We start from the raw sequence: 72,089 nt of genomic DNA on the forward strand, positions 1-72,089 counted from the left end.
ATTTACCCCCCCCCCCGACATGCTGCATATTAAAAAGATCATATTCATCATATTTACATTTAATAATTTTCAAATTGCATCATTGATGCAATTTGAAAATTATTAAATGTAAATATGATGAATATGATATTTTTAATATGCAGCATGTGGGGGGGGGGGTAAATGTCCTGCACTGGTCATGGTAACTTATGTATTAATGTCCTGTGCACTGTGCAGGACATTTACCCCCCCTCCCCCCGCCGCTATGCTGCATATTAAAAAAATACGCTGTATGTCATGATGCTGTCAGCATAATATTTATGGCTGCCTTACTTGCTGCTGGAAATGGTTCCTCGTCGGTGGCGCTGGCTTGTCCTCTCTATGCAACTCCCATCAGTGCCATCCCAGCCAGCCATGAATGGTAATCCCCGCCCGCCGCCAGGCGGGGCTGTAAACCAAGGGGAGCAGCTAATCAGCTGCAGTGCAATGGCTGGAGGCTGGCGCCGCCTAACAGGGGCGGGCCGCAGGAGCGGAGTAAATGCTATTGACTTGAGGCTGGCGCCGGCTAACAGAGGCGGGCCGCAGGAGCGGAGTTAATGTATTGCTAAACACACGGACAATGAATGAATGATCGCCATGATCATTCATTCATTGTCAGTGTGTTTAGCAATACATTTACTCCGCTCCATAGTGACAATCGGCAGCACTGTTTTACGATCCCATGGGGGGCCGGATGGAATTATTTCGCGGGCCGCAATCGGCCCGCGGGCCGCAGGTTCCCCACTCCTGGGCTAGGCCACTCCATGACCTTAATGTGCATCTTATTGAGCTACTCCTTTGTTGCATTGGTGGTATGTTTTGGGTCATTGTCATGCTGGAAGACCCCTCCATGACCCATCTTTTTTATTCTGGCTGAGAGAGGAAGATTCTCATCCAAGATTTTACAATACATGGCCCCGTCTATTGGCCCCTCAATGTGGCAATGTCAGTCATACCTTTAGCAGAGAAACAGCCCCACAGCATAATGTTTCCACCTCTGTGCTTAACTGTAGTGATGGTGTTCTTAGGGTCATAGTCAGCATTTTTCTTCCTCCAAACACAGTAGGTCACGTTAATGCCAAAGAGCTCAATTTTGGTCTCATCTAAACACACCCCTTTTTCCCCAATCATACAGATGAGGTGGCCGGTGTGTGGATTCGGTAGAATGGCCCGTGAGCAAGCCCTGGAGAATGTTGGTGTTCAGGCTCAGGGTCCAAAAAGCTGTGTAAGGGGACCAAAAATTTCTGATGGCTGCCCTGGCCATGTGTTAGCCGCAGCTGGAGCCTCGGTAAACCTCATGGAGACGTTGGCTGCGCGTCTCTGGGTGGGAGTGGTCCAGGGCTGTCAAACTGGGGAGCTGCCCACGCACTGTCTGGCCAATCGGAACACGTTTGAAAGGCACGGCCTCGCCTTCTTTATCAGCTGATCCCTCAATAGAGACTTCCCAGAGGTCCTTCTGTGCTCCTGTGACACTGCACGTGGAAGCTCCCGCCCATTCTAGCACTCTGCAAGTGCTCCAACATTTTTCACGCAAGATTTTAGTGTTGTTTTATACTTATATACTGAAGAAATTTCTAAGCTGTATAAAGGACTAGCTTGGAACTTCTCTCTTCTACTTTTGTTTTCTTTATTTAGGCCTTTTTTCTTTATTTTCATTTGGCGACCCTGCCAGTAACACACATACTGTCCTAGGGTGACAGCACTCACTGTATTTGTGAAGAAGCAACATTGCCATCTCAAGCTGTTCCACTGATTTGGAGTACAAACAGTTCCCCCTTTCCTCATCTACATAACATAGTAGGTTGGTGTTCTGTCGTTCAAGAAGATTATTATTAGAAGATAATTGTAAAGGTTAAACAATGTTTAGGGTTTTCTGTGCATAGAAAGTTACACTGGGTTTCTGTCAGGATCAATAGTTTTTGCACTTGCAAAAAATATTCTTAGCCTAAAAAACAAAAACAAAACAAAAAAAAACAAAGGCAGCTGTCATATATATGGACTGGTAGACTGCAATATATTACATTTTTGTTCTTGGGATTAAAACACTAACTTTGTGCAATCAGTTTATCGTCTATTTAAACAAAGGTGATTTTCTGTGCAATTTAGTGTGCTCTCTTTTTCATGTTATTGTAGTTTAATACTGAATGTGGATATGTTGTGAGATAGCATGAATTGGGGGACTGCTGAATACCACCGAGCTGTAATTAACTAAAGTCTAAGAAAAAGATAAAAAGCTGTTTACCTGAGCCTGTTTTTTCTTGTTTTTGGATATGTATGGAAGCAAAGGTTATGCACTACCACGTTTTAGATCTGTAGCAGAAAAAGAACCCCATATCTCACTATGTGTGTGCATGCAAAGTTAATATTGACTAATGCTGGAACATGAATGCATTCCAGCTGCTGAATTTCTTTTAACATTTTCCAGGTTAAATTGACACATTTTCTTGATTGCCCCCGACTGACACTTATCTTTCCTGCTCTCCTCCGTTACCCTTATCACCTATGAGAGTGCCGAGTTAGACCAGTGTAAAGCCAGCCATCGATGGGTTGAAATTTGTCCGGTTCAGGAGAATTGATTTCTCTGTACAATCAGCATGTCGTTTGTTTTTTACTCAATCAGTACTGCCGGCCAAAGCCAACAGCACCGATGAGTGTATTCTAACGGTGGGGAACTCTCCCAAATGTCAAAATAAAATTGCTTTGTGGGAGGGATTCCCCTCATCAAAACCAAGTGTGTTAATGGGGGAAACAATTTTTTTTTCCATTGAACCCACTGGTTGAATGAAGAAAAAATGTATCATATATTGCCTGCCTTAAAGTGATTGTAATGTTTTTTTTTTTTTTTTTAAATAACAAACATGTCTTACCTGCTCTGTGCAAGGGTTTTGCACAGAGCGGCCCCCGATCCTCCTTTTCTAGGGTATCCCGGCAGCGCTTCTGGCTATACCTCTTCGGCGAGTTTCCCCACGGAGAGCGCATTTCCATGGGGGCACCCGTGCAGGCACACTCCCCAGTCCTGCTGCTGCGTCCATTGACACAGACAGCAGGACTCGGCCCTGCCCCCAGCTCCCTTCTCACTGGATTTGATTGACAGCAGCTAGAGCCAATGGCTCCTGCTACTATCAATCTATCCAATGAGGACCTGAGACAGCAGCTGGAGCTGCTGGGCTCGTGCTCATTGCTGGAAGAATCAGGTTCAGGTAAGAGGGGGGTACTGGGGGGCAGCTGCAGCATTATGGCAAAAAACCCTGAGACTTTACAACTCCTTTAAACTCTGTTTTGGTCAGCGTTTAAACTTTTACCTGCATATTGACATTCTTTCCTCTCCATATGACATTTACACAGGGTCAGTGACATCTTCTCCTCCATGATATATCACTGTTCAGGCCTGGCAACTGGTCCCTCATCCCTAAGCACTGCATCCTGGAAGGAAGGGAGGAGGGTCAGATGTTACCCCATACCCAGAAGTGCCACAGCCAAGGTATCAGTGGGTTAGAGGTGGCTTATCAAGAGAACTTGTCAGTTTGCCCTGAACAAGCAAAGTGGCGAACACACTTTAAGGTAACCATAGTTTGAAGAGAAAGACTGGCCTTAAATAAGGCACTCACACCAGATCTGCACAGGGGAGAAGGCCATTGGCACTCTCAAAGTTTGGGTTCTTCCAAGCAGAGGCTATAACCAGCTGAGGTAAAGAGAATGATAGGACAAGGGGGAAGGCAGCCTTTGCCCCCCTTTTCCTCATGGGAAAGCGATGGATCCTTATGGGTCCAATTTCCCTGAGGGAGCAGTTTTCCCTCAGGAGAATTGGCGGGCTCTTTTTGCCCTGCAGTTGACCTCTTACTGCAGGGGAATTTTGGCAGGCTCATTGCCCGACAGATGGCCTCTGTAGCCTGGGGTAGAAAGCCCGGGAAAATCCGGTTTGAACTGGCCAGAACCATCCTGGTTCTGGGCTATTTAAACGGGGTTCCGATCAGCTCAGGCTCATTCGCCTCAGAAGACTTAGGAGCTGTGGTGTTCTTTCCCCCCCCCCCCCCCCCCTTTTTTTTCCTCATATAACTTTGTCGCAGTGTTTGTTATGTGGTAGGGTCACCTTTGTTTATCAAAGGGGGGACTAGCTTTTATTTATGTTACATGAGTATGTGTTATAATAATAAATATGTTTATCAGCTGGTGCTATAGTCTTTGCGTAAGCTGGGTAATTTTTATTGCCAGCCTTGGCCGTAGATATTTAAATTATTTATTTATTTAACTATTTACCTTTGAAACCAATAATAAACACTCGCGGCCTTTATCATCCAACAAGTTGTCTGTTGTTTCTTAATTATTTCAAGTATTAAGGGTATGTTCCATCTGCTTTCCCAAGAGATAGCAGTCTGCTGAGGGTGAGAAAAAAAGTCGAGAAGGAAAAGCAAAAAGAGAAAACAGAGAGAAACCGGACCATGTATTTATTGTACTGTATGTATTGTCATTCTCCAGGAATGAGAATCCATACACTTTCCCTCAGTTGGTTATGAAGCAAAGCATTTATTTGCATCAGCCATGACAGACTTTTTGTTCAGAAATTCCACTGATTCCAAAAAGTATGATTCGTCAGGTCTCTAAAGGCATTATTGAATGTACTGACTTGATTTTTGATACAAATGTTTGTTGTACCAGTGTGTGGCCGGCTAAAGAAAGGTTTTGACTTATATATAAGGTGTGACAGATGTACAGTCTGTCATTGTGTAAAGTTGTAGATAATGCATTTTTTATCAGGGAAGGATCTCTAAAGGGGTGTTAAATTGGGTGGAATCAGCTGGATGTTGCCAACAAAAGAGAGTTTGTCTCTAGTCAATCTTTGCTCCTGTGTGCTACAAGAGGAAGCTGAACCCTGACATGTAGTCCACGTCCAAATACACCAGTGTGTCTTAAAGCAGACAGCAGGTGAGCAGACCAGAAGTTCAGTATAGTGACTGGCATAACCAGTTAAGCGGAAAGGTTCATCGTAAAGAGGAAAAAACAGAGCTGTCTAATAAAATAGCCCCTGTGTAGGCAGAGCACTATGGTAGAGATTTACTAAAACTGGAAGGCCTCGTACACACGACCGAGTTTCTCGGATTTTTTTTTTGCAGAGGAAACCGGTCGTGTGTACATTTTTCGACGAGGAAACTGTCGAGGATACCGTCGAGCCAAAAAGAGAACATGTCTTCTTTTTCCTCAACGGGAATGGAGAAACTTGCCTTGTCGAGTTCCTCGACAGCCTAACAAGGAACTCGACGAGGAAAACTATGTGTTTCGCCCGTCGAGTTCCTCAGTCGTGTGTACGAGGCTTAACACTCAGAATCTGGTGCAGCTGTGCAATCATCTTCTTACTTCAGCTTGCTCAATTAAAGGGGTTGTAAAGATAATTTTTTTCCCCCTAAATAGCTCCCTTTACCGTAGTGCAGTCCTCCTTCACTTACCTCATCCTTTGATTTTGCTTTTAAATGTCCTTATTTCTTCTGAGAAATGCTCACTTCCTGTTCTTCTGTCTGTAACTCACCACCGTAATGGGAGGCTTTCTCCCTGGTGTGGAGAAAGCCTCTTGATAGGGGGAGGGGGCGAGCAGGAGTGTCAGGATGCTCTCTACTTTGCAGATAGAGAAAGGAGCTGTGTGTTAGTGGGCGTCCTGACTATCCTGCTCGCCCCCTCCCCCCTCAAGAGGCTTTCTCCACACCAGGGAGAAAGCCTTGCATTACTGTGTGTAGTTACAGACAGAAGAACAGGAAGTGAGGATTTCTCATAAGAAAAAAGGACATTTAAAAGCAAAATGGAAGGATGAGGTAAGTGAAGGAGGACTGCACTAAGGGAAAGGTTTTACCTTTACAACCCCTTTAAGCTTTGACAATAAAACCTGGAAGCTGATTGGTTTCTTTGCAGAGCTGCACTAGATTTTGCACTGTCCCGTTTTAGTAAATACCCCCCAGTGTTATTTGGAAATGTGGAAAATAAAAAGTGGGACTTCGCTGAGTGGACTCTAATTAAAGCTTAAGATATTACAGTAGATATATCCAGCTCTAGGTCCATTACACATTTGTTTAATAAAGATTAAAGCCTTTTAATATTGCTGCAATTGATAACATGATTAAACACAGATTCTCCTACACCTTTATAAATCTTTTAGGTAATCCTTGAAAACAAATGTATTCAAGGAAGTCTACCCCACCTTTACCTAAAAACTATACAGTACTTAAGTCAAATCCATAAGATCATCCTCCCCTGCAGCTATTACCTTTTGCAATACCTCTCCCTCCCTTTAGATTGTAATCTCCATGAGCAGGGCCCTCCTATTCCTTCTGTCTTGAATTGTGTTGTAATTGTACTGTCCCCCTTAATATTGTAGTGCTGCGCAAACTGTTAGCGATATCCTGTATAATAATATCGTAGAAATCCCTTTTTTAAAAGTACTATTTTTAATAAATTCCATTACTTGTATCAAATTGTATTGTAAGCAAACATCTACAAAAAAAAGAGCTGTTTAGTATTTCCAGGGCTTTTTTTCACAGAGAATAGGTGTAGGAACTCCTCCCCCCTTCTCCCTTCTTGAATTCACCCCCTACCCACCTCCGAGCACTGTTCTTTGGTTCCACCCCTTACCCACCTCCCGGTACCACCCTCTTTAGAGAAAGTATCATTTTATGGTGCCAAGTATTATGTATGGATTTCGTTAATGATAACAAGAAAGGCAGTAAAATAGATCTAGCAATGATGGACACCCCAGCGACAATAGATCCACCCCCAGCAACAATGGACTACCAACAGTCAGCATCAATAGACCCTTCAGCAGCCAGCAACATTAGACCCCTCTCTCAACAATAGATCCCTCTCAGCAACGATTGACCCCCTGCAGCAAAAGACCCCCCCCAGAACAATAGACCTCCCACCCGCAACAATAGATCCTCCCCAGCAACAATAGATTCCCCAGTAGCGAGAATCAATAGACCCCTCCCTCAACAGTACAAAACTAACAGCAACGACCGACCTCCCAGCAACATAAGACCTGCCCCAGCAACAATAGACCCCTCAGGAACAAAAGAAAGAACTCCCTAGCAACAATAGACTCCCTTCCTTCACAAAAATAGATCCCCTCCAGCAACAATAGATTTCACAGAAGCCAGCATCAATAGACCCTTTACTGCCCAGCAATAAAGACCCCTCCCTCAACAGTAGATCCCTCCCAGCAATGATTTACCACCTGCAACAAAAGATCCACCCCCCAGAACAACAGATTCCCCCACCCTTAACAATAGATCCTCCCCAGCAACAATAGATTTCCCAGTAGCCAGCATCAATAGACCCCTCCCTCAACAGTACAACCCTCCCGGCAACAACCGACCTCCCAGTAACATAAGACCCGCCCCAGCAACAATAGACCCCTCACAAGCAAAAGAAAGAACTCCCTAGCAACAATAGACTCCCTTACTTCACAAAAATAGATTCCCTCCAGCAACAATAGATTTCTAAGCAGACAACATCAATAGACCCTCCAACACACCACAGCACCCCTTCGCCATTACATACATTCTGTTCTGGAGGTGCCGGAACTGCGTTCCCCCGCATTCCCGCTGAAAAAAGGCCCTGAGTATTTCTACCATCTTATGTTGAAAGAATAAGTACAGATTTATTAATCTTTGACCCAATGTAATATCTGATGTTATATCCTAGTAGTCAGCACAGAAATATTATTTTTGATCATGATAATGTTTCTTAAGTCCATATTAACCAGTTAAGACCCGGACCAATATGTAGGTTAAGGACCTTGCCCCTTTTTGCGATTCGGCACTGCGTCATTTACCTGACAATTGCGCGGTCGTGCGACGTGGCTCCCAAACAAAATTTGCGCCCTTTTTTACCCACAAATAGAGCTTTCTTTTGGTGGTATTTTATCACCTCTGCAGTTTTTATTTTTTGCGCTATAAACAAAAATAGAGCGTCAATTTTGAAAATAATGCAATATTTTTAACCTTTTGCTATAATAAATATTCCCAAAAAAGATATAAAAAACATTTTTTTTTCCCAAAAAGGGGATAGTTTTATGTCATTTTTATTAATATTTTTTTTACTACTAATGGCGGTGATAAGCAATTTTTTTTTTGACTGCGACATTATGGCGGACACATCGTACACTTTTGACACATTTGTGGGACCATTTTCATTTTCACAGCGAAAAGTGCTATAAAAATGCACTGATTACTGTGAAAATGACAATGGTAGTGAAGGGGTTAACCACTAGGGGGCGCTGTAGGGGTTAAGAGTGACCTCATGTGTGTTTCTAACTGTAGGGGGGCGGGGCTGGACGTGTGATATTAGTGATCGTCGTTCCCTATATCAGGGAACAGGGAAAAAGAGCTGGGCTCTTAAAGGGGACGTATATATACGTCCATGTGCCCAGCCGTGCCATCCTGCCAACGTATATCATCGTGCGACGGTCCTTAAGTGGTTAAAGGTGTTGTAAAGGTTAGTTTTTTATTTTCTAAATAGGTTCCTTTAAGCTAGTGCATTGTTGGTTCACTTACCCTTTCCCTTCGATTTCCCTTCTAAATGTTTTTTTGCTTTGTCTGAATTTCTCACTTCCTGTTCCCCTTCAGTAAGCTTTCCACCATCATCCGAGTGGTGGTTAGTTAGCCAGAACAGCTTACTGAACAGCTTACTGAGGAGAAACAGGAAGTGAGAAATTCCGACAAAGAAAACAAAGAAGAAAAAAAACATTTAGAAGGGAAATCGAAGGAAAAGGTAAGTGAACCAACAATGCACTAGCTTAAAGGATCCTATTTAGAAAATAAAAAACAAACCTTTACAACCCCTTTAACCACTTAAGGACCGCCTCCTGCACATTTACGTTGGCAGAATGGCATGGCTGGGCACATACAGGTACGTCCTGTGCTAGTACCCAGCCGTGGGTCGTGGGCGTGCCCGTGACCCGGTCCGAAGCTCCGGGACCACGGGACCCACGGACACGATCGCCGCTGGAGTCCCGCGATCGGTCCCCGGAGCTGAAGAACGGGGAGAGCTGTGTGTAAACACAGCTTCCCCGTTCTTCACTGTGGCGGCGGCATCGATTGTGTGATCCCTTTTATAGGGATACACAATCGATAACGTCACACCTACAGCAACACCCCCCCTACAGTTGTAAACACACATGAGGTCACACATAACCCCATCATTGCCTCATTGTGGTTAACTCCCAAACTGCAATTGTCATTTTCACAGTAAACAATGCATTTTAAATGCATTTTTTGCTGTGATAATTAGGGTTGTTCTGATACCGATACCAGTACTCCCGCAAATGCCCCCGATGCCTGAATAGAATACCTGTCCCCCGCCGCATACCGCAAAGCCGCCGCTGCCGCGTTAATTAGCGTGCGGGGAACATTACAGGCAGCTTTCGTTTGAATAGCTGTATTCCCCGCCGCGCCATGTATAGACACTCCCCATTGCTCGGGATTGGACAGACCTGTCCAATCCCGAGCAAGGGGGAGTGTCTATACACGGCGCGGCAAGGAATGGACAGCTATTCAAACGAAAGTTGCCTGTAATGTTCCCCGCACGCTGATTAATGCGGCGGCGGCGGCGGCATCATCATCTACTAGGTATGGGGGACATGGCTGCAATATATGGGGGGACATGGCTGATATATGTGGGGGGACATGGCTGGATATATGTGGGGGACATGGCTGGATATATGTGGGGGGACATGGCTGCAATATGTGGGGGGACATGGCTGCAATATATGGGGGGACATGGCTGCAATATATAAGGGGACATGGCTGGATATATGTGGGGGGACACGGCTGGATATATGTGGGGGGACACGGCTGGATATATGTGGGGGGACATGGCTGCAATATGTGCAAAAATGTTTTTTTATATATTTTTGGGGGATATTTATTATAGCAAAAAGGAAAAAATATTGATTTTTTTTCAAAATTGTCGCTCTATTTTTGTTTATAGCGCAAAAAAATAAAAACCGCAGAGGTGATCAAATACCACCAAAAGAAAGCTCTATTTGTGGGAAAAAAAGGACGCCAATTTTGTTTAGGAGCCACGTCGCACGACCGCGCAATTGTCTGTTAAAGCGACGCAGTGCCGAATCGCAAAACCTGGCCGGGTCCTTTAGCTGCATTTTGGTCCGGGTCTTACGTGGTTAAGTAAGCTGATCCATATTCTCACATGTTTGACCAGTTTATACTGGCAACTATATTTTTGTTTTCTTGGACCCTACAGCTAAGCTTTGTATTGGCGCTTACAACTATATTCTTTGTGTTTGTACTCCTCCACTGCTTACACATTTTCACAATATATACAGTATTTCTACTAGAAGAATGTAGCAAGTTGCAAACTTGAAAAATCAAAGCAGCTTTCAGTATGAAAATAAACTGACAGCAACAAATACTAATAATTATAGCTCATCACGAGTTACGTGTAAAGTTCCCTTTTTACCAACTGAAGTTTTCTCTGGACTTTTGTCACTGGCTTTATTACTTCCTGTAATGCAGATGTACTATAGTTAAGCACAGCTTTCAACTGTTTAAGAAAATATATTCTAGATTACCGAGGAACCTTTTTTCTTTCCTAGTTCGTCACATGAAGTTTTCTGCCACAATTTGGGAATTTGAAACACTGGGCTCGTTTTAGTCTAGGATTGGGCATCACCATCTGGTAAGTTTATTCATTTCATTGTAGTTACTTAATATATAAAAACCGATGTATTTTTGGAACTGTGTATAAATACACTCTGGAGTGTTCTTTATTGCTGAGAGATGCGTGTATTGTTTTATAAAATGAACATACTTTAATTTTTTTTTTTGTACAAAATAATCAGTCAAAAATGTTATAATGTTAAATGTAAAACTTTGAGCCCAATAGAAGAAAAGCTTATATTTGGATATTTTTTAATCACTAATATAAAATATTTCTGCTTTTAAACTGCTGTATACTACCCTTTTTGTGTGGCCCAATTTCAAAATTGGTAACTTTTTCTCAAGTGTTTATTTCCCTGAATTATTGACATTGGATTGAGGTTTTTCCCTATGCTCAGGAGCTAATGGCTTGTTTAATGACTAGTCAAAGAGCACTGATATGGATTAGCCCTTAGCTACCAATCAAATTTTTGAATTTATGAATTTCCTGTTCTTATACAGTTTACAGCACACTTAACTTTGCCATTAATAAATCAGTGAGAGGTTCTCAGAATCTGCTGTTCCTTCCAGATTTTTTTTTTTTTATTATTAAAACAGTAGGAGTGCTAGCAAACACTAATGCCGTGTACACACAATCGGAATTTCCGACAAGAAAAGTTTGATGTGAGCTTTTGGTCAGAAATTCTGACAGCGTGTAGGCCCTATCGGACTTTTTCTGTCAGCAAAAATTGGAGAGCTGGTTCTCAAATTTTCAGACGGGAAAAGTTCTTGTCGGAAATTCCGATTGTCTGTATGCAATTGCGATGCGCAAAAAAAAATGCATGTTCGGAATCATTTCGACGCATGCTTGGAATCATTGAACTTCATTTTTCTCGGGCTCGTTGTAGTGTTGTACGTCACCGCGTTCTTGACGGTGGGAATTTTGTGTGACCGTGTGTATGCAACACAAGTTTGAGCCAAAATTCAGTCGGAAAAAAATCCACGGGTTTCTTGTCGGAATTCCGATCGTGTTTACGCGGCATAAGACCCGGAATCTACTTTACTTTAATAGGGTTTTATTTTACTTGAGTGTAACATATGTATTATTGTTAATATTTCAGTGTGTACTGTATTCATTTGTTATTCTATTACTAAGATTCCTAGATTTTCCTTCTCACAAGATCATTTTGGTGGTTTCTTTGAATTGCTGCTACAGCTTTCACAATTTTTTTTTTCTAGTTTTCTAGTTGTTTTTTTTACACATGTGAAAAATAAGAGAAATATATACATAAAATGTGGTCCATGGTGATGTAGATATTCCGAATGTAAAAAATAAATCAGTGCAGCCAAGGAATGCAAGCTTTTGTCATGTGCTTCTGAAAGGGACTGCAGCTTCCAATAATATGATTTTCTGCTGGGAATCTTCCCTTTCAAGCAACAGAGTGGGTAAGGGTGACAAGGTTTAGCTGCACAAAATGAATCTCAGGATTAAAATTGCACCCATTTAGTAGGCAAGATACTGTATGTTGGTCCGATGTGTCCGCCATAATGTCACAGTCCTGATAAAAACACAGATCGCCGTCATTACTAGTAAGAAAAATTATAATAATAAAAATGCCATAAAACTACCCACTATTTAAGGCGCTATAACTTTTGCACAAACCAATCAATATATGCTTATTGCGATTTTTTTACCAAAAATATAAGAAGACAAAAAGCAGCGCCCTCTAAGCGTAGTATTCACGTTTTTAATGTTAAAAACAGGTATTCATATCAAGGTGTCACTCACTCCCCGTGACCAAACACCCGGAAGTGACGTCATACCGCTGCGCTCCATCGAGCGCCTGTCCCCCTTCCTCCTCAGCATCGGTTCACCATCCCGCTATAGCAGTGGATGGTGGTGTTAAACACCTAGACGCCCTTCTCCTTTGCCAGCATTAGACCCTCACTGTCCCGCTCCTGCTGGCAACAGTAGTGCTGTACTGATCAGGGCGTCCATCCCACCATTCCAGGACCAGCGGAGCAGCTTCACCCTGAATGTCCTAAACGGAAGATTACTACTACAGATAAGCTTTTTGTTATTTAATACCTTGTGAGTGACACCTTGATATGAATACCTGTTTTTAACATTAAAGATTGGTGTCTTTTTCAGTCTTTTTTCATTCCTTTTTTAGTTTTCTCTCCCTCCACATCTATTCATCTCCTCAATTAGTTTTATACTTCACTTTTTCTGGAGAGCGCTTGATTTATCCTTGTGTTTGTTTATATGTTTTACCAAAAATATGTAGAATACATATCGATCTAAGGCTTCTATCACACTATGGATTGTATGTCCGTTTTATAATATCCGTTACTACTGTTATTACACCTATTAACGGACGTTTATTAACGGATTTAATAACGGATACATTCGGATAAATATTTTACTATTCTTCCTTTATTGAAAACGGATAATGTTTATCCGTATATATCCGTATACATCCGTTATATCATTCCTTTCTAACGTCCGTTAATAAAAACCATTTCACCCTTTCTTGAAGTCCAGCTCCAGAAGTCTTTACTGAGCATGCTCAGTAAAATTAACGTCCGTTAACATAACGGACATTTACGGAGACATTTACTAACGTCCGTGCGCCATAGACTTCAATGTTAAAATATAACGGACGTTAATATATCCGTTACTTGCAACGGAAAAAAAATTAGTGCAAGACCCGTCACATATTCCGTAATAACTAACGTCCGTACGTACGTTATAACGGACTATTACGGATCTTTACGGAACATAAAAAAATCCCATAGACTTTAATGATATGTTATAAAGGACGTATAATCTGACGGATTTTAATACGGATTATTAAAACGGATTTATTTTGTAGTGTGAAAAGGGCCTAAACTGAGGAAATGTTTTTTTTTTTTTTTTTTTTTAATGGGGTATTTAATATAGCAAAAAGTAAAAGATATTGGGGGTTATTTTTCTAAAGGCAAATCCACTATGCCTGAAAGTGCACTGAACGTGCACTTGGAAGTGCAGTTGCTGTAGGTACAAGGGGGACATGCAAGGAAAATAAAAAACAGCATTTTAGCTTGCACATGATTAGATAATAAAATCAGCAGAGCTTCCCTTCATTTCATATCTACCCCTCAGATTTACAGCAACTGCACTTTCAAGTGCACTTGCAGTGCAAAGTGGATTTGCCTTTTGTAAATAACCCCCATTGTTTTGTTTTTGTTTTTCAAAATTGTTGCACTTCTTTTGTTTATAGCGGAAAAAATAAAAACCGTAGAGATGATAAAGTACCACCAAAAGAAAGCTCTATTTGTGGGGGAAAAAATGACGTAAATTTTGTTTGGGTACAGCGTTGCACGACCGCGCAATTGTCAGTTAAAACAACGCAGTGCCGTATCGCAAAAAATGGCCCGGACATTGGGCAGCCAAATCTTCCGGGGCTGAAGTGTTTAAGAGTGCCAATAAACTCTTAAATGCATCCAGGGTTTCTCAGATGATTTTTTTTTTAAAAAGGGGAAGGATTTGGTTGTGTTATGGTATGTATGTAGTGCTTTTTGTATAATTTTGAGGTTTGTTAACTGATTCCTGCAATAACACCCTACAGTTATTATTTTTTTTTAAACTCTCACACAAATTAAGGAAGTCTTTCCAATTTCCCATGTATTTAGTTCAAGTTGGTTTATGTAGTTATAGTTATGTCATATTAGCCAGTCAAACATAGTAACTAAGGGCCTGATCCACAAAAGGGATACACCGGCGTATCTACTGATACGCCGCCGTATCCCTGTTTCTATCTATGGAACTGATCCACAGAATCAGTTTCCAATAGATAGGCAGAAGATCCGACATGTGTAAGGGACTTACACTGTCGGATCTTAGGATGCAGTACCGCAGCCGCCGCTGGGGGCATTTCTCGTCGAAATCCAGCGTCGGGTATGCAAATTAGCACTTACGGAGATCCACAAAGCTTTTACGCTTCGTTTTTTCTCCGTAAGTATTAGTTTGCCGTCGCAAAATTAGGGCTGCTTTTACAAGGTGTAAACTGTTTTTTTTTTACGCCCGTCGCGATTCTCAAAACCCGGCGCAACGTAAAACCGCGCAAAGCACGTCGGGAAAATAACGTCGGGAGCATGCGCAGTACGTCCGGCGCGGGAGCGCGCCTAATTTAAATGGGACTCGCCCCATTAGATTAGGAACGCCTTGCGCCGGACGGATTTAAGTTACACCGCTCAAAATTTCTAGGTAAGTGCTTTGTGGATCGGGCACTTAGGTAGAGATTTTGCGGCGGTGTAACTTAAACGGGAAAAAATAAGTTACGCTGGGTTTTTGTGGATCAGGCCCTAAAAGTATTTAACCACTTCAGCCCCGGAAGGTTTTACCCCCTTAATGACCAGAGCATTTTTTTCGATACAGCACAGCATCACTTTAACTGGCAAGTGCGCGGTCGTGCGACGCTGTACCCAAACAAAATAGACTTCCTTTTTTTTCTTACAAATAGAGCTTTTTGGTGATATTTGATCACCTTTTTGCGCTATAAACAAAAAAAGAGCGAACATTTTTAACAAAAAATCATATTTTTTTACTCTTTGCTATTAAAATATATCCAAAAATGTTTTTAAAAAACAAATTTCTTCATCAGTTGAGGCCAATATGTATTCTTCTTATATTATAAGCATATATTGATTGGTTTGCGCAAAAGTTCTAGGGAATAGATTTATTTTTATAATTTTTTTTTTTTACTAGTAATGGCGGCGATCTGCGATTTTTGGCGAGACTGCGACATTGTGGCGGACAGATCGGGGACTTTTGACACATTTCCCCGTTCTGGCTCTCGTCCCTGCGACCGCGGGTGGTCAGCGGCAATCGTGCCCGCCGGCCACACGCATCGGGTCCCCTGCCTGCTATGGCTCTAAAAGGAGCTGCCGTACATATACAACGATTAACGCAGGAGAGCCATCCTGGAAGTGGTTAAACAAAGATATCTGTAAATACCCAGGCCACAAAAACCTTACATACCTGAAATCTAATGAAAAGCCCACAATGCAAATATGCCTGGAGAAGGATATACAGTACAGTACATAAAGATACTGTACAAGAGACCTATGATTTATCCAATGGTGACCAGTTTATAAGGGATCCTCCTCTCTGTTTAGGTCACTGAAAAGAAATGTTGAATGCAGGTTTGACATGTACATTATGAAGTCCTGTTGGTGTACATTTGTACTCAATCTTCCTCACATAGTTACTGGATATTCACACTGTATACACTGGTATACAGCTATTTGTTGTACTAGTCTTGTACTATTGTCTGCTTGACTTGAACATGCCTTCTCCGATGAAAATAAAAGAAAAAAAGAAAATACATGACAAGGACAGTGGACTTCCAGGAAGAGTTCAAATCCCACCAAGCATATTGTTTGCATGGTGTTTATATATTAGTTAAGTTTTTGTTTATTTCAGCTATAAAAAAAATAATATTTTGAGCCACTCTTGTCTCTTTTTTCAAGCTGATGCATTGCTACTATGACTTGGTGGAGTTTTCTGTTCACACTGCTAAACTTTTAAATAACTTCAATAAAAGATTTTATATTTTGTACTGTATAAGAAGTCCTAAGTAAAGATGACAGTTTTTTCATGGATCAAATGAGATCCTTATTAGGGTTAGGCCTCATACACACGACCAAGTTTCTCGGCAAAAACCAGCAAGAAACTTGCTGGGAGATATTTTTTTGCAGAGGAAACCGGTCGTGTGTACATTTTCGTTGAGGAAACTATCGAGAAACTCAACGAACCAAAAAGAGAGCATGTTCTCTATTTCCTTGACGGGAATGGAGAAAATTGGCTTGTCGAGTTCCTCGACAGCCTAACAAGGAACTCGACGAGGAAAACGATGTGTTTCGCCCGTCTAGTTCCTCGGTCGTGTGTACGAGGCTTTAGGTGTACCTGCCTGTGTTCTATGCACCAAGGGTCCAAAGAAAATTGTGTGAATCAAACCCATAGACTGAATTAAAGCGGTGGTTCACCCATAAAAACGACTTTCCCCTATTACACTGCCCCCCCCGCATTACAATACGATTATGCCTTTAATTTTTTTTTGCTGCTGTACATACCTGGGTACAGCTATTCACCCGTGTCCTCCGGGTTGCGAGTCCCGCGGGAGTGGGCGTTCCTAACATGGCGGTGATTGACGTTTTGACTAAAAAACGAGCTCCCCCCGTCGCGTAAGCAGCGTCAGGATTGGCGGAAGGAGCCGAACGGCGAGTCGGCGCTATACTGCGCCTGCGCATCGCCGTTCGGCTCCTTTCGCCAGTCGTGACGCGGCTTACGCGACGGGGGGGAGCTCATTTTTTAGTCAAAACGTCAATCACCGCCATGTTAGGAATGCCCACTCCCGCGGGACTCGCAACCCGGAGGACACGGGTGAATAGCTGTACCCAGGTATGTACAGCAGCAAAAAAAAAATTAAAGGCATAATCGTATTGTAATGCGGGGAGGCAGTGTAATAGGGGAAAGTCGTTTTTATGGGTGAAGCACCGCTTTAAGTTTTTGGTGATCGAACCTTCTGATTAAATGATGGTCTTTTATAGGGCTAGTAAGCTAACTACTGTCCAACAAAGACATGGGAAGCGGGGCACTGTCATTAGGCACATGTACCAATGCAAAAAAAGTTTTATATATATATATATATATATATATATATATATATATATATATATATATATATATATATATATATATATATATATATATATATATCATACAATGGAGAGAATGTATTTTATTGCAGTTTAGAGGACAACATTGAAATTACACTAATTTCATCCTTGGCAGATGCCTAAAGCGCACAGTATGATTTTTACAGACAGTCTCAACAACAGCATGGAACACATATTTGGCTGTGGATTTTTTTTTTTTTTTTATTTACAATCAGGTTGGTTTACATACAACAGTAGCACCCATCTAAATCATTTATAAATTGGCTAGTAGTTCTCTGAGGCTGTCCCTGCTCCATACTGTCTTGAAACTAGCCAATTTCTGTCAAACTAATTGCAAAGTCGATTTTTTTTCATAACAAACATGTTATACTTATCTGCTCTGTTTAATACAACTGCACAGAGCATCCCCAATCCTCCTCTTCTGGAGTCCCTGCCAGCCCTCCTGGCTCCTCCTCTTCTTGGTGTGCTACCACAGGAAGCCTCTTCCTATTGTGACACACCAGCCGGCTTGATCCCAAGCCATGCTGCTTGTTTCCATAGATACAGACAGAGTTCAGCCCTACCCCCACACCGTCATCACAAAATTTGACTGACAGCAGCGAGAGACTTGCTCCTACTGCCACAGCAAAGCCTGTGAAAGTGGAAAGAGAGGACAGAGTTGTTACAGATGGGCACAGCACTGGATTGAGTGAGAAGTCAGGTATGTATAATGGGTGGGGGAGAGATACAGGTATTGGAACTTTAAGGGTACTGGAATGCATTAAGGTAAAAAAAATGTAGGCTTTAGAACGACTTTGAAAATTAAGAGACCACAGTTGATACATCGGTGTAAAAATTGTCTAGCAGCAGGACAGTTTTAAATAGAAAGGCTAGGCCCAAATTTACTAGGGACAAAAACAACAAGCTATGGCTTTACTAAAAAAAAAAATAGATACTGCAGAGGATACAGTACTGTAAAATTGGACAGCAGCAGGATTATTTCAATAAGGACTAATTGGCTTAATGAGTATGTTACCCCAACATTTAATATTTCTGATATGTGTCTGTTGTACCATGTACTTTTTGTTAAAAAGTACAGTATCCTGTTCTCTTTGTAATGATTATTTTGTGTGAAATACCTGGTTATCCTGCTAGGCCCTCTGCTTTTCTATTTCAAACTGACAACGCTAGGCATGACAGCACATCTATTTCAGTGTGATCAGTTTTCTGGCTATGCTAGGAGAACATCCTGCCTGTTCTCCAATGATCAGACTTTTCAGCTAATCAATGGGAAGGTCAGTGTAATACTGTTTCTCCACCCCCACCTCTTCCAGCCCCTTATGTAGCTGAGAGCAGAGATTATGTGATCACTTATTTAACCACTTGCCTACTGTGCACATACACCCCCTTCCTGCCCAAACGAGATTTTAGCTTCCGGCACTGCATCGATTTAACTGACAATTGCGCGGTCATGCGACGTGGCTCCCAAACAAAATTGACGTCCTTTTTTCCCCACAAATAGAGCTTTCTTTTGGTGGTATTTGATCGCCTGTGCGGTTTTTATTTTTTGGGCTATAAACAAAAAAAGAGCGTCAATTTTGAAAAAAAACACAATATTTTTTACTTTTTTCTATAATAAATATCCAATTTTTTTAAAAAATATATATTTTTTTTCTCAGTTTAGGCCGATACGTATTCTTCTACAAATTTTTGGTAAAAAAAAAAATCGCAATAACCTGGTTTGCGCAAAAGTTATATTGCCTACAAAATAGGGGACATAATGATTTTTTATTTTTTACTAGTAATGGCGGGGATCTGCGTTTTTTTTTTTCGGGACTACGACATTATAGCGGACACATCGGACACTTTTGACACGTTTTTGGGACCATTCACATTTATACAGTGAACATTGATTACTGTATAAATGTGAGTGGCAGGGAAGGGGTTAACCACTAGAGGGCGGGGAAGGGGTTAAATGTGTATCATGGGTGTGTTCTAACTGTGGGGGGTGACTGGGGGAGGTGACCAATCTGTGTCCCTATGTACGAGAGACACAGATCGGTCTCCTCTCTCCCTGACAGGACGTGGAGCTCTGTGTTTACACACGGAGCTCCACGTCCCTGCACAGTTACTGGGCAATCGTGGGTGCCCGGCGGCCATCGCAGCCGCCAGGCACGCGCACAGTGTTCCCAGCGACGTGACGGGTGCATGCGCCCGCACGCCCTAGAGGCTTTAAAAGACAGGACGTCGTATGACGTCCTGTCGGAACAATAGAGCATTCCGCCCCCACCGTCATTTGACGGCGGGCGGATGTTAAGTGGTTAAAAAAAAAGTATTTATAATTTGTTATATACTGTGTATATACACAAATGTTTTGCCCTTCATTTCTATTTTAAACTGAATGGGTTGTTTTACAAGGTAAGAGTTCACATATACTTTCACTGATGTATGGCTATCTTTCTTTTATCTAAAGGAATAGTGGGATGGAGTGAACATGAGTGATAAAATCTGAGGTGGTCTAGGTACTCTTGCCCTTTTTTTTCTAAATAAAAGGCAGCTCCAAAAACAAATGATCAGTAACTAATGAAAGCTGCTGCATGAGATCCCCAAACCTGAAACCCTATCAACATATGATTTTTTTTTAAATAAAATAAAGATCCAAAATACCACCCCCTAAATCAGCCAATTTTAATAAAGACTTGCAGCCTCAAGAAAGAAAAAGTTTGCCATGGACAAGACTGCAGCTAAAAGTACCCTCTAACCTCAAATCAGCCATAAAATACAATTAAAGACAAAAAATTCCCCAATAATGGAAGCAAAAATGTATCAATGAGGTTAATTGGCCAAAGAGCTAGCAATCAGAATTAGTTCTCCCTTACTTGAACGATTATGTGCATATGGCAGATTCCAGAAACATATGTCTGCATCCAGGATCTCTCATCTGTCCCTAGCTTTATATCTACAGCACCTCTTAATACACTAACACTTTGGGTTCTCTGCCCCCCCTTTTTATAGTGAGGGCACAGGCTTATCAAAAAGTCTCCTTATTTAGCCCTTTTTAGTCTGCTGGCCACATTTCAAAGACCATACAATGAATTATGGTTAAATAAAATTCTTCTTGCCAAATCTGTACAAAAATTCACCAGTACCCTGAACACAAACCTACAGGAATCACCTTAATCTCATGGTAATAGAAAACCAGAGCCTTCTATCTAATGCCTATCTGCCAAAATGAGATTGAGACGTGGTTCCTGCACATGGCAAAATTTAAGAAGGGTTGCCAAGTGTTAAAATTTTCATGGACAGTTTGTATTAAGGAATTTTTGGGGGTTAAGGAGCGTGAAGGTCCTCTTTGAGGCCGCGTACACACGATCGGTCAAAACCGATGAAAACGGACTGAAGGACCATTTCATCGGTCCAAACCGATCGTGTGTGGGCCCCATCGGTCAGTTATCCTTCGGTCAAAAAAAAGAGAACTTGCTTTAAAATTGAACCGATGGACCCCTAACCGATAGGTCCAAACCGATCTTTAGAATGCAAAAGCATTGGTTAAAAACCAGCGCATGCTCAGAATCAAGTCGACGCATGCTTGGAAGCATTGAACTTCTTTTTTTCAGCACGTTGTTGTGTTTTACGTCACTGCGTTTTGACACGATCGGTTCATTAACCGATGGTGTGTAGGCACATCAGACCATCAGTCAGCTTCATCGGTTAACCGATGACAACGGTCCTTCGGACCGTTGTCATCGGATGGACTGATCGTGTGAACGCGACCTAAGATTACTTGTTTCTTCTCTTCACTTCCTCAAATATAATATTTAAATGAGAATAGACTAACAGGCTAATGACTATTCTTTGTTCCCTAATGTTTATTAAACTGATTGAAAAAGCAAATGTTAAATGTGATAACTGCAAAACCTCTATCTAATATTTTTACTTTTTTCAGGACAAAATGTTAAGCCTGTTGAAGAATCTTTTGTGTGTGTTACTAATAAACTACGACTTTGGATTTTCCAGAACAATTTCGACCAACAGAACTATTCCATGTGCGATTATTGAAAATACCAAATCTGTTATTTTTGACTGCAGTGCTCGAAGTCTGAAAACCGTACCTTCTCCCACCAACTACACATCAAATGCTGTGGAACTTCTGTTAAGTCAAAACCTTATTGATACTATTTATAATCCCTCTTTTCAGCACTGGCATAATCTTACAAAAATAGACCTTAACTGGAACCACTATTCAAAGGTGCGACTTAATAATCCCAATATATGCAAAAGAGGTCTGGAGATCAATAATGAAACCTTTACCAAATTAACCAAGCTAGAACATCTTCTCATTGATCACAACTATCTCTGTGAAATTCCCATGGGACTACCTGAAAATATTAAAACACTAAGTTTCCAGTATAACAACATTTTTGTGATTAACAAAACAAGTCTCTCAAAATTCCGATATTTGGAGGAACTTTACCTAGGCCATAACTGTTACTATGGCAATGCATGCCCAGGTGTTCTTGATATTGAAAATGGAACATTTTCTGATCTCAAGGAATTAACAGTACTTAACCTCTCATTTAACAATTTAACCAGTGTGCCTCTGCATCTGCCATCATCATTGAAACAACTTTACTTAAGCAATAACAGAATACAAGTTATTCACAGAGATGATTTCAAAAACTTACTCAATTTAGAAGTTCTTCTTCTAAGTGGAAATTGTCCAAGATGTTATAATGCTGCATATCCATGTGAACCCTGCTCTGGAAAAGGCTTTCTTGAAATAAATGACTTTGCTTTCCAATATTTAAAAAACTTGACCGCGCTCCATCTTGGAAGTACTTCACTTACTACTGTATCAAAAACATGGTTTCAAAACATGACTAAGTTGAAAGAACTAAATCTTAGATTAAATTACTTAATGACTGAAATGGCAATAGGAGACTTTTTTTCTTACTTGCCAACCTTAGAAAAACTTGACTTGTCATATAACTACAATCTGCAGGCATATCCAAATAATATTAATATTTCTGACAATTTTTCAAAATTAATTTCCCTCAGAGAGTTGCATATACAAGGATATGTTTTCAAAGACATCACATCCAAAAACTTAGCTCCTCTTACAAAGCTAAACAAATTAAACATTATAAACCTATCTGTTAATTTTGTTTGTCAGGTTGATTTTAAAGTGTTTAAAACATTTCCAAGCCTAGCAATAATTTACTTGTCTGAAAATAGAATAACACCTTTTTCAGAGAGCACCTTAAAAAGCCAAGGCCTACAAGCATTTTACAACAATCAGCCAACTGACATAAAATACAATGGTGTAGAGCATTTTAGTAGAGTATCCCCAGAAATAATTACTCCAATTAACTCTCTGGTAAAACCTCAATGTACTGCATATGGCAAAACATTGGATCTAAGTCTGAACAGTATCTTTGTTATTGACCCCGAAGCATTCAATCCATTTTCTGATGTAGCATGTCTAAATTTGTCTTCGAATGGCATGGGTCAAAATTTAAACGGGACAGAATTTAGATACTTGCAAAACCTAGCATACTTGGATTTATCGTTCAATAAACTGGATTTTGCTTCCATCAATGCTTTTCAGGAATTGAAAAAATTGGAGGTATTAGATGTGAGTTATAACAAGCACTATTTCATTGTACAAGGTGTAACTCATCACCTTAAATTCATTGAAAATCTGGCAAAACTTGCAGTTCTTAACTTAAGCTGGAATGAAATCTCAACTCTAACCGAGTCCCCGGTTTATAGCTCCTCCCTGAAAGAATTACGGTTTGCTGGAAACCGTCTGGATGTATTATGGAAAAAAGGTGACAAACGCTACTACAGTCTTTTCCATAATTTTACAAATCTGTCAGTTCTCGATATCTCCTACAACAGACTTTACTCCATTCCCGAGGAAGCAGTGTGCCAACTGCCTGCAAGTCTTACTGAGCTCTACTTACATCATAATGAATTAGTTTTTTTCGGTTGGAAAAACCTGACATGCTTTGAAAACCTCAAGGTTCTTGACCTAAGTCACAATAAGATTACAATGATAATGGCACACTTGTACAATTATACAAATTCACTGGAGACTCTAATCATAAATCATAATTACATTCAAACTTTGACAGATGCGTTTCTTATTAAGCTCCGTAGCCTCACTACCCTTGATTTAAGTTACAATCACATTCAACATATAAATAGATCAATTTTTTTGTCTGGTAATGATAACTATTTAAAAGTTTTAAGACTGAAAGGAAATCCATTTGAGTGTACCTGTGAAATTATTGACTTCATAAACTGGATTAATAGCAACAATGTTAATATTCCACGGCTGGCCACCGATGTCACCTGTGCCACTCCAGATAATTGGAAGAAGCAAGGAATTATCTTATTTGATATACATGCCTGTAATATGGATCTCACAGAATTGCTACTGTTTCTTGTGTCATTTGTTTTAATTGTGCCATTGACTGCATTGCCTATTATGAGTAATTTGTTTTACTGGGATATATGGTATATATATCATTGGTGTATGGCAAGATTAAAGTATAACAAAGTCTCTAGCGCAGACACTATATATGATGCATTCATCACGTATGATGAGAAGGACCCAGCTGTCAATGACTGGGTCTTTAATGAACTATGTGACCAGCTGGAGAGCAGAGGAGCCAAACACATACTTCTCTGCTTAGAGGAAAGAGATTGGGAGCCAGGAAAAGCTATTATTGATAACATTGCAGAGAGCATAAATTTAAGCAAAAAAACACTGTTTGTTCTCACAAAAAACTATGTGAAAAGTGGAAAATTCAGAACAGCATTTTATTTGGCTATGCAAAAACTACTGGATGAAAATCAGGATGTTATAGTCATAGTTTTGCTACAGCCTGTTCTACAGCATTCCCAGTATCTCAGGCTGAGGAAAAAAATTTGCAAAAGTTCTATTCTGGAATGGCCCAAAAATCCACATGCAAAAAGCTTATTCTGGCAAAAAGTAAAAAATGTGCTACTGACAGAAAACATCAGTCGATACAATAATCTCTACACTGATTCCATAGGTGTTGTTCGCTGATTGGCTGTTTATTAATGGTAAAAACAAAGAGGTCTATTTATAAAAAAAATACAGCATTCCCACAGCTGCAGTGAATAGCCCAAAACATACGGATCAGCGCTGCCAACTATAGCCAGCAGTGCCGATCATGTGCAAATTTTCAAACAGGGTGGTTAAGAAAAAGTTGATCAGTAGACTTTTCTTCAACCACAGAGGCCATACACGGATCAAAATTTGGCTGGTCCCTGCTGAAGCAGCTAAATTTCAACCAATGTATGGCCAGCTTAAAAGAGGAGCTGCCATGTAACTTTATCTGATGCTGTAGGTTTAGAGAAAGTATGTTTACTTAGATAGATGGATAAATGTATGTACTGATTTGTATTGCTTTTTGTTTTGTTTTAGTTTAAAGAAAATGTTTAGACCTCTTGCTGTATTTCATAAGAAAAAGCATGGCTATGGTATTGTGCATTACTTCTTTTTGGTGTAGTTGTTACATTATCAATTAAAGCCCTGTATTTATGGTACCTACCCTTTTCTCTAAAGAATTTTAGTAGCCCACAAAAGAAAATAATACTATCCTGCTACTAATGGGGAAGGAATAACAACTATATCCTTTGAATGTGCATATAAAAGGCTTTAATTTTATCAAAATTACTGTATGTCACAATGTATAATCGTGTATAATAATCATGTATAATAATAATGTATAAACAAGAGGACAAGATATTGTCACCAATGTTGCGCCATACCTGAGCTAGCTTTCCACTGTAAGCATTGCTGGGTGCTCCATATTGATTTGTGTCAAATATTCTCAGTACAACATTCCAAAAGGAAATATTGGTGAAAATGTCCCAATGCCAAACAAACTTTCCACTTAAAATACTTTGATTTGAATACCTTTCTTGATATCTGTGTAGGGCAAAAAGAATAAGAAGTGTGTGAGAATTTAGGGATTATTTTTTTGATTATTTTAACCAATTAAGACCCGGACCAAAATGCAGGTAAAGGACCAGGCCCCTTTTTGCGATTCGGCACTGCGTTGCTTTAACTGACAATTGCGCGGTCGTGCGAAGTGGCTCCCAAACAAAATTGGCGTCCTTTTTTTCCACAAATAGAGCTTTCTTTTGGTGGTATTTGATCGCCTCTGCGATTTTTATTTTTTGCGCTATAAACAAAAATAGAGCGACAATTTTGAAAAAAATGCAATATTTTTTACTTTTTGCTATAATAAATATCGTCCAAAAATATATATAAAAAAAAACCATTTTTTTCCCCAGTTTAGGCCGATACGTATTCTTCTACCTATTTATGGTAAAAAAAATCGCAATAAGCGTTTATCGATTGGTTTGCGCAAAATTTATAGCGTTTACAAAATAGGGGATAGTTTTATTGCATTTTTATAAAAAAAAAAAATGTTACTACTAATGGCAGCGATCAGCATTTTTTTCGTGACTGCGACATTATGGCGGACACATCGGCCAATTTTGACACATTTAAAAATGCATTGTTTACTGTGAAAATGACAATTGCAGTTTGGGAGTTAACCACTAGGGGGCGCTGAAGGGGTTAAGTGTGACCTCATATGTGTTTCTAACTGTAGGGGGGCGGGGCTGGACGTGTGACGTCTTTGATCGCCTTTCCCTATATCAGGGAACAGACGATCAATGACAGTGGCACTGTGAAGAACGGGGAAGGTATGTTTAAACACATACCTCTCCCTGTTCTTCAGCTCCAGGGACCGATCGCGGGACTCCGGCAGCGATCGGGTCCACGGGTTCCAGCGGCCGCGGTCACGGAGCTTCGGACCGGGTCGCGGCCGTGCGCACAACCCACGACTGGCCACTTAACAATCGCGTACAGGTATGTGATTGTGCCCAGCCGTGCCATTCTGCCAACGTATATCGGCGTTAGTCGGTCCTTAAGTGGTTAAAATAAAATATCAACTTTACATTCTTATTATTTACGTATTGTAATCTACTGTTCAATTTTTAAGATACATTTATGACTAGTGTATAACATTTTTTGAGAATAAACCTGCTCCTGGCAATTTTGTAATCGACTTTTATTCACAGCTTTTTCCAGTATACAAGTATCCAGCAACCAAATGAAAAGTATAACGTATACTTCCACCATACCTCCTGATATGGGAAACAGGGACACCTACCAGAAAAAGGATGTCGGCAAAGAACACGCCCCCTTTACATTATATACACAAAAACAATTGGTTAAACCCACAAGTGCTTTTTTAACAATAGTATTCATTTATAATGGCTTTTCAAATGTACAAACAGAACACTTCAAAATGGGATGATAAATGTAGCACTGTAAAACACTTTTTGATGATTAAAGAGTGTATATATTTATATACATATACTATATTTGTATACATCAGACCAACATGAGGGACAAATGAGGAGAAAAAGGACAGAGGGACTTTGGGGGTAATCCACAAAGATCCGGCGTAATGTAAATTTTACCATTTAAGTTACACTGCCTTAAAATTTCTACCTAAGTGCCCGATCCACAAAGCACTTACCTAGAAAATTTTGGCTGTGTAACTTAAATTCCGCCGGCGCAAGCCCTCTTTTCATGGGGGCGATTCCCATTTAAATTAGGCGCGCTCCCGCGCCGGCCGTACTGCGCATGCTCGTGACGTCATTTTCCCGACGTGCATAGCGCAAAATTACGTTACGCCAAGCTTTGTGGATTGCGACGGGTCAATAAAGTTGCGTCGGGAAAAAAAAAAGATACGGCGGGAAAAAAAAAATTCAAAACAAAAAAAAATCGCGTCGCTGGACAGAAGGGTCTGCTTTTACATGGTGTAAACAGTTTACACTTTGTAAAAGCAGCCCTAATTTTGCGTTTGCAAACTAAAACTTACGGAGAAAAAACGAAGCTGAAAAGCTTTGTGGATCTCCGTAAGTGCTAATTTGCATACCCGAGGCGGATGCGGTACTGCATCCTAAGATCCGGCAGTGTAAGTCCCTTACACATGCCGGATCTTCTGCCTAACTATGAAAAACTGATTCTGTGGATCAGTTCCATAGTTAGAAACAGGGATACGACGGCGTAACAGCAGTTACGCCGGCGTATCCCTTTTGAGGATCTGGCCCTTTGTTCCAAAAGAGGGACATTTATTCCAAACCAGTGACAATTATAAGCTATAACCTTCCACTTAAAATGTGTTTGTTTCTCCTAAACTAGAAAATGTATTTGGTTGAAATATGACTCAAAGCAACACAAGTGCCACACATGAAGCCAGTATTACACTGAATAAACAGATCAGGACAAAGTAGATCAAGTTCCAGACAAGTTCAAATCTTTTAAGATTTGCCCAAAACATGTCAACGTTCAAAAGTCCCATGGAAATCACATGCTGTAAGATCAAAAAGACAACAAAGGTAAAAAGCCCCTAACTATTTAGAAATCTATTTACAGTCTAGTTATTCATTGCAAACTTAGTTTTTCTATCAGCGTATATTTCAAACTTCTTTCTGTGAGGACTGTGTGTCATAAACAGTACTTTCAAATACAATTCATTTAGTGGGGTGTTCAGTAAACCTACATAAAAAAAAATGTTTTTACATGAACAATTTACTAATATTTACTAATATGTATGACATTTATCATAGGTGTCCTGTAAATTAATGTCCTCCTGGGCAGTTCTATGCATTGGAATTATATTAAGTGTATGTAATCCCAAGAACAAAAATTAAATTTACTGCTGCCTGTTGCTTTTATCTGCTTTCCTTTTGCTCATAGCTTCAGCAGAGTCACCTTAATAGTTAATTTACTAAGGAAAAAAAACAATTCCCTTTGCAAGAGGATTTTCCCCAAAGCTTAGTGCAAGCAAAAAAGCATGTTGTCTTTTCCTTGGACGTGGTTGGGTATTCTAGGCAAAATTCCCTTGCAAATGTAATATATTTGTCTTTACCAAATCAGCTCCACAGAGTAAAAAAGTAAAAGAAAAAATTATTAAAGCATTTAATAAATAAACTATATTAGGTTGGCCCACAGGATAGATGGCTAATACCTTGAAATCTAAAATATACGTTTTTATTTATTAACAGTATAGCAGTGGTGTATGTATCAAATCCTAAGCATGTTTCTGTAATCAGAATAATAAGAGTATAACAATGATCCCCTCAGGAGCTGTTTGATTTTTGGGGGTCCTCCTAACCTTCCTTCTTGTGACCTGCCCTATAGATACAGTGCAGGGATTTTAACTTGGTCATTAAAGTCACCTAGTGTACTCTTCCTGTTCTAATGAGAAAAGCTTCAGGGTCTGCATCCCTTTAGAAGCGATTAACCCTTTGTGGAGTATCCTACCAAAACTGAAATTCCTATTGCAGAGGATGCCTAAAATGTGAGTTGCAATTTAAAGTTCTGGGAAACTTAGTGAACCAATCAGAACTAAACACCAAAACACTCTGCATTAATGAGCACAAAAAAATCTGATTTTTTAATACAGCTTACCTGCAAAATCCTTTTCTTGGGAATACATCATGGGACACAGAGCCTTAATTACTTAATGGGTTATGTAGTTACCCCAGTGCCAGGGGGTCTGTTTAGACTTTGAACCCCAAGTCATTTTCTTCACTTGGTCTTGGCCCTGGGCCTTTCCCCTAGTGTTAGATGGGGGAGGCCGTCGCCACTGCCTGGAGAATGAGAAAGCTTAAATGAAGGACATTTACTCTTCTTCTTAACCAGCAACAAAGTAGACTTGCCTCCGGTAATCTTTTGGATGTATTTATCCAGGTCATCCCCAAACAGGCGTCCTCCCCCAAAGGGAAACACTGCCAAGTATTTCTTGCAAGAAACCTCTGTCTCCCAATGTTTTAACCAAAGGGACCTGCGCATGTGTACCTGCAGGAGATGCAGGATGCTTGCTGAACAGAGTCCATAATCTCATCAATCGCAAAACACAAGGCCTTAGGAAGGTCCTCATAAACCTCAATCTCCTCTGTAGGGAGGAGGTTAATCTGCTTCAATTGTTACTTGAGGAACTGACATACACCAATGGCTGCAACTACAGCCCCAGCAATGGCAGAGGAGGCTTTTAATAGGGACTCCAGCTTTTTATCAGTTGGATCTTTAAAACCCTGTGCATTGTCTATAGGACAGGTAAGGTTTTTGTTTGCACAAGAAATAGCTGCATCTATAGCAGGTACCCCCCATTTCTTAGTGAAACCTTCCTCCATAGGATAAAGGAGGGAAAACTGCCTAGGAGGAGAAAGCAGTTTATCTGGGTGAACCCAGTCATCATACATCAGTTTATCCAGCAAGGGATGAACTGTAAAGAAGCATGCAGCCTGCAGGGATTTCTTAGATCCCAAAGAGGAAACAGAGGACCTAGAAGCTTCAACAGGAGGCAATTTGTAAGTGGCACACGCCATCTCTGCATAATATTGCACCTGCATTTTTAGTGACAGAGAGGTAGCAGGAATCCCCTCATCCTCTGAGTCCTCAGACTGAACATGATCCTCATCTCCAGAGAGGGATTTTTCACCCTCAGAAGGCTCATCTGATGAGAGAGCCAGAGCAGATGAAGAGGATCTACCCGGTTTTCTGCTATCTTTCAAGGAGGTTGCGATAATAGCCCTTCGGTCTGGTTTGGATTTTAAGGGGAACCCCCACGCCAATAAAACAGTGTGGGGGTCCCCCCAAACTCCATACCAGACCCTTATCCGAGCAAGCAGCCTGGCAGGTCAGGAAAGGGGGTGGGGCCCTGTGCCATATTGATGAGGACAAGGGCCTCTTCCTGACAACCCTGGCAGTTGGTTGTCAGGGTTTGAGGGCGGGGAGCTTATCGGAACCTGGGAGCCCCCTTTAATAAGGGGGCCCCAGATCCCAGCCCCCCATCCTATGTGAATGAGTATGGGGTACATCTTACCCCTACCCATTCACCTGGAATAAAAAGTGTCAAAAATAAAACACACTACACAGGTTTTTAAAATAATTTATTAGGCAGCTCCAGGGGTCTCTTCCGACTTCTCCGCTTTCTCCGACCTATTCTCCACGCTCTCCGGCTCTTCTCCCGCTGTCTTCTGCCGGGTTCTTCTGCTTTTTTGCCCGCTCTTTTGCTAGCTCTTGCCCGGTCTTCTCCATTGTCCTCTTCCCTCCGCTCTTCTTCCGATGTTGACTCGACGCTCTCTCACTTCCAGTTCGGCCATGACCGGAAGACCCTGTGTTTGACATGTTTTTTGTTGCTGGCTTGTTATGCCATTTTTAAACTGTCATGTTACTTTTTTTAAATAAACCAAAGAGTTTTTAATTACTACACTATGGAGACTCTTCTCTTCTGTCTCTAATCCCGTGGGTCTGAAGATATTATTTCAGAGGAGCAGGACGTGGAACTTGGATTGGATGGAAAAACAGCTTTGAAACTGCAGTGATTCCCTGTCCAGGATACATCAAGGAGGAGGATAAAACAATCGTACAGCATGCTCGCTGTAGAATCTCTTCCTGAAAGCTTCTTGTGATCAGCGGGTAAAGTGTGATCTGGGAGGTGCTGCTTGGCCCCCCAGGTGTCCCCAGTCCAAGGCTCGCTTCCCAGTTGGCAGGTGAATACTTGAATAGAGGTGCTCTGCTCTCCCTCTTTCCTCGGCACCAAGAGGAAAAATTTCCCTAAGCAGTTTAATAATATTTATTCTGGCCATTACATAGTTAAAGCGGAGCTCCACCCTAATTACAACATTAGTTATATTACACTTGCGCTAGCCAAAACGCTAAAAAACTATGTTTTCGTTTTCTAAATCTGTACAGTACCTGTATAATTGTTGAGGCTTCCGGTCTGCATCGTTGCGGGAATAATACAGGCATTGCATCACTTCCCGTTTGAGCAGAGCACTCTAGGAGCTCCCTGTCTTCACGCAGCCGTGATAACAAATATCGCGCGATTTCTACAGCAGGAAGTGACGTGCGATATCAACAAAGGAAGGAGGGCTGTGTTTACATCTGAGGGGGCGGGACGGGAACGCCAGCCGTTGTTAGGGGAACAGAGACGCTGACGCCGCTGCTCCCTGCTAAGAGTGTGCATGCTTGAGATCGCGCGGTGCATGCTGGGATTACAGCGTCAGCGAAAGCAGGAAGTCGCTGCTGGTGGGATTCTAATGCCCACAGTGAAGATGGCGACGGCGCACACATATGAATATAACTGATTATTGCAGACTGTAAGCGAAAGGAGCGGACGTTTAACCAACGAAACGTGAGTTTATTTAACCCTTCCTACGGTCCTTTGAACTACCCCCCCCCCCAAAAAAAACGATTTGGCATGGGAGAACCGCTTTAAATAGTTACATCGTAGGTGATATTGAAAAAAGACACAAGTTCAACCTGTGTGTGTGATTATATGTCAGTATTACATTGTATATCCCTGTATGTTGTGGTCGTTCAAGTGCTTATCTAATAGTTTTTCAAAACTATTGATGCTCTCTGCTAAGACTTAGCCTGTGGAAGGGAATTCCACATCCTTGCTGCTCTTACAGTAAAGAGCCCTCTACGTAGTTTAAGGTTAAACCTCTTTTCTTCTAATTTTAATGAGTGGCCACGTGTCTTGTCAAACTTCTTTTCGCAAAAAAGTTATATCCCTATTGTGGGGTCACCAGTATGGTATTTGTAAATTGAAATCATATCCCCTCTCAAGCATCTCTTCTCCAGAGAGAATAAGTTCAGTGCTCGCAACCTTTCCCCATAACTAATATCCTCCAGACCCTTTATTAAATGTGTTGCCCTTCTTTGCACTCGCTCCATTTCCAGTACATTCTTTCTGAGGACTTGTGCCCAGAACTGGACAGCATACTCTAGGTTTGCAATATAACTGAAATACATCACAGGTGATATAATTTGCTGCTCATTGATTGCAGTATTCTAGTCTGCTAGTGTGCATGAGTCAGATTTACCATTAGGCACAGCAGACCTGTACAAATAGGCAGCAGAGGCAAAGTTACTTTTTTCTGGCACATATTCTGTTCTTTTTTTTGTATATTCTTTATTTATACTCAAGGGAGGTAAAGTATTACATTACATTACACATCCACCATTATGTACATACATAGTTAATTTCTCATCAATTTCCAATATTAATAGAGTAATCACATTTCCCTACACATTTCCATATATACAGATTAAACTTTATAAACTCATGTATATTCCCTTTCAGTTCCTCTCTTCCTTTTAATATCCTTATCTTCGTACCTTAAACGGCAGGATATTACGTATTCCTCCCTTTAATTTTAAAATTTCGAAAAATATCCCCAACCCTACAACAAAACACAAAATAAAAAAAAGGAAACATGGACTCAATACAATATTCTGTTCTAATCCTCAGTAGAAACACAGTAATGTCTTACAAGCCTATTATTACACAGTGTCATAATATTCTTTGCCAGAACAAGACCAGGAAAACAAGAACAGTTTCTGTGTAAAATAAGTGATACTTGCAGGGGGGTTTCCCTCTCACAATAAAGATGATGTACCTACAGTCATCAATGATGAAAAAATAATAATCTGGAGACACTCATGTAGGCAGGTGCAGTCTGTTTTCTCCACTGCAGGTGCCGCTCAACCGTAGCGGTTCTGCAGCTGAGGGGAAGTCATGTGGAACATGGTTTCAGGGGTCACTGGAGAAGCAATCCAGTTTAATGCTGTTCCCCCATGTGACTCCAGCGGTCATCCTGGCTCAGGCAGAGCCTATTTAAGACCCTAGCTCCCGGGTTTGGCATGTTTTATGTGAGGGGGTAGAGGAGGAAAAGGAACCCCCGTTTTTTAGGAACAGCATTAGTGATAGGGAAAGGTTCCAGATCAGGAGGGAAAGCGTAGGATTTCAACTCTTCTGGATATCTTCCCTAATTAGGTACGAGACAGCCAGGCAGCATTCTGCCCCTCTCAACAAATGTTGTCAGTCTAGCCGCAATTTGCTTTTCTCACATTGCTGGAAACCATGAGAGGGACAAAATTAGGGGGGCTGGGGGGTGTCCGCCCAATCAAATCTAATGGACATTCAGGTCTCCCTCCTAGTCCTGCCCAGTGCCCAAACAGCCTATGTCTTTTCTGCGTGAGGCATCCTAGAGAAGAGGAGGCTTCAAAGAAGGCCCTGGACTGGGGGGGGGGGGGTGCAGAGGAGGTTCTGGACTTGGGGAATGTGAAGAAGGCCCTGAGGCCCTGATGGTGGTGCAGAGGAGGCCTTGGGCTGGGGAGTGCAGAGGGGTATCTGGGCTGGAAGGTGCATAGGAGGCCCTGACCTTGGGGGGTACAGAGGAGGCCCAGACCTGGGGGGTGCAGAGGAGGCCCTGACCTGGGGGGGTGCAGAGAAGACCCTGACCTGGGGGGCCTAGAGGAGACCCTGGACTTGGCGGATGCAAAGGAGGTTCTGGGCTGGGGGTGTGCAGATGATGCCCTGAACTGGGGAGTTGCAGAGGAGGTGCTGAAGTGGGGGGGTGCAGAGGAGGTGATGGAGTGGAAGGGTGCAAAGGGGGCCCTGGACTAGGAGGGAAGTACACAGGAGACCCTTGAATGGGAGTGCAGAGGGGGCCCTGGACTTGGGGAATACAGAGGAGGCCCTGGACTAAGAAGGGAGTACAACGGAGACCCTGGACTGGGGAATGTAGGCCCTGGACTTGAAAAGTGGTGTTGAGATAGGACCTGGATTCGGAGAACAGGGTGCAGAGGAGGCTCTTATTTTGGGGTGGGCTGTAAAGGAGGCCTTTAAATAGCAGAGGACTGCCAAGGAGGCCCTGGACTAGGGGGGTGGGTGCAGAGGAGGCCATTGACTAGGAAATGGTGGTTGGTGTGGCAAAGGCCCATGCATAGGTGAGGAACAAGGGAGATACCTGACTAGATGAGTGGGTGCCTGGAGGTCCCAGATTAGGGAAGCAGGTGTCTGGAGGCCCTGGACTATGAGAGGGGAATTGTGGAGGCATCTGGACTAGGAAAGAGGGTGCCTAAAGGACCTTCCAGCTTCAGGGAGAGAGAGCCTGGATTTAAAGCCTGGACTGAGGAAGAGCCCTGGAGGGTGAGTTCACAAAATAAATTGGGACATTATCAATTGTTGCAAGTAATGCCAAACAGGAGCAGAGAGACAGGTTGTATGATAGAGTTATTAAAGAAATACAGTCAAAGCCTGTTTGGTTGTACTTCTTCTGTTGATCACATTGGTGCAGATTGTTTTGCACTCCTGTGACTCATTTTTAGCTGACAGCGGGCTTAAGCCTGCTCTCAGCTGATGTCACAGAGTCAGTCCAGCCTAGGGAAAGATCGCAGCCATATGGTTGGGATCTGCTCATATGCCTGGACTGGCACCCAGCTCCATCTCTTAGTGAGCCGCTGAGAGCCTGAGCCGGCCATTCACGCCTCCTCCATAGCCCAGTTTGTCAGTGAGCACTGGGGGGGGGGGGCAGAGCCAGATACTGACAGCCACCATCTCTCTGTTCAGGGAGCCCTGAGAACTGAGTGATCGGCTGTTTGATTACTTGGTTCTCAGCCTTAGAGCCGGCTGGGGACAGATGCAACATCTAGCTAGGTAAGTATGTTTCATAAATAAAATTCCCATACTTCTCTTTTAATTACCAGACATATCTTCTTTCCTGTTATCTGGCCCACATGACAATTGGGACTCATTCTCATGGAGCATATGTGTCCATGCCCAGTGTAATGACCGTGTAGGGCGTAGGGGTACATGGTGTTCTGTGCATCCCTGCGCAAGCAGTCCAGTCAAAGTCAATTCGGATGCAGCAGCTGCATAGACATAGTCGAATGTCAAAATTAGACATGCAGACAGGAAGGGATGCATGTATCCGAATGCACAGGGTCTGCATTCAGATGTGTGCACCCACTTCTATAGGTGAAGCTCTCTGGTGGATGCAAATGCAGCCTCTGCGGTGCATACTAGCTCCTTATGCTTTTGCCATAAAGGTGTTTTTTTTTTTGTGGGTATACAACCGCTTTAAGAAACGATCATCATTAAGGACTATAAATCATCAATCATATCTCTGTTTCCACCATGTCATTTCATAATCTGATCGATAGAAATAAAAAATCGCATTCATGCTCCTGGAAATCAGGCTCTGATGGTATTATCATATAGGTGTTTTTGAGAAATAATGTAAACCTAAGTTGAAAACCTAGGAGCTTAAAACATATTGCCACCAGATGGCAGCAGCACATCACAATTAACTTGTTGGAATACTAGACCATGTAAAATTATGAGTTCTCAACCAGTGGTATCTGATTTCATAGTAAATTCATCATAGACTAGAGATTTAACAGATTACACTTTATATCTTAGTACTTTTAACCATTTAGAAACATAATAACTTATCTAGCCACTTAAGGACCAAGCCTGTTTTTCAGATTTGGCGTTTACAAGGTTAAAACATTTTTTTTTTGCTAGAAAATTACTTAAAACCCCCAAAAATTATATATATATATTTTTCTAACACCCTAGGGAATAAAATGGCGGTCATTGCAATACTTTTTGTCACACCGTATTTGCGCAGCGGTCTTCCAAGCACACTTTTTTGGGAAAAAAATTACTTTTTTGTATTAAAAACTAAGACAACAGTAAAGTTAGCCCAATTTTTTTATATATTGTGAAAGATAATGTTACGCCAAGTAAAATGATACCCAACATGTCACGCTTCAAAATTGCGCCCGCTCCTGGAATGGCGTCAAACTTTTACCCTTAAGAATCTCCATAGGCGACGTTTAAAAAATTCTATAGGTTGCATCTTTTGATCTACAAGGAGGTCTAAGACTAGAATTATTGCTCTCGCTCTAACGATCGATGACGATGGTCAGTATTTCCAGTGCGGCAAATGTTTGCCAAGTCAGAGATCAAATGGACAAGATGGGCCCCCTGCACTCAGCAATTTGTTGGTCTCTGGTAGTAATTTTTTTTTTTTTTTTTAGTTTTCGAATATGTTTATTAGGTTTTAAATAAATAGAAATACATATGCACATTACAACTTGTTTTGTAACATTAATACAGAAATGCAACATCAAACAGTGAAGAATCATGTAATCCCTGAATAGGGGGGGGGAGTACAATCATGTAGGAAACATATACGAGTACATATCGTGACTCGTGAATGGGAAAGACATACATAGGAACCGGGAATATGAGGGTAGTGTAATGAGCTCTTCCGTCAAGAACCAATAAACTTATCAAAAAAAAATATAGATGTTGAATGGAAATAAAAAAAAAAACATCAATCCAACTATATAAACTATCAGACTCTTACATTAAGAGAGAAGGAAAGAGAAAAAAAAAATTATTCGAACCCTATATGAAATTAGTTGTCCAACAAAAATCTAAATCTACTAGACATTGTGAATTGTAACCAGCACGCCCATTTGCTATGGAATTTTCCGGAGGGATTACAGGATTGGTAAATTAGATCTTCCATATTTGCAATGTGTTGAACCTTACGCAACCAATCAGAGATAGAGGGAGGAGTAGGTTGCATCCATTTAGCAGGGATGCACAGTCTAGCAGCATTGATAAGGTGCAAGATTATTGAATCTCTGTATACAGAGTTTGGTAAGGTGGAGTGATGCAATAAATATTGTTGTGCGGTATGATCAGGGGTAAAGGTAGTGATTTCATATATCAAGTCGTGGACTTTTTCCCAGAAAGGTTTAATCTCTACACATTCCCACCATATATGGAGCAGTGTTCCGGGAGCAGATTTGCATCGCCAGCATAAAGGGGATATATTTGAATTGTATTTGCTAACAATCTGAGGGGTCCTATACCACCTTGAATATAGCTTGTATCCATTTTCTTGGGTTAGCACATTAAGAGAACCTTTATGTAACCTTCTGAAGATAGTTTCCCATTGGTCTACCGAAAAAGATATTTTTAATTCCTCTTCCCATTTGAGATTCGCCACATCCGATTTGAGATCAAAGTCTGAATAAAACAATGCGTGCATCGTGGAAATTAAATGCTTTTGGGGGGAGTTTTGAAGGCATATCTTTTCAAATGGAGTTTTAGGTCTGTGCCAGTCATTGCAGTTATTGTGTCGTTGTAAGAATTGTATGATAGTCTCAAAATCATTCAGAGATACTTTAGAGCAGGGGTGTTTAGCAAGGAAGGAGACATAAGATATGACAGTACTCTTTTCGTAAAGTGTGCCAGCCCTTAACACATCAGTCCGCCTTTGAGCAGCGGTGATAACGGCAGTGTTTTCCAAAGGTATTTCTGGGTTGTATAATAATGGGGTCAAGGGACCACATATAGACGAGAAAGCGATCTGAAGATTTTTAATGTGGTTCCTGTTATGGGGTGGGAGGCGATCCTCTGCGGGAGCTTACGAGGATTGATCCATGGGAGATGTGTAAATGGGGCATGGTAAAAACAGGAGGATTCCTCTAGAGAAATCCAATCCTTAATATCATAATGAAGATGCCAATCAACAATTCGGGTCAAATGGCATGCCCAATAATACTTTTGTAGGTCTGGTAGACCTAACCCACCCAATAATTTGGGGATAATCAGCTTATCCCATCTGATCCTAGGTTGTCGCATGTTCCAGATAAATTTCAAACACATCTGTCGAAATTTCTTAAAAAAAGCACCAGGAATATTGATTGGTATAGTTTGCAGCAAATATAAAAATCTTGGAAGAACGTTCATTTTAATTATATCCGCTCTACCAAACCAGGAGAAAAATCCTGAACCCCATTTAAGTAGATCAGTTTTGACCTTCTCGAGCATGGGTACAAAATTTTTATGGTATAAATCCGACACATTAGGTGTCAGTTTAATTCCCAAGTAAGTCAAACACTCTGTCTCCCATTTAAAGGGAAAGTTTAGCTTGCATAAGTCAACCGTGGGACTAGGTAAAGAGATGTTCAAGGCTCTTGACTTGGCGAAATTAATTTTCAGATTAGAGATATTGCGGAACAAGGAAAAATCCTTCAATAAATTTGGTATTGTGGTGATGGGGTTGGACAAGAACAGGAGGATATCATCCGCAAACGCTGCTATTTTTTATGTTTTATCTTTAATGGTGACACCCCTAATATCAGTATTTGCCCTTAGTTTGCACAAAAACGGTTCCCATATGAGCACAAATATTAACGGAGAGAGTGGGCATCCCTGTCTTGTGCCGTTTGACACAGAGAAGGCCTCCGACAGTCCTCCATTAACCTTAATCTTGGCCGTGGGTGTAGAGTATAATAAGTCTATAAATTGAAGCAAACGATCCTTTATACCCAGAGCTTTTAGTGCTTCGTGCATGTAGTCCCAGGCTACCCTGTCGAAGGCCTTCTCCGCGTCAAGGGACAGTAAAAATCCCGGTGATTTAGAATTTTGAAGCCACTTTTGAATAAGGATTGCTTTCGTAGTATTGTCCCTTGCCTCTCTGCCAGGGATGAATCCCACCTGATCCAGGGAGACAATATTAGGCAACAAGGGTAGCAAGCGATTGGCAATAACTTTAGCGTACAATTTTATGTCCACATTTAAGAGTGATATCGGCCTGTAGTTGGAAACCAGCGTTAAATCCTTATCCGGTTTAGGGATGACTGCTATATGAGCCTCTAATAAATTCTTGGTAATAGAGGGGGGAGCAGGAATAGAATTGAAGGCTTTTAAAAAATTTGGGATAATTGTATCTGCAAAGGTTTTAAAATAATTCACTGTAAAACCGTCTGACCCCGGGCATTTGCCTGTATTTAGTTGCTTAAGGGCGTAAAGGGTCTCAGAGAGCTCCAAAGGTTTCTCCAAATCGTCTGCAACTTTCGAATCAATAGGCTTAGGACTATATGATTTCAAAAAATTAGAAATCAAATCTTTTCTGCAAGGTGAATCTTTTAAAGGGGTAATAGAGGGTAAATTGTACAAATTGGAGTAAAATTTATGGAATTGGTTTGCAATATCCGTAGAATTGTTGTATATCCGACCACTAGAATCAGAGATAGAATATATGTTATTATATTTCTTTTTATTTTTTGAATCAAGGGAACTAGCCAGAAGTTTGCTGCTCTTGTTGCCAAATTCATAAAAAATCTTCTGCGATAAATGCAAATTTCGTTTAATCTTTTTTTCTAACAACAACAGAAGGTCTTCCCTGACTTTCAGAAGTTCTGTAAGGGTATCCTGAGCTAGTGATTGTTTATGTTTATTTTTCAAGTAATGAATCCTATTCGTGAGAGTATCGATGCAGGCCTGTCTTATCTTATTTCTCCTTGCAGCTACAGAAATCAATTCTCCCCTAATCACGCACTTGTGGGCAAGCCATATGTTTAGAGGATGAACATCAGTCGATCCGTTTTCTTCAAAGTATTGGGTAATTCTAGAACCCAGTAATTCTACACATGTAGCGTCATTAAGCAGAGAATTATCAAGCTTCCAGATTCTGGGGACAATAGGCTTGTCTTTAAAGGTTAGGGATATAGTTATTGGGTTGTGGTCTGATATAGTCATTGGCTCTATCGTGGCTTCTACAAGTGTATCCAGGTCTTTTTGAGAAATTAAAAAATAGTCAAGCCTTGAGTACGTATTGTGGGGGGTTGAAAAGAAAGTAAAATCCTTAGAGTTAGGGTATAAAGTGCGCCACGTATCATGCAACGTCAATTTGTGTAATGAATCTTTAATCACTATCAGAGCTTTATATGAAATCTTTGAAGACCCAGAGGAAGTATCCAATAAGGGATTGAGGGCCAGGTTAAAATCTCCCCCAACCACTAGCATGCCAGTTGTAAAAGAATCAAGCGTTTCTAATGTCTGAACAAAAAATGGGGTATGCAATTTGTTGGGTGCGTATATATTAGCGATGGTGACAGGTTTGTTGTATAGAGAGCCTTTGATGAATAGAAATCTGCCCTCGGCGTCTATTTTGGTGTCTGTTAGCTGAAAAGGACAGTTTCTAGACACCAAAATCGAGACCCCCCTCGTCTTAGAATCAGGATTAGTAGCATTAAAGATTTGGGGAAATCTTTTGTCTTTAAATGTCGGAAGGTTGTCTGTTTTAAAGTGAGTCTCTTGGATTAATAAAATGTCAGCCCTTGACCTTTTCAGTAACCATAGCAACTTGGATCTTTTTTCCGGCACATTAAGGCCCCGTACATTCATGGAAAAAAATTTGATTTTTTGAAGCGGGCTCGAAGAGACTTTATTCGGAAGAGCCATGGGGTTAAAAAAAAAAAAAAAAAGGGAACACAGGAAAAGTAGTGGGAATGAGGGGTAGCTGTATTCAAAGTCTAACTATGAGTAATTAAAATAAAAAAATAAAAAACAGAAAAAGAAAAATGAAAAATTAGAAGTATCTATAAACAGTCAGAGTAATATCAAAATATGAATAAATAGAAACAACCCTTAAGGGAAGTAAAAACTACAAGAAAAATAGCAGAGCCTTCCCGTCGCAAACCAGGGTGGAATGGAGACAGTAAGTTCTGCTATATGGGGGTTGGAGTGAAACAGAACCAAGATAGAGCACAGAATCACCATACTACCCGTCACTACAGACCAGCATAGTTTAGTAAATGCTCATAAAAGAAACAGAGAGAGTAAGCCTAAAGACACATCAAAAACACTCATGAATGAATGAAATGTCCTGGGGATTAACTATATATCAACAATGTGTAAATAACTTCAGGACATTTAGATACATAGTATATATATCATAAACACAGGTGGACCTTAAGCTACGTTTCCACTGAGCGGATCGGTTCGGGTCGTTTAGAATGGAACGGGTTTGAATGGTCCGGTCTATTCTGGTGAGCGTTTCCACTGCAAATCGGACCGCCAGGGCCATACAGGTTTTAGAAAAAATGCCTCTCATGATGTCACACTAGTGCGACGAGAAACGTGATGCAGCGTCACTCAGCGTCAGCCAAACAACAACAACAACAATGGAGGTCATTCAGCAGCTCGTCTTTTCTCTGCTAGCCTTTTGGTTCTTTATAGGCAAAATTCATACCGCACTGTATGAGAGAAGGTTGCGAGCGGCAATGAGAAACACAGCCGAAAAGAGAAGAAAACTTTTAGCTTGGATGTGTAGCCGGGAGGAGAAGTATACATTTGTGCTGCTAAGACAAAGACGGCAGCGCTATAGGGTAAGCACAACTGACTGACTTACCTGAAACACACACACACACATACACTGACACACTGAAACACACACTGACCTACACACACACTGACACACACTGACCTATACACACACACACTGACACACACTGACCTATACACACACACACTGACACACACTGACACACAGACACACACACTGACCTATACACACACTGACACACACACACACACACACTGACCTATACACACACTGACACACACACACACACTGACCTATACACACACTGACACACACTGACCTATACACACACACACTGACACACACTGACCTATACACACACTGACACACAGACACACACACTGACCTATACACACACTGACACACACACACTGACACACACTGACCTATACACACACACACTGACACACACTGACCTATACACACACTGACACACAGACACACACACTGACCTATACACACACTGACACACACACACACACACACACACTGACCTATACACACACTGACACACACACACACACTGACCTATACACACACTGACACACACACACTGACACACACTGACCTATACACACACACACTGACACACACTGACCTATACACACACTGACACACACACACACACACTGACCTATACACACACTGACACACACACACTGACACACACTGACCTATACACACACACACTGACACACACTGACCTATACACACACTGACACACAGACACACACACTGACCTATACACACACTGACACACACACACACACACTGACCTATACACACACTGACACACACACACACACTGACCTATACACACACTGACACACACACACTGACACACACTGACCTATACACACACACACACTGAGACACACACACACACACACACACACACACTGACCTATACACACTGACACACTGCATTTTTTACAGATGCTTCTCCTTTTGGCAAAGCAGCGCCGCCGACCAGTGATTTGGGCATTCCCTCGTGCCAATGAGTGGTGGAATGTGACCGTCCCAGGATTCACCCACAGACAGTGGGTGCAGAATTTAAGGATGTCAGAGGAAACCTTCTCATTCCTTTGTGCCAAGCTACGTCCAGTGATGGAAAAGAAAAGCACCAACTTCAGAGCCTGTTTGCCTGTAAGGAAAAGAATTGCCATTGCACTGTGGAAGCTGGCTACCAACAGTGAATATAGGAGTATAGGTCATCTTTTTGGTGTCAGCAAATCATCAGTGTGCCGGTGTGTGCAGGACTTCTGTAAGGCTGTGTGCACATTGCTAGCTCCTGAAATTGTTCATTTTCCTAACAGGGAAAAGCTCAAAGACATGGCTGAGTACTTTGAGAACAGGTGGGGCCTTCCACAGTGTGTTGGTGCTATTGATGGCTCACACATACCAATAATAGCACCACAAGAATACCACACTGACTACTTCAACCGAAAAGGCTGGCATTCCATCGTCCTCCAGGGAGTAGTGGATGGCAAGGGACTATTCTGGAATGTGAATGTAGGAAAGCCTGGGAGTTTGCATGATGCTCGGGTTCTCCGATTGTCAACATTTTGGGATTGGGTTGGCCAGGGAGGCCTGTATCCTGTTAGCACTAAGAACATTTGTGGGGTGAATGTTGGCTATTATGTGCTTGGGGACTCTGCCTATCCTTTACAAAATTGGCTCCTGAAACCATTTTCTGACAATGGGCGCCTAACAACAGAGCAGCAAATCTACAACAAGAAAACATCCAGGGCACGTGTTGTAGTGGAAAATGCGTTTGGAAGACTAAAGGGTAGATGGAGGTGTCTTATGAAGAGGAATGACAGTGACATTCAACTTACAAAATCCATGGTCCTAACGTGCTGTACTCTTCACAATCTTTGTGAAAGCCATGGAGAAGACTTTGACCAGGATTGGAATACATCTCCAGAAGAGCCAGTACCAGTAATAGCAGCACAGGATATGGAAGAAGAGTGCAGCGAAATACGTCAGGCTCTGATGAGGCACCTTAACGTTAACGTTGTTACCGTGAATAATTAAAATCTTTAATTACTTTTTGCTAAATGCTAAATAAAATCAGACATACTCAGAGAAGTCGTTATTGTTTTTTATTCCACAAAAAAAATCATCTTCATACATATTTTGTAAAAGCAAAATTTTTATAATGTAGAAACATTGTTTACAATAAAGAGCTTGTAAAGGTTTTTTTTTTATTAAGCTAGTGCAGGGATACGCAATTAGCGGAAATCCAGCTGTTTTGCAGAACTACAAGTCCCATCATGCTTTTGCCTCTGGGTGTCATGCTTGTGACTGTCAGAGTCTTGCTATGCCACATGGGAATCGTAGTTCTGAAACAGTTGGATATCCACTAATTGCATATCCCTAAGCTATTGCATTGTAGTTTTTTTCTTCAATTTCACTACCAATAAATGTTTTTTTTTTTTTCTTGGTCTGAATTTCTCACTTCCTGTTCCTCCTTAGTAAGCTGTTCAATAAGCTGTGCTGACTGACTAAACACAGCTCAGATGATGTTGTCAGGTTTACTGAGAAGGAACAGGAAGTGAGAAATTCAGACCAAGAAAAAAAAATGTAGAAACATTGTTTACAATAAAGAGCTTGTAAAGGTTTTTTTTTTATTAAGCTAGTGCAGGGATACGCAATTAGCGGAAATCCAGCTGTTTTGCAGAACTACAAGTCCCATCATGCTTTTGCCTCTGGGTGTCATGCTTGTGACTGTCAGAGTCTTGCTATGCCACATGGGAATCGTAGTTCTGAAACAGTTGGATATCCACTAATTGCATATCCCTAAGCTATTGCATTGTAGTTTTTTTCTTCAATTTCACTACCAATAAATGTTTTTTTTTTTTTTCTTGGTCTGAATTTCTCACTTCCTGTTCCTCCTTAGTAAGCTGTTCAATAAGCTGTGCTGACTGACTAAACACAGCTCAGATGATGTTGTCAGGTTTACTGAGAAGGAACAGGAAGTGAGAAATTCAGACCAAGAAAAAAAAATGTAGAAACATTGTTTACAATAAAGAGCTTGTAAAGGTTTGTTTTTTATTAAGCTAGTGCAGGGATACGCAATTAGCGGAAATCCAGCTGTTTTGCAGAACTACAAGTCCCATCATGCTTTTGCCTCTGGGTGTCATGCTTGTGACTGTCAGAGTCTTGCTATGCCACATGGGAATCGTAGTTCTGAAACAGTTGGATATCCACTAATTGCATATCCCTAAGCTATTGCATTGTAGTTTTTTTCTTCAATTTCACTACCAATAAATGTTTTTTTTTTTTTTCTTGGTCTGAATTTCTCACTTCCTGTTCCTCCTTAGTAAGCTGTTCAATAAGCTGTGCTGACTGACTAAACACAGCTCAGATGATGTTGTCAGGTTTACTGAGAAGGAACAGGAAGTGAGAAATTCAGACCAAGAAAAAAAACATCTAAAAAGGAAATTAAAGGAAAAGGTAAACCAAAAATGCCAAGTATATTCGCAATTACATCTACAATGCAAAAATGAGAAGAAATTAAGCGATCGGGGGTGCCCTTTGTTGAAATCCAGGCTCCACCGTCCAAGGGGGGTGATAACGCAAAGGAGGCAGAAGGGAATCAGAGCAGCAGCACAAAGAAAGCCATGTGCAGCAAGGAGCAAATGTGTCCAATCTTGTGTGATCGCTGATGGCTCAAAGGAGCCTATTAAAAAAAAAATCTAACCTTTAAAACCCACTTTATTTTTAAACGTAAACATGGGTACAGGTCCTGTGCTGCATGAAAGGCACTAATGTCTGGGTGGTGACCTGGGTTGACGATTGGCTCCAATCACTTGAACAAGCTGACCAAGGACACCGAGGAAGGCCTGGTTGAAGGTAGCCAACTGCTCCATCTGCTGCCGGGCAATTTCTGCCTCCTGGCGCATAGCTTCCTGTGCATCCTGACGTAGTGCTTGAAACCGCCTCTCAGAAAGGTTATCCATTCTTTCCAGCTGCCTTTCTTCTGCTGCCCGCATATCCTCCATAACTGTGCGCAGATCCAACTGGAACCTTCTCCTTTCACCTGTAATATACAAAAGACCTAAATATTGCTTTTGGTAACATCTGCCAAACCAATACTGTAAGCTCCTTTCTCATCTGCCCCACTAGACTGTACCACACTGATTCACTGCCACACCTCTGTTCCCCCCGCTCATCTGCTACACCAATACACAGCACTGCTCATCTGCCCACTGCTGAACCCCCTTCTCATCTCTTCTACCACTGTACCTCCTGCTAATCCCCCCCTTCTCATCTCTTCCACCACTGTACCTCATGCACATCTCCCCCACAGCTGATCTCCCCCTCCTCATCTATTCAACCACTGTACCTCCTGCACATCTCCCCCACAGCTGGTCCCCCCCTTCTCATCTCTTCCACCACTGTACCTCATGCACATCTCCCCCACAGCTGATCTCCCCCTCCTCATCTATTCAACCACTGTACCTCCTGCACATCTCCCCCACAGCTGGTCCCCCCCTTCTCATCTCTTCCACCACTGTACCTCATGCACATCTCCCCCACAGCTGATCTCCCCCTCCTCATCTATTCAACCACTGTACCTCCTGCACATCTCCCCCACAGCTGGTCCCCCCCTTCTCATCTCTTCCACCACTGTACCTCATGCACATCTCCCCCACAGCTGATCTCCCCCTTCTTATCTATTCCAACACTGTACCTCCTGCACATCTCCCCCACAGCTGATCTCCCCCTTCTTATCTATTCCAACACTGTACCTCCTGCACATCTGCCCCACTGCTGTTTTAGTTTAAGAAAATGCAGTTAAAAATTACTTTATTATCATCATGTCTTACCATTGTGCCTTGGTGCATTGGGAGTACTCTGTAGTTGGCTACTCTGTGGTTGGCTACTCTGTGGTTGGCTACTCTGTGGTTGGCTACTCTGTGGTTGGCTTGAGGAAATACTGCTGCTGTTGCTGCTGAAAGACATTGAAGGTCCATCTTCTGATAAGTTTGATGCATCAGTGGAGAGTCCATCAACTGTTTCTGAAAATAAACATATGGTTAGATATTATATTTTAAATGGTAAGCAGAGCGATATCCTATGCAAAGTTTTTAAAAAAAAAAAACTTACCAAAGGGGTCTACCATAGATTCGAGAATTACAGTTGCAGAGTCCAGACCTCCCTACCTGCCTTGGTTTGCTGGCCGATGACCGTAAATGGCGTCCATGGCGTCGTACCACCTCCAAGCAGTTGGACAGTTTCCACTACGGCTGTTGGCGTCCTTAATTTTTTTATATTGTGCTTTAAGCTTTTTAAGCTTTGCCCTACACTGGCCCGACGTCCGTTCAAATCCCTCGGCTGCCATCCGCTGAGAAATATCTTTATAGACCTTTTCATTTCTCACTGATCCATCAAGCTCACTCTGAATAACGCCATCGCCGATGATTGCTAAGAACGTAGATAGTTCCTCAGATAACCAGACCCTGCTGTTGTTTGCTGGCATCCTTCTCCTTTATATGGACTAATAAGGCGACGTGGTGATTGTTTGGCGCTTTGCTTTGACGTCAGCATTGATGTTTTCTGACCACCAATCAGTGGAAAGTACTGTGTGACGCCAGTAGCTCCGCCCTAACCGTACCGTTCCATTTTCTATGGACCCACATGAGAAGCAGGACCCTGAATGGTGCGGTACGGTTCGGTTTTATGGCACGCTTTCATAATGGAAACACCCAAAATAGCGTACCGTACCGAACCGTACCGAACCGATCCGCTCAGTGGAAACGTAGCATTAGAGAACATAAAAAAAAAAGGGAGGCAAACAAATACATTTCCACCATTTAAATAACAAGGGAGAGAATTCTATCCTCACTGTATACTAGTTACATTGTCATGACAATCTACCAGCGACCAAGGAAAATAAGCAATATTAACATGGGCTAAAAAAAAATCCTAAAGAAAAAGAGATACATATGACCCCTGTAAAACCATCAAACAATTCCAGCCAGAGAAATAACAGCAGGAAGAGGAAAAAAGAGTATATATAGAGTATCCAGCATACCCTTAAAAAAAAGGGAAGTGGTAGAAAAAAAAAACACACACACATTCCTACCTGCAGGCATAGACTCAACAGTAGTATAAATTACATATAGTACATGGCCAACAAACTGGATAATAGTGTGCTGACTAAAAGTGTGAGGTGTTAAACACACCCGGATGGAAACAAAGAAAGCAAAGGTATATATGTCAAAGGAATCAGCTACTTATGTGTCATAAATGAGACCTGCAAAACAATAAAAATGAAGGAAAAAATGAACAACAGAAAGTCCTCAGTATTCTCTTCTAGATTTTCTGTAGCGTGATGAGGCTGGTGAATGGAGATCGGAGGGTGGATCCTTAGAAGAGATGGGCAGTCTGTCCGCAGATTGTGAACGACGTCTTCTAAATCTTGTGGGAGCCGCATCCATTGAATCCTCATGCATACTGTCTTTTTTAGTAGATTTAAACCTAAAATCAGCATACCAGTCAGGTACATCCATGTAGGGGATATCCATCGCAATGCAAAAGGGACGCAAATCCTCAGGCACTCTCAATAGGGCTGAATGACCCTGATTAGTGGCTAACAAACCAAATGGAAATTTCCAGCGATAAATTATATTCCTGCTGCGCAGGGCTTCCAGAAGGGGCTTCAGATCTCTTCTATGCTGGAGTGTTATGTGAGATAGGTCCTGGAAGATTTGAATCAATGCGCCTTCAAACATACATTTCATCCTGAGTTTTGCATTCCTTAATACCTCTTCTTTGAGTTGATAGTCACTCAGGCAGCAAATTACATCCCTCGGTGGGTCATTAGCTCTGCCTTTGGGTCTAAGGGCTCTGTGGATTCTGTCCATTTTGACTACAGTCATGGGGGGGCGACCCAGAAGGTTGTTGAATATGCCAGTGATCGCATGAGTTAATTGATCATTTTCTACTGCTTCTGGTAAACCCCTAACTCTCAGATTGTGACGTCTACTATGGTTTTCCAAATACTCCACTTGACGGTGGAGGTCTCTGAGGTGCAAGGTATGAGCATCCACTTTGCGGTTAACATGTCTCATCACTGCGCTCTGTTGCGCAGTTGTTTTTTCCACCTCTGATACTCGCGCTGTAACTGCGCGTACATCGATACTAAGCTCAGCTATGGCTGCAGCTAAAGTTTTTTTAATGTCCTCCGCAACTGAATGGAGGTCGCTCAAGTTGGGTCTTTGTGATAGATCATTTACAGCCCCGGTATTGTCATCAACATTAAGGGATAATGTCCCCTCAGGACCAGATTGGTGATGCGTTAACCCCTTCATGGTCTCCATCATATTAGGCAATGTAGCACCGGAGCGGTACAACTAGGGGCTTCCAAACAGTCAATTCCTACCGGATCTTTCCGCTAATTAGACAATGTGTGCTCCGGTATATACCGATTCCCGATCCAGTCTTTTTTGAACCAAAATCAGCTTACCGACGCTCTATTTCGCTTATTCAGGTCCGCAGCAACGGGAGCTGTCAAACTAAGCCACCATCTTCAGTCCCGGCTAGACCACGCCCCTCCTCTGGTAGTAATTTTGATCTCTCCCTGTGTAACATGCGCTCTTTGGTTGCCGTATTGCGTTCCACGCTGAAACGCATATGGCTATCGCGCAATGACGTCATCGCCCGGCGCCGCGTGCGTTCCACCGCGAAAGTGCGCCATATCATCTCCACTAATCCCATATGCACCTGTTTTGCTGCCTCTAAAGGCTTCCACTCTCCATCCAAACGGGGTTCTATTATTGTCGGCCGTAGCCGGCCTGGCTACAAATGAACTACAGGTACCATCAATCCCTAAGCTGGAGACAATGCCACGCTGAATCCCTACCTGAATCAACCTAATGCAGATTTCCATTGCTGGGACACCCTAAACAGATAAAAACAGCGTAAAATTGTGCAGGCGTAACGTATCTGATTTACGTTACGCCTCCGCAACTTACACGGGCAAGTGCTGTATTCTCAAAGCACTTGCTCCGTAAGTTGCGGCGGCGTAGCGTAAATCGGCCGGCGTAAGCCCGCCCAATTCAAATTTGGATCAGGGGGGCGTGTTTTATTCAAAACTACTTTGACCCAAGTGATTGATGTTTTTTCGGAACGGCGCATGTGCTGTCCGTGGAATTTCCCAGTGTGCATTGCTACAAAGTACGCCGCAAGGACGTCATTGGTTTCGACATGAACGTAAATGACGTCCAGCCACATTCACGGACGACTTACGCAAACGACGTAACTTTTTCAAATTTCCACGCGGGAACGACGGCCATACTTAACATTGGCTGCGCCTCATATAGCAGGGGCAACTTTACGCCGGGAAAAGCCTAACGTAAACGTCGTAACTTTACTGCGTTGGCCGCGCGTACGTTCGGGAATTCGCGTATCTAGCCAATTTGCATACTTGACGCGGAATTCGACGGAAGCGCCACCTAGTGGTCAAAAAAAAATGCAGTTTAGATCCGACGGCGTAAGAGACTTACGCCTGTCGGATCTAATGGATATCTATGCGTAACTGATTCTAAGAATCAGGCGCATAGATACGACGGCACAACTCAGAGATACAACAGCGTATCTGGAGATACGCCGTCGTATCTCGGTTGAGAATCTGGGCCATAGCCTCTCCAAGTACTGTATTTAAAATTGCCTTATTTAATGCTATGCTGCTGATTGGGATTATTTAGTGTGTCTTCAGCTGAGCGCTACAATATCTTAAAGGGACATACACTCTGAAACCAACTGAGCTATAATTGCCTCTCTTACGCCAATGCTACTTGCATACAGTATTCTCAAATGCTACGTGCTTGACATGTATTGTTATATGTATACGGCTTTCTGCCCAAAAATATTGAACATGTTCGCTCTAACTTTTTCATGCTAAGGATCAAAGCTATTCTATGGCTACATCCTCAGTAGCCCAATGCATTCCTTTATGTAAAGTGATATGATGTAGAGAACCCCCAAACTCCTGTTCCTTGATTGAAGTGACGCCTGGGGTCCAGTACTGATAATCACTTGCATAGAGAAGTGCATTGGAATCTTTAATGCAGTTGTGCTCATTCACGGTTATCGCAATCTTTCAACGCTAGGGGTTGGACGCATGTTGTAATACATCCACCCTTAGTAGCTCAACGCATTCTTATATGTGAAAGTGATATGATATAGAGAACTCCCAAACTCCTGTTCTCTGATTGGAGTGACGCCTGGGGTCCAATACTGAAATTTCACATAACATTGAGAGCTGCATTGAAATCTTCGCTAACCACAGTTGTGGTTCACTCTCGTTCACCGTAGTTTGTGACACCCTGGGACTGGGCAACAGCTATAACCGTATCACCTTTATTAGGGGGGACGACCATTGGATCCTCTCCCCAAGGTGGCTGCAAAGTGCCAAATTTAGCCATTTGGAGATACACCAATGGAATGTTATCCATCTGAACCTAGACTTGGCTCCTGTCAGGTACTCATCAAAAGTGTTGCATGTCTGCCCACACCAAGGCCATCAGCTAAAGTGTTGTGAACCTCTGACTTGGTCAGGCGATTTGATCACAGGTTCTGATCCCTTAATGGAGCAACCAGCCAGGCACAGAGTATTTTCAGCCACTCACTCAGTGTCTTTTTTTAAATTGATTTTATAGTTTTGTAGAACTGGGATAAGGATTGGGAAAAGATTTAGGATGCCCAGAACTAAATAATTTAAACAAGGACACTTGTAGCAGCTAAGCAAACATGGTAGAGTTTTCCTCCACAGCTAATTAACACAGAGGCCTTCTTTAAGGCGCACTCTAGCAGCAAACCTGGAACAATCCCTCTAACAAAAAAGGGGTGCACAGGCAACAGTCTCTTTCCTGAGAATTCTCTAAGGCTTACTTACTGTGACCCAAGCAGTCTGAAGACCTCCTCTCAGAGGAAGATAACCTCTGGTTGATGCCCTGAATGTTTCTGAGACATTAGGGGTGATCCTATGGCTCCTCACTAAGCGAGAATCATCCATGCTTTGCTGGACCTTAAGAGGGCATGTGCCGGTGATGTCACCGGTTGCATCCAGGATGAATATCTCCTAAACTGATATTATAGGCTTACCTGTAGGTAAAAATCACAAAGCGGACTTAAGTACCGCTTTTAACTTATTTTTTCCTCCTCTAGGGCATTAATGGTTAGTTCTGCCTACTGAGTGGGTGTACAGAATGCGTGGGATCCCAAATGATCATATCAGACCCCACAATTTTCTGACCCAATCATCCAAATCCTGACTTGGCCCTGTGTAATTGGGTAATCGTTGTGGCAGAAATCCTGGCAGGAATTAGATGGTCATTAATGTAGGGTTTTTAGGTTGCCTGCTTGCTTCCCTCTAGAGTAGTACTGGTTGCCACTGTCACTCAGTTCCTATTTACCATTCTGACATGGTAAATTATGTTAATAGACACTAAGTTTACCAGAACAAGTAAACCGGTGCAATGCTAGAAGCAATAATTGTCAGGAACGTGTAGCGCTCCTGATCCTTAACAGCTGCTGGTCTCATTACAGCATCCTAGTTTTGGTTGTGATACATTCTCTCTGCCCGTTTTTCCACCTACAAGGGGATTTATGTGGCCAGTCTCTGGGTGGAGACCAAACCTGAGTTAAGCCAGCCGAAGTCTCATGCTTGTGATATTACATTTGTAACATGTGCTCAAAACTCTGTTTGTCTACCCTGCAGCTAGTTGGATTCCCTCGTTAATGACCTTGGATCAGATATTGACTATTCTCTGAACTATGCCTGCCTTTGACTATGGATTTGACCCTGACTATTCTGAACCTTGTCTGCCTTGTACCTGTACTGTCATTGAACAACTCTGCCTGTTTTCAAAACCTTGAGTACCTGTTTTCTGTGCTCAATTTGTTCCTACCCCAACATGGTAGCCAGACATTATAGTGTTGTGTATAAGTCTTGGGGGCAACCGAGTGCGGGTAGGCCTGCTTGTTTTATGGGAAATTTAGCAGCACCTAGGTGAACAACACAGAAGCCAGCTATAGTGCCTGACCATCTGTGTTAGGGGTAGGCATGACAATAATGCAAAACAGTTATAGGACGGAAAAAAGCATGCATACACTGTGGAATAACACAAAGCATATTGTAGCAAGGTCCTGGGGCTCCAGAGGCCTAATGGTGACCTCAAGAGTTAGGGCGATCTGACATCCTTCCTTGTAGAGTGCGTTACCAGGTATGGTGGGTGTGATGCAAGATGAAATGATGGCCGCCAGTCACTTTTGAATGCGAACGAGAGATTTATTGTCTCTTAACAGAACTGTGGAAGGGGGGTTAGGGCCAGGACACCCTTGAGTGGATGCAATGATAATTGGCAGCCTCCGAGACTTCTATAGGTAGACAGCTATACAGTGGAAGGCCTCCAGCCGGATAACACTTCTGTATAGGTAGGATCGCTGTCTCCTATGGCAACTAATCTTGCAACAGTCACTAAAGGTAGTTGTACATAACTCTTGGTAACACAGAACAGTCCTTTACTTATCTCACAGTATCCCACTGTAGATCTTCACTCACTGAGCTCCCAGTCTCTCATTAGACTTCCTGATCCCAGTCATCACTGGATCCCCTGAGCTCTTTCACAGCTATCCCGCTGTGTACTCCTCAAGTGTCAGCCCGCTAATCTGCTGGGACTTGCTGATACTTTCCCACCTAGTGACAGAAGAGAAAAGGTGCTGCAATTCCAGAATTTAGGGAGGAATCAGTGGATCTTCTATCAATCAGCCAGAACAATTGCTACCTGGCAAACTAAATTTGTTAGCAACCCTGTCTAAACACCAGGGAGCTACATCATTATGAAAGCTGCACACATATTGATTCTTTAAAGCAATATTTCTTTGGATGAGTCAGGGTAACACATAGCTGCATAGTATAGTCTTTACGATCACCTCATTATAGGGTCAGCAAACTTTTCCACACTAAATGTAAATGCACACAAACATTTGCAGGTGCTAAAAAGCTTTAGCGTAAAAATCCCAGTGCTTTTCTGATGAGCCACAGGCGGCGCTTACTGCTGGTCATAAAAATGTATAAATATTACATGCCTGTGCATCTTTGACATATTTGCTGAATGCAAAATTTCTAAAAGGCTTTGTAACTAATTGCCTAGTGAACTGGTATCTACAGAATAGGGCAGTGGTGCTATATTTGTAGGGAACAGGAGGATCTTCCAGGCCTTTCGGAGGGCCAGGCTGAGCCTACAAGCATGCCATGTAATCATCATCCAGGTTCCACTGAAAATGACATTGCATGTTCCCTGAGAACTCATGCCTTAGCTTTTTTTTCCTAGGTGTAATATTTACAAGCCTTTTATTGTCTATTACCTCCTTTGTACAGCAGATGGCAATATTTTCTAAGTTAAAATTTACAAGTAACCCATAAAATGTAGTGTTTTTCCTGGTTCATTATAACTTTTTTTTAAAGTGAGTAGCTTGTAGGTTTAGCTCAAAACTAATACATACAGTATTTCCAGAGTTCCTCCGGCACACTTAACAATAACTTAAAGGAATTTTTTATTTTTTAGTTTTGGATAGAGTGGAAACCAAAGAGATTTAGGGATGGAGAAATGGGACCCATATATAAATTAAAGTACCAAACTCACCATTTTTAGTGGATAGAGTAGAAAGAGTTAAAATTATTGTAAAGCTTTATTTTTATTTTTTATTAAAATAATAAACATGTGATACTTACCTGCTCTGTGTATTGATTTTGCATGTTAACTTCTGACCTGGGCTGTTTCAGACACACAGCCTGGCTTGGACCTGCCCCTGCTCTCTGCTCACAAGTTTTAACTGACAGCAACAGGAGCCAAAGGCTTATTGGAATCTGGAAGCCCCCAGATCCCAGCCTCCCCCCGATGGGAATGAGTAGGGGTAAAAAGTACCCATACTCTGAAAAAAAAAAGTGTAGTGTAAAAATTACAGTAGGCTAAGGGGTAGGGCCACCTGGTGATGTAACAGGGTCACTCCGCCTCCTCGAGGCATTTCAGCAAGGGGCATGCTGGGCCAATGATGTCACAAGGGGTGGGGTCACCCGGTGACATCAGCAGTAACCCCGTCCCTAAGTTATTTAAGAACTGTCAGACAGCAGAGCAGATAGATGATGGGAGCCATCGCTAGGAGTGTGCCGTTTTGTTTTTTCTATTTACTGGTCGGCGGTGACGGTGGATCTACATCAGGGGACATTGTTTTTTATTTTTGTTTTTCAAATAAAGGACTTGTCAAATGCTGCCTACTGTAATTTTTACTATGTACCCCTACTCATTCACATAAAGGGGGGGTCGAGATCTGAGGGCCTCCGTGGTAAATGAGGCTTCCAAATTCTGATAAGCCCTCTCTCCACAGACCCCCACAACCACCAGCCAGGGTTGTGGGATAGGGGCCCTTGTCCCCATTAACACAGGGACAAGGTGCTTTGGGGGGCAGAGCTGCCCCAAAGCACCCCCCCCATATTAAGGGAATATGGTCTGGTATGGTTCAGGAGGTAAGGCACTTGCTCATCCCCTCCGATTCCTAACCTGTCGGGCTGCATGCTAGTAAAAGGGTCTGGTATGGATTTATTTATTTTCATTTTGGCCTGGGGTTCCTCTCAAAATTCATACGAGACTCTAAGGGCCTGGTATGGATTGGGGGATACCCCACGCTATTTATTCTTGTTTTTTTCTATTGCCAGAAGATCTCTTTTTTATATTCAGCTGTCAGTGGGGAGCCCCACTGACAGCTGATGACTCATCTGTTGTTAACCACTTCAATTCAGGGCACTTATACACCCTTCCTGCCCAGACCAATTTTCAGATTTCAGTGCTCTCACATTTTGAATGACAATTACTCAGTCATGCTACACTGTACCCAAACAAATGTTTTATTATTTTTTTCTCACAAATACAGCTTTCTTTTGGCGTTTTTTTTTATATTTTGTGATATAAGCAAATAAAGTTCGCAAAAAAAATTCTATTGTCAAATTTTGCAAATAAGAAATGTTTCTAATTTGGGCCAAAATTTATACTGCTACATATCTTTGGTAAAAATAACCCAAATTGGTGTATATTATTTATTCTGTGTGAAAGTTATAGAGTCTACAAGCTATGGTGCCAGTCATTGAAAATTGATGTACTGACGACCTCATTTCTTAAAATACTAGCACACCAGAACAGTACAAATACCCCCTAAATTACCCATTTTTGGAAAGTAGACAATCCAAGGTATTTAGTAAGATGCATGGTGAGTTTTTGAAGTTGTCATTTTTTCCTACAATTCTTGGGAAAATGAAGATTTTTTTTTAAATTTATTTAATTTTACACAAAATTGTTATATTAACAAGTTATTTGGTTTGGGAGCGCTAAATACAGTGCTCCCAAACCGCCCCAAAGATGCTGCTTGCAGGACTTTTTGTAACGTCCCGCAAGCGCACTGCCTTGTCACATTTGAATGAATAGGAGGTGATTTTCAGAGTCCTAGCAGAGGCTATTTACAGCACTAAAGCACCCGAAAACCACCCCAGTGTGAAAGCCGCACATAGCATGTACTGTACATACCAATTACAAACCAAAATAAATTCTGCTGAGCAAAGGGTATACAAAAGATTACCTGTGGTTTTAGCAGCAGGCAGGAACGTGGACAGCGACAACAAAACAGGCAACAGGCAGCAGGCAGGAATACTGTCCATAGTCAGTACAGGTAGAGATACTGTCAACACAGCCTAGCATTGGTCCAGGTAGCAGGCAGGATGTGGTCAGCAGCGAAAGGATCGTCCATGCAGCAGGCAGGAATACTATCCAGAGTTAGTACAGGCAGCAGGCAGAGATATGGTCAGTACAACTAAAGTATTGGTCCAGGCAACAGGCAGGACCATCAAGCTTAGGGTTTTAGTCAGGAAAGAATGGGGTTTGGGGTAGAGGATTCTCCCACCCAAATCACTTTGAAGCTCCTGGACCCTATTCTGGGAATTACAAAACAAAGAGAAAACCCAAAAAAGTTTTTCTCAACGATTCTGGGGCCCCTCACATATGTCAGACCCCTGTGTACCAGGGTGAAAGATTAGTCCAAGTGGCAGGCAAAAACATGGTTAACAGGCCGAGGTTAGTTCAGGTAAAAGGCAGAAATAGACGGTAGACAGAGGCAAAGTTGATACAGTCCAGGGTCAGTTCACGTTAAAGGCAGAAACATGGCGGATAAACAATGCAGACGGCAGGCAGAGGCATAGTTGATAAACAGACCAGGGTCCGTTCACATGGAAGGCAGTAATATGGTTGGTTGAGGCACCAGGGAAATAATCAGCACAGAAATTGAAAACAGGGAAATGTCTAATAGAAATTTGGGCTAATAGTTTACGAGAGTGTAGCGTCTGAAGCATTCTCTGATGCAATGGCCAGTTTGGGAGGGACATTGGGGACAAACTGGTGTCTTCCCCTAACTCCTTTTGCTGCACACCCAACATTTTTTGGGGTGTCTTCTTCTGGTTTCTGGTGGTGGAATATTGCCAGGGAAATACCACTCATGCAGTCTGGTGGCACAATCATAGCAAATGCTTTCTGGGGGGATCCTTGCTGATAGATCAGGGCAGTGACAATATCTTTGATAAATTTGAGGAAGGGGTTGTAACAGCTCTGGTGAACGGAAGTGAACCACAACTGCGGTTAGCAAGGACTTCAATGCACTTCCCTATGTGAGAATTCAGTATTGGACCCCAGGCGTCACTCCAATCGGAGAACAGGAGTTTGGGGGTTCTCTACATCATCTCTCTCTCACATAAAGAAATGTATTGAGCTACTAAGACTGGACGCATTACAACATGCGAACAAACCTTATAGGTAGATTCAGGTAGAGAAGCCTATAGTTACGGCGGCGTAGCTTAGCGTGTTTAGGCTACGCCGCCGTAAGTTAGCTAGGCAAGTACATGATTCTCAATGTACTTGCCTGCTAATATACGGCGGCGTAGCCTAAAGCGGGCGGGCGTAAGGGCGCCGAATTTAAATGTCTTGGAGGGGGCGTGTTTTATGTTAATGAGGCTTGACCTCACGTTTTTTACGCTTTTCTTAATGCGAATGCGCCGGGCGCGTACATTTCCCAGGGTGCATTGCGGCTAAGTACGCCGCACGGGCCTATTGATTTCGACGTGGACGTAAACGTAAAAATTTGAATCTCGCGGCGGGAACGGCGGCCATATTTTAACATTGTTATTCCACCTAATAGATGGAATAATTTTAGGCCTGCTAATGCCTTACGGAAACGGCATAAAACTACTGCGGCGGCCGGGCGTACGTTCGTGAATCGGCGTATCAACTCATTTACATATTCTACGCCGACCGCAATGGAAGCGCCACCTAGCGGCCATCCGAAATATTGCAATCTAAGATAGGACAGCGCAAGCCGTCGTATCTTAGATAAGTTTAAGCGTATCTCTGTTTGAGCATACGCTTAAACATAGGTCGGCGTGGATTCTGAGTTAGGTCGGCTTATCTACTGATAAGCCGGCCTAACTCTTACTGAATCTACCTGTTAGTCTTTAAAAGGGTACGATACACGTGAAAATTCAAATGCACTTCTGAATGCAAGTGATTATCAGTACGGGACCCCAGGCGTCACTCCAATCAGAGAACAGGAGTTTGGGGGTTCTCTACATCATATAACTTTAACATAGAAAAGTGCATTAGGCCACTAAGGGAGGAGGTATAAAATACCACCAACCCTTAGCATAGAAAAGTTAAGGTGAACATGTTCAGTAACTTAGGGCATGGGCCCATAAACAAGTAACAACTTATGTCAAGCACATTGTAAATAGGAATTGTGAAGGCAACTAATAATTGCGTAAGAGAGGCAAGTATAGCTCAGCTAGTTTGAGAGTATATGTCCCTTTAAGATGTTCCTCAACAAGCAGCCAAAAGGCACAACAGTTAATCCCGAGCAGTTTGTTAATAGCTACAAGCCAGAGTTAATTACAGCTATTGTTTTAGAAGCAATATACGCAGTAGATCTTTCTATAGCACTACACGTGAAACAATTGCTACTTATCCGTTTGTAGGGCTTGAGTGTAGCAGCAAGGGATCCCGTAGTGTAGGGTGTCAGCAAGGAAGATCTCTTAGGTTGTCCCCAGCAATGGCAATCTGATGCAGTCAAGGTAGTAGTAGATAATGCTGGACTTGCAGCCTGGATTAGTATGCAGCATGGGGAGCGATGGCACCGGTGTTTGTAGCGTGGCTGAGCTATGGCTCACAATAATGGAACGGCGTGTGTATTACACGCCGTTCTATTTAAAGGTAAGAGGCATGTGTGCCAAATAGAGCACTGATGGCGCTCGGCACTTCCGCGTTCCAGGCTGGGTGATGACGTCATCGTGTGGTCGCCGTGCTGCGTTCCAGCATGGAATGCATTATGGCGCCAGGCGCGGATTGAAGGGGTTGGGTATTTCCATTGATTTTTGATAGGTGATGTATGCATTATGAATGGCCAAACAGAAGAAGTAAATTGTGACTTTTTTATACCAGAAGAGGGACTTTTGTGTTGATAGATAGGGCTGCAGCATTTGATTGTTTAAATCCACCCCCCCATGAACTTATTGTACTCGTGGATACAGCAAGGCTTTTGAAGGGGGACAATGTCTTCTGGACAATCGGGACAATGTTCCACCGAGGTGTCATTGTGGATGGTGGACATGATGTACACATCTTTCCTATCCCTCCACTTCACGGCCAACACTTCCTCATTCTTTAGGCTTGCCGATTCCCCCCTTTGTAGCCTTGTGGTGACTAGACGCTGTGGGAAGCCCTTCCTGTTTTTTTCTTTCTGTACCGCCAATGTTTTTTCAAGGTATAGGTGGCGAAAAAGGGGCAAACTGGTATAGTAATTGTCCATGTAAATGTGATACCCCTTTTGAAGGAGTGGGAATGCCGACTCCCAGACAATGTTCCTGCTTATTCCCATGTACCACACTGAGGGAGCTGAAGCTGGGAGTCTTTACCTTCGTACAGAACTGGGGAAAGTGCAGAGAAGGGCCACCAAACTGATAAGAGGCATGGAGGAGCTCAGCTATGAGGAAAGATTAGAGGAACTGAATTTATTCACTCTTGAGAAGAGGAGAATTAGGGGGGATATGATCAACATGTACAAATATATAAGAGGTCCATACAGTGAACTTGGTGTTGAGTTATTCACTTTACGGTCAACACTGAGGACAAGGGGGCACTCTTTACGTCTAGAGGAAAAGAGATTTCACCTCCAAATACGGAAAGGTTTTTTCACAGTAAGAGCTGTGAAAATGTGGAACAGACTCCCTCCAGAGGTGGTTCTGGCCAGCTCAGTAGATTGCTTTAAGAAAGGCCTGGATTATTTCCTAAATGTACAGAATATAACTGAGTACTAAGATTTGTAGGTAAAGTTGATCCAGGGTAAATCTGATTGCCTCTCGGGGGATCAGGAAGGAATTTTTTCCCCTGCTGTAGCAAATTGGATCATGCTCTGCTGGGGTTTTTTGCCTTCCTCTGGATCAACTGTGGGTATGGAGTTGGGTGTATAGGATTTTACTGTGTTTTTTATTTTGTTTTATTTTGTTTTTTATTTTGTTTTTTTATTTTTTGTGGTTGAACTGGATGGACTTGTGTCTTTTTTCAACCTGACTAACTATGTAACTATGTAACTATGTAACTATGTACACATGAAAGGCATGCACATATCCAGTGGAGCTTTCACAGTGCTTGTTGATTTTCAAGCTGTACCTGGCCCTCTTACTGGGATATACTGCTTTAATTCCAACCGGTTTGTGAAATGGACCAGGAATTAGTCCACAGAGATGTTCTGGTCAGAGATATAAACCTAGAAAAAAAATCAATTAAAGGGCGAGTTTTATACAATTTTTCAGTCAGGGTGATTTGGGGGAGGAGGCACTACGAGTTATTACTGAAATGCAGGAAGTGTATTATCATGTCATAGTGGGACCTGGACATGACAGCTGAAAAAATTGGCATGTGGTCGATAGGGTTGGTAGACCAATATGCACTTTAATGTGGATATAAGGTTCTTCACATTTTAATGTGGATATAAGGTTCTTCTCCTGAAATGTTGAATTCTGGTTGTGCCAAATATGCCTATTGTTACTGTGGTCAAACAACTCTATCTTTGATTCTGCAACCCAAAGAATGCTATTCCAGAAGGCCTTGTCTTTGCCTATATGTTCAATTGCATACTATAGACTTGTTCTAATATTGTTTTTGGACAGCAATGGTCTTTTACTGGCACACCTCTCCTTTTAGATGCACACACTTTAACACCAACTGTTGCAAGAATTACCCAAATATACTACACAGAACTTTTTGGGGTTTTGGAGACTTCTTAAAGACGCAGCTGTTCAAATGAATTTGATGGGTCGACCAGTCATGGACATGGCAAATTACCAGATGCTTGAAATCTATTCCACTTGAAGTTTGTGTCCCTTACAGGGGAATGACTGATTCAAAATATTTTTTAAATCTTTAGCAAGACTAACTGGCATACACAACATTCTTTCTGAGACCATTGTTTTTTTTGGGGGGGGGGGTTTGAGAACACCAATGCCTAGATATTTAAGGTTAAAATAAGACAAGTCCTATTGGCATAATCCCCAAGAGGGTTCTTGTCATTGCCAGATAATCTGAAGCACCTGATTCTAAATTCATAGATTTGAAGTGGTGGTAAATGTTGAGGTGTACTTACTCTTTCCACTGGCAAATCGTCATGTTTGTTAATGTAGTGCTACCCACACAAGAGCCCATGGTTTTTGGGCCTATTCTTCCCTTTGGCTCAAAATTCAGTCTAGGGGTTTAATTTTGGAAAAGGTACATGGATAGGGATGGGGAGCATGGGATACCCCAAAACTGTAGAACATCAAGATCGCTAGGCTTCTGGCTGCTCTGTAAAAAAAATGCAGGCTTTGTTGCAAAACTTCAGGCTGCACTGTATTCTCTTGACTTGTAGAACTTCTGGCTGTCTTGTACAACTCCTTGCTGTACTGTGTACACTTTTAGTAGTATTGTATGCTCCTGGTTTTATTGCACAGCTCCTGGCTGCACTACACTTGCTTGTGAGATAAACTACCACACAGTCACTTCTCCTCTGTATAGCAGGATCAAATACTCACTGAGTCCCCAGAATGGCTGGGCTTCCTACACCAATTCTCCTCTGACTATGCTCAGTCTCTAGACCAGGTAGCACCCCCTCCCCCCCACCTAAGCCTAGCTGGGACTTAGATGTCTTTTAAAAATGGTTCTCTGACTTCCCCTCAGTATCTCCCTTTCTGCCCCAGGGTTCTCCTCCAAAAGGCTGGACCCTGGAAATCTGCAACTTGCTGCCTCAGAAAATTTATGAGCTCTCCATCCACCTTCTCGGTGCACCTCTCCAGTGATTGTCTTCAAGAAGTCTCTGGAAGACAGGAGAAGGTAGCATAACAGCAGCCTGTGAGTCACTGAACAGACCCAAGTATTCAACACCTTCTCCACTCTTAACGTGGAGCTAACTAAATTTATCTAGCAGCCTACTCTGTATTAGGAGGGTGTTACATTAATTTTGATTATAAGAATATAAGCGGGATGTTGGAGATAATCAGCCAGGTAAGCTTGGGTCCGCTGGTTAGTTCTGTAGTAAACTGGGAGGGTGCTCGTACAAATGCAAGTCAATACTACTCATATGTATGAAGAATAGACATGTGCACAGAATTTTTTTTCGTTTTTTTTGTTCCGTTTCGTATCGTTCCGTAGGTTCGTTCCCGTTCGTTTTTCGTAAGACGCCCGTTTTCCTGTTCGTTCCCGTTCGTTTTTCGTACGACGCGATTTTTTCATATTCCGATCGTTTCGTATTTTGGTTACCGTTTTATTTTCGTACATGCGGGATGGTTCGTAATTCTGTTTAATTCATGTTCGTTACTTGTTAGACAATAATTTTCGTTAATTTTCGTCATTTTGTACTTTCGAAAATATATCGCAGGATTCGCGGCACTTTCAACACGCGGCTCATCCATATTAACTATTGTTAAGCCCCATACACTTGGTCAGACTTGTTTAACAACAAACATAAAAACGATCGTTTTACCGAATGTTCGTTCGTTTTTAAACTCCATCAGAAAACCATTTTTGGGTTCCAGGTTTAAAAGTCTGGCCAACTGATCTCTCCCTTCAGACGAAAATCCACAGAAAAGTTTATTTGGCTTTACTGTACTACTCAGCACAAAAGAGAAGCTGCTTCACTAACTACACTCACTGCCCATTCAAAAAAACGAAAATGACATCTTATAACAAAAGATTTGCATTCTGTATTTTGAAACCGTTATGCGACTCATTCGTAATCCCGTCGTTTTCGTATTTTGGTGCTTACATTTTTTCGTATTTACACATTATTCTGCGGGTACGAAAATGAACATTTTCGTACGAAAATAACATTCGTACGAACGGGAATGCACATATCTAATGAAGAATCTGCAAACTGCATCGCTCTTCAGGTGTGGTGAATGTATTGCTAAAGGTAAGCCCACAACTAGGAGATACACTTGGGAAAGGCGGATGCACAATAGAGGGACAATATACACAAAGAAGGGGGATCTCACAACCAATGTTTTCCATCTAGTTCATCCATACAGTGCCCCGCATCCAAATAGCCATGCACAGGGCCGGACTGGGAATGAAAACCAGCCCTGGAAATAATTTCATACCAGCCCCACAGCATAACGTCATTATTTTCTTTTTCATCAAAAGGAAAAACATTTGAAAGCACATTTGAAGAGTGTATTATGTAAAGATATGACACAGGATGTAGTATAGGCTTTCCAGTTTTCCACTATACCTACTACATGCTGTGTACCCCTGGCGGGGAGTTGGATCTGGTGAGTGGGGACCCTTGTGGGGGAGCACCGGGACCACCACGAATGCTGTATCAGCTGTATAGGAACACCTTTCCTCACTGCAAGAACCTGCATCCATAAGCCCTGACTGGAATCAATAGAACTTCTCCCACTAGAGACTATTGTGTTTTATGTTTTTATGTGATCTCCTTCATGCGGTCTTACCGGTCAGACATCATATAGCCTTAGACCTGAGGCTGCAATTGGACTATATACATTCTATCACGTTCACCTACCCCTTTTAGGGGATTGGTTTCCAGCAGTGGCGGCCCGCCCATAGGGGGCGCCCGGGCGCCGCCCCCCCTCCTGTAGGCAAAATATAAAAAATAAAATAATAATACTTTTTTTTTTTTTTTTCAATGGCCCCTTTAAAAAAAAGAAGTCCTTTAATAAAATTAGATTGAGCGCCGGCCACCATTGCCCTATGAAGCGACACGTCACTGCAATCTTTAGATTGCAGACGTGGCGCTTCATTTGCGGGCTTTTATCCTGCCTTTGGGCGCATTGCACAGTGCTGAATAGCTTCTCATGCGTCCGTATCCACTATGGGTGCCGGGAGCATTACTATTGTTGTTACTTCCGGGATTTGTCTTACAGACGAAAATCGGAAGTGACGTCACGTGGGAAAGCTCCGTCGTTTACACTGCCCCAGCGGAGCTGGGAAGGTAAGCCATGCCATTGCGGCATTGCCTCATCCCATCGCCTCGTTTTTTATTGACTCAAAATCAGCGGTGGACTGCCTGATGCCCACCCATCCACCTCGGAGCCTGTAATTTTAGTAAGACTGCTGGGACTTGTAGTTCTCCATCTTCTCCTGGGGCTCATGGAGAAGATGGAGATCTACAAGTCCAAGCAGGTTATAATATAAGGCTTCGAGGTGGATGGATGTCCGGACACCCATCTACCTCGGAGCCTTATAGTATAACCTGCTGGGACTTGTAGTTCCCCATCTTCTCCTGGGGCTCAGGTGCATGCAATCCACACCCATCCACCTCAGAGCCTTATTGTATGTTTAACCTGCTGGGACTTGTAGTTCTCCATCGTCTCCTGGGGCTCAGGTGCATGCAATCCACCATCAATGGGACTACAAGTCCCAGCAGTGAGAAAAACATAACAAAGATGGTGGATTGCATGCACCTGAGACGATGGAGAACTACAAGTCCCAGCAGGTTATAATATAAAGCTCCGAGGTGGATGGATGTCTGGACAGTGACACAGTGGGGACAATTGGCACAGCGGCATGAATGGGCACAGTGGCGACAATTAAAGGGCACAGTGGCTGTGTTTGATGGCATGGCATAGTGACTGCATTTGATGGCATGGCACAGTGGTGACAATTGATGGCACAGTGGTTGCGTTTGATGGCATGGCACAGTGGTGACAATTGATGGCACAGTGGCTGTGTTTGATGGCATGGCACAGTGGCTGCATTTTATGGTATGGCACAGTGGCTGCGTTTGATGGCATGGCACAGTGGCTGCGTTTGATGGCATGGCACAGTGGCTGCGTTTGATGGCATGGCACAGTGGCTGCGTTTGATGGCATGGCACAGTGGTGACAATTGATGGCACAGTGGCTGCGTTTGATGGCATGGCACAGTGGTGACCATTGATGGCACAGTGGCTGAGTTTGATGGCATGGCACAGTGGTGACAATTGATGGCACAGTGGCTGCGTTTGATGGCATGGCACAGTGGCTGCGTTTGATGGCATGGCACAGTGGTGACAATTGATGGCACAGTGGCTGCGTTTGATGACATGGCACAGTGGTGGCAATTGATGGCACAGTGGCTGCGTTTGATGGCATGGCACAGTGGTGACAATTGATGGCACAGTGGCTGCATTTGATGGCATGGCAGTGGCTGCGTTTGATGGCATGGCACAGTGGTGCGAATTGATGGCACAGTGGCTGCGTTTGATGGCATGGCAGTGGCTGCGTTTGATGGCATGGCACAGTGGTGACAATTGATGGCACAGTGGCTGCGTTTGATGGCATGGCAGTGGCTGCGTTTGATGGCATGGCACAGTGGTGCGAATTGATGGCACAGTGGCTGCATTTGATGGGCACATTTTTTTTTCTCATTTGCGCCCCCCAAAAAATTTTGAGCACCAGCCGCCACTTTTTTCCAGGGGTGGCAGCAGCCCAATTCACGGTCCTAAGCGCAGGCAGATTATTGTGTTTTTTTGGCATTTAAAAGGTAGGTGCAGAGAGGGGGGGGGGGGGTTGACCATGCAATGGTGAGAGAGATTATACTGTCCAGATTACAATTTGCAGGGGCAGCAGAGGTGACAGAGAAAGGGGGGTGCACCATGCAACCCCCCCCCTCTCTCTCTCTCTGTCACCTCTGCTGCCCCTGCAAATTGTAATCTGGACAGTATAATCTCTCTCACCATTGCATGGTCAACCCCCCCCCCCTCTCTGCACCTACCTTTTCTTCACTTTTGTAAACTGTATAATCTCTCTCACACCACCATTGCACGGTGCACCCCCCCCCCCCTCCCCTCTCTGAAATTAGTTTACAATTTCCAGGGCCAGCAAAGGTAGGTGACAGAGAGAGGAGGGGGGGGGCGGGGGGGGGTGCACCGTTATATGGTGAGAGAGAGAGTCGAGATACAGACAGTATGGATTTTCACCTTATGTTCCAGGGGTGGCCGAGCGTTCACTTCTTCTCCTGAGATCTCCTCTGCGGGCGCTCTGCCTTCACACGTGACTCTGCACTGGGCGGTGCTGGCGCCGCACGGGTAGATGGAACACGAGCTGTTCTCCTGCTCGGCTCCTCCCCTCCCTCAGACACGTGACATGCTCGCCGCTCCACGGCTCCAGGCAGTCAGCGCGAAAAGGAAGGAAAGTGCAGCGGCGAGCATGGCGGCCGCAACCCGCCGGCGGCCGGCCCGCCGCTGCTTTTTGTACATACACGACAATGTGATGTGACAGAGACATGACACTGGAGAGGGGCCGGGCAGGCGTATAATTAAAAAGTGCGGCCGCAATGGCGGCCGCCGCTGTGGCCCACAGGCATCTGAGCTGACAATTTTTTGATGGACAGCAGGCGGCCTACCGGGAATTTTCCCGGTCTCCCGGTAGGCCAGTCCGGCCCTGGCCATGCAGTGCCTCCAAGTGGGTCCTTCAAGTTCAATAGCAAGATAACAACGGTTCCAGATAAATCACTGCACTCTCACCATTAAGTCTGATCCACTAGCTGCTTTCCCGCCAGAAGCATCACCTGCGCGAAGTTAACACACTGACATGTTTCGTTAGCCTATCGCTAACTTCCTTAGAGCGAGGAGGGGCTTGTTGACTCCAGCTTAAATACTTTTCAGACAATGTAATGTTCAGTTTTTTCCACTAGATGTCACACATGCCTAACATTCCTCACTATCATCCATCGTGCGGAATATAAATGATAAAATATTGCTGGGTACATTGTGTCCATTCGCTAGTCATACAGAGGGGCATGGCATTTTCACATGGTAATGTAACAAAATACTGATTAATAGAAATCACAGCGGATTAAGCTTCAGGAAATAAATGTCTATTCTCAAAAAAATGATAAAATAAAGTAAACAGATAGTAAGGAATCAACAATTTCCTAAAAAGAAGGAAATATAAGAGACCAATTCCCAGATGTATATTTTAACCCTTCCACACACAGCGATATCTATCTACTATATAATAGCTCTTCAATAATCAAAGTTTTTTTGTCTCTCACGGGAATAGCAGATACTGATTCATCCCTCCAGAAAGGATTGCAAGTTGCATTCATTATTCAACCCATGTGGAGTTAAAGATTGTAAATTATGGGCCAGATTCAGAAAGGAGATACGACGGATACGCCGTTGTATCTCTGAGTGTGCGGGGTCGTATCTATGCGCCTGATTCATAGAATCAGTTACGCATAGATTTCCCTAAGATCCGACTGGTGTAAGACTATATGTATCTTAGGCTGCATATTTATGCTGGCCGCTAGGTGGCGCTTCCGTTTATTTACGCAAGGGATATGCTAATTAGGTATTTACGCCGATTCAGAAACGTACGTCCCGCCGGCGCATTTTTTTTACGTCGTTTACGTTAGGCTTTTTTCAGCGTATAGTTACCCCTGCTATATGAGGCGTAGCTAATGTTAAGTATGGACGTCGTTCCCGCGCCGAGTTTTGAAAATTTTACGTCGTTTGCGTAAGTCGTTCGCGAATAGGGCTTTGCGTAAGTTACGTTCACGTCGATACCAATGAGGCTTTGCGGCGTAATTTTGAGCTTCCGCACTGGGATTTTTTCATGAACGGCGCATGCGCCGTTCACAAAAAAATTCAAATACGCGGGGTCAAGTGAAATTTAAATAAAACACGCCCCCAACATCCCCATTTGAATTAGGCGGGCTTACGCCGCCACTCATACGTTACACCGCCGTAACTAAGGGCACAAGTTCTTTCTGCATACGGAACTTGCGCCCAAAGTTACGGCGGCGTAACGTATCTGAGATACGTTACGCCAGCAGAAAGATCCGCTGATCTTTCTGAATCTAGTCCCATATATCTATATATATATCCATTATATATCCAGGAGAATGGTGTTAAAATCCCCCTCCTTGTAGATATATTTAGCACATATTTCCCCTTAACTGTTACGCCCTTTGGATCCCCCTGATGGTCTTGGGTGAAATGCATCATCAAGCGGTCACTCATCATCTTTTTTTTTCATGCTTGTGATATGTTCACCAATTTTGATGTGTAATTCCGTTTTAGTCTTGCCTACATACAGTAGATCTTATTACAAGGGCACCCAATCATATAGACTACTCTCGTTGTCGAGCAGTTGATATACTGCCCAATTTTGAAATCTTTCATTCCACCTGAACTGGGGAACCTATCTGTCTGTTGGACATATTTACAAATGTGGCAATGACCACAGCTGTGCATTCCGCACAAAGGGAGCACAAAGGGGATAAGTCCGTTAACCAGTTTTTATTCCAGGTCCTTTGAAATTCTGCATGTACCAACGTATCGCAGAGATTGTGGGCGCTTCTCGCTGTCATCAAGGGCCTAAGGCCCACAATTTCTGCCACCATTGGGGATACCGTGAGAATGTGACAGTTTTTTTAATTTCAGATATTTAGCTTGCTGTCAGAGACATCCCCTTCACATATGCAGAATTAGCCTCTCAGACAATCCACCTGGGATTCATCTATATTAAGAATTAATGAATGTATTTCCTCACCATGTAACAAGGTTTGCCATTTGAGACACAGGTCTGAAATACTGAGCCATGATTTGCCTGCAGGAAGAATGATGAAACCCACTATTTATATTGCACATATGCACAGACACGTAAATCCTTTGGTAACTACCAACGTTTTTATTTTATGGCTTTTGAATACAGAGCCTATTATGAAGGTAATGTGCTTATTGCAAAGACCGCATAAACCTTTGAACAACATGATGTCAACTTGTTTCCAAAAACAGGTAGAATGAAACAAATGGGCTGATTTAGTAAAGAAATCTTAGCAAAATAAATTGTGTGACTATTTGTTTCAACTGCGCAATCATGTGCAGATGAAATAATTAAACAGGAATTTTGTTTTTACGTGATTGAATTTTCACACCGTTTATTGTGTAAATTAGTGTTTCTCAACCTTTTTTCAGTCAAGACACCTTTTAAAATTATAGACAATCTCAAGGCACCCCATTCTAAAATGTAAAAACTTCTCCGATAGCCTTTGTTGAAAGAAAGCCGATAAAAAGTCCAGTTTGCAGTTTGCGGGAAGCCATGTAGGGGACACAACAAACATGTGAAAGAAGGTGCTCTGGTCAAATGAGACCAAAATTGAAAATTTTGACCTAAAAGCAAAATGCTATATGTGTGATGGAAATCTAACTTTGCACATCACCCTGAACACACCATCCTTACTGTGAAACATGGTGGTGGCAGCAGCATGTTGTGGGGATGCTTTTCTTCAGCAGGGACAGGGAAGCTGGTCAGAGTTGATGGGAAGATGGATGGAGCCAAACACAGGGTAATCTTAGAAAAAAAACTGTTATGCCTTGTACACACGATCGGTTTTCCTGACAGGAAAAGTGCGCTGTGAGGTTTTTGTCAGGAAAACCGACTGTGTGTATGCTCCATTACACTTTTTCTGTCAGTTTTCCTGCCAAGAAAAGATTGAGAGCAGGATCTTAATTTTCGTGACAGGAAAAAATCCTATCGCGAATCGCGTTCGTCTGTATGCAATTACGACAAAAAAGGTGCATGCTCAGAATCAAGCAGAAGAGCCGAACTGCCTATTGAACTTCATTGTAACTATTGCTTTAAGAAGGGCCTGGATTCTTTCCTAAATGTACATAAAATAACTAAGTACTAAGATTTGTAGGTAAAGTTGATCCAGGGTAAATCCGATTGCCTCTCGGGGGATCAGGAGGGAATTTTTTCCCCTGCTGTAGCAAATTGGATCATGCTCTGCTGGGTTTTTTTGCCTTCCTCTGGATCAACTGTGGGTATGGAGTTGGGTGTATGGGATTGTATTGTGTTTTTTATTTTGTTTGTTTATTTTTTTGTGGTTGAACTGGATGGACGTGTGTCTTTTTTCAACCTGACTAACTATGTAACTATGTAACTATGTAACTATGTAATTGATCTTGGTTTGTCGTACGTGTTGTACGTCACCACTTTCTTGACGTTTGGAATTTCAGCCAAGATTTGAGTGACTGTGTGTATGCAAGACAAATTTCAGCCGTTTTCCTGCTGGAAAAAAAACGTGTTTTTCCTGTCGGAAAAACTGATCATGTGTACGAGTCTGCAAAAGACTTGAGACTGGGGCTGAGGTTCACCTTCCAGCAGGACAACGACCTGAAACATACCGGCAGAGCTACAATGGAATGGTATAGGTCAAAGCATGTGTTAGAAAAGCCCAGTCAAAGTTCAGACCTAAATCCAATTCAGAATCTGTGGCAAAACATGAAAATTTATGTTCACAGTTCACTGTTTTCCATCCAGTCTGGCAGAGCTTGAGTTATTTTACAAAGCAGAATGGGCAAAAATGTCACACTCTAGATGTGCAAAGCTGGTGGAGACATTCCCAATAAGACTTGCAGCTTTAATTGCAGGGAAAAGTGGTTCTACAAAGTATTGACGCAGGAGGGCTGAATACAAATGCACGCCACACTTTTCACATATTTATTTGTAAAAAAAATTGAAAACCATTTATCATTGTCCTTCCACTTATGTTGGTCTATCACATAAATCCCAATACAATACATTTACGTTTTTGGTTGCAACATGACAAAATGTGGAAAATTTCAAGGGGTATGAATACGCTTTCAAGGCAATGTATATTATATTAATAGTATGGTAAAATAATAATGCTGGCCATACACATTTAGGCTGCTTTCACATTGAGGCGTGCAGCCGCGGTGACGGTATAGCCGCGCTATTTGTAGCGCGGCTATACCGTCGTATTTACCATGATATTCGGGCGCTAGCGGTGAGGTTTTAACCCCCGCTAGCGGCCGAAAAAGGGTTAATACTGCGGTATTACCGCGCTTTCCCATTGATTTCAATAAGCAGCTTTCAGCTGGTTCATATGGAACCAACCAAAATTCAATATAGCCACCTAAAGTTGGAATGGCATCCCTTTGAATCCAAACACATATGAATTACACAAGCTCTGAGGCTAATTTAATGCACATAAGGCACCATGTGAGTTCAATTACCACCGTAATCAGCCACAAAACCTGCATAATTAATATGTGTTCGGTTTTAAAGGGATGAGGTGGCAACCCTACACATGATGAATGTTTACATGGCTTTAACCTTCAATTAAGCCTATTTTACAGCCACATGTGTGTAAATGAAATTGGGCACAGCCAGGGTGGGTCTTCTGCTGACCCTCCACAGTCCACTACACATGTAACTGCACATTGTAAACACATACAGCCGGATTCAGGTAGAGCGGCGTATATTTGAGCGGGCGTAGCGCAGCTCATATGCTATACGCCAACATAAAATAGAGAGGCAAGGCCAGTATTCACAAAGCACTTGCTCCCTAAGTTACGGTGGTGTAGCGTAAATGGGCCGGCGTAAGCCCGCCTAATTCAAAGTAGGCAGGTAGTGGGCGTGTTGTATTAAAATGAATCGTGACCCCATGTAAATGAAGCACCGAACGAACGGCACATGCGTGCGCATGCTCAGAATCACGCCGAATTTACGCCCTAAGATACGACGGCTCAATTGCAACGACGTGAACGTAACCTACCCCCAGCCCCATTCATGTACGACTTACGTAAACGACGTAAAATCCGACTGCAGTTCCGAAGTCCATACCCTAAATGACTTAGACCAGCTATTTGGTGGTTTAACTTTATGCCGGACGTACGCCTTACGTAAACGGCGTATACTCATGCGACGGGCGCAAGTACGTTCGTGAATCGGCGTATCTTGGTCATTTGCATATTCGACGCGTAAAACAATGGAAGCGCCCCTTGCGGCCAGCGTAAATATGCGCCCAAGATACGACGGCGTAGGAGACTTACGTCGGTTGGATGGAGCCAGAATTCAGGCGTATCAGGTTTCAAAAATACGGCGCATAGATACGACGGCGCATCCATGGACTTACGCGGCGTATCAGTCTATACGTCGGCGTAAGTCTTTGTGAATCCGGGCCATACTTTATATGTCTTCTTTGGCCTCAGGACTCATTATTGTTACACAATTTA

General features: G+C 42.5%; 1 protein-coding gene across 1 annotated transcript; it reads left to right on the forward strand.

Moving 5' to 3' along the window:
- Positions 1-10,436: 10,436 nt before the first annotated feature.
- LOC120926526 (toll-like receptor 8) lies at positions 10,437-25,426 on the forward strand. Its single transcript, XM_040336517.1, has 2 exons — positions 10,437-10,695; positions 21,304-25,426. The coding sequence occupies exon 2, from the start codon at positions 21,310-21,312 to the stop codon at positions 24,433-24,435; it is 3,126 nt and encodes a 1,041-aa protein (XP_040192451.1). The 5' UTR covers positions 10,437-10,695; positions 21,304-21,309; the 3' UTR covers positions 24,436-25,426.
- The last annotated feature ends 46,663 nt before the right edge of the window (positions 25,427-72,089 follow it).

This window comes from Rana temporaria, chromosome 2, assembly GCF_905171775.1.
Source record: "Rana temporaria chromosome 2, aRanTem1.1, whole genome shotgun sequence".
NCBI classification, from domain to species: domain Eukaryota; kingdom Metazoa; phylum Chordata; class Amphibia; order Anura; family Ranidae; genus Rana; species Rana temporaria.

Coding starts and splice junctions, on each gene's coding strand:
- LOC120926526 (XM_040336517.1), top strand. CDS start 21,310: ATGTTAAGCCTGTTGAAGAATCTTTTGTGTGTGTTACTAATAAACTAC.